This window comes from Dermochelys coriacea, chromosome 3, assembly GCF_009764565.3.
Source record: "Dermochelys coriacea isolate rDerCor1 chromosome 3, rDerCor1.pri.v4, whole genome shotgun sequence".
In the NCBI taxonomy this organism is placed as follows: Eukaryota; Metazoa; Chordata; order Testudines; family Dermochelyidae; genus Dermochelys; species Dermochelys coriacea.
The window spans coordinates 155612068-155676210 of NC_050070.1; the positions used below are offsets into that span (position 1 = coordinate 155612068).

At 42.7% G+C, this 64143-nt stretch overlaps 2 protein-coding genes and 1 long non-coding RNA gene across 7 annotated transcripts; 2 read left to right on the top strand and 1 right to left on the bottom strand.

The window, feature by feature from the left end:
• Window positions 1-13801: 13801 nt before the first annotated feature.
• SUPT7L (SPT7 like, STAGA complex subunit gamma) lies at window positions 13802-34814 on the bottom strand. 5 transcript variants are annotated; one of them, XM_043511620.1, is made up of 5 exons: window positions 34685-34814; window positions 33367-33968; window positions 24553-24877; window positions 21809-22046; window positions 13802-15021 (listed from the first exon to the last, which is right to left on the bottom strand). In XM_043511620.1, exons 2-5 carry the CDS (start codon window positions 33777-33779, stop codon window positions 14759-14761), a joined length of 1239 nt encoding a protein of 412 aa, XP_043367555.1. In that variant the 5' UTR covers window positions 33780-33968; window positions 34685-34814; the 3' UTR covers window positions 13802-14758. The 5 variants fall into 5 exon arrangements, with proteins under 5 accessions (XP_043367555.1, XP_043367556.1, XP_038250394.1 ...); XM_043511621.1 differs by having other exon boundaries at window positions 33367-33963; window positions 34685-34809; XM_038394466.2 differs by having other exon boundaries at window positions 33367-33994; window positions 34685-34792.
• On the top strand, window positions 29817-30761 carry LOC119852769. The gene is made up of 2 exons (XR_005291815.1): window positions 29817-30343; window positions 30481-30761. It is a non-coding gene; the product is annotated as an uncharacterized LOC119852769 (long non-coding RNA).
• Window positions 34815-58767, top strand: LOC119852766 (solute carrier family 4 member 1 adaptor protein). Its single transcript, XM_038394464.2, has 14 exons — window positions 34815-35561; window positions 38559-38751; window positions 39527-39649; window positions 40666-40726; window positions 41618-41757; window positions 42040-42200; window positions 43409-43478; window positions 48267-48456; window positions 48898-49009; window positions 49430-49652; window positions 50535-50624; window positions 51896-51966; window positions 54905-54977; window positions 56176-58767. Exons 1-14 carry the CDS (start codon window positions 35001-35003, stop codon window positions 56223-56225), a joined length of 2118 nt encoding a protein of 705 aa, XP_038250392.1. The 5' UTR covers window positions 34815-35000; the 3' UTR covers window positions 56226-58767.
• Window positions 58768-64143: the final 5376 nt, after the last annotated feature.

Below are 64143 nucleotides of genomic sequence, written 5' to 3' on the forward strand. Positions count from 1 at the left end.
AAGTTGCAAGACTGTTAATTTTACCTTGGCACCACATAAAACACTAGAAGAAACAATCAGGTTCTTGGCCTGAAGAGTTACATGCTCAGCTCCTGGGGCATACACAAGAATAAAAGGTTGCAAACTAACTTGATTTACTTTTTTCAAACAATAACAGACTCTGGTGACAAGTGGGATGCAGTGGACATAGCAAAATGTACAGAGCATATGGCATGGTTTCACCCATAACTATTTCACATTTGGGGACAATGTATACCTTCAAATCAGCGGCACTGCGATGGGTACCCGCATGGCCCCACAGTATGCCAACATTTTTATAGCTGACTTAGAACAACGCTTCCTCAGCTCTCGTCCCCTAATGCCCCTACTCTACTTGCGCTACATTGATGACATCTTCATCATCTGGACCCATGGAAAAGAAGCCCTTGAGGAATTCCACCATGATTTCAACAATTTCCATCCCACCATCAACCTCAGCCTGGACCAGTCCACACAAGAGATCCACTTCCTGGACACTACGGTGCTAGTAAGCGATGGTCACATAAACACCATCCTATATCAGAAACCTACTGACTGCTATTCCTACCTACATGCCTCCAGCTTTCATCCAGATCATACCACACGATCCATTGTCTACAGCCAAGCTCTACGATATAACCGCATTTGCTCCAACCCCTCAGACAGAGACAAACACCTACAAGATCTCTATCAAGAATTCTTACAACTACAATACCCAGCTGCTGAAGTGAAGAAACAGATTGACAGAGCCAGAAGACTACCCAGAAGTCACCTACTATAGGACAGGCCCAACAAAGAAAATAACAGAACGCCACTAGCCATCACCTTCAGCCCCCAACTAAAACCTCTCCAACACATCATCAAGAATCTACAACCCATCCTGAAGGACGACCCATCACTCTCACAGATCTTGGGAGACAGGCCAGTCCTTGCTTACAGACAGCCCCCCAATCTGAAGCAAATACTCACCAGCAACCACACACCACACAACAGAACACTAACCCAGGAACCTATCCTTGCAACAAAGCCCGTTGCCAACTCTGTCCACATATCTATTCAGGGGACACCATCAGAGGGCCTAATCACATCAGCCACACTATCAGAGGCTCGTTCACCTGCGCATCTACCAATGTGATATATGCCATCATGTGCCAGCAATGCCCCTCTGCCATGTACATTGGTCAAACTGGACAGTCTCTACGTAAAAGAATAAATGGACACAAATCAGACGTCAAGAATTATAACATTCAAAAACCAATTGGAGAACACTTCAATCTCTCTGGTCACTCGATTACAGACCTGAGGGTGGCCATCCTTCAACAAAAAAACTTCAAAAACAGACTCCAACGAGAGACTGCTGAATTGGAATTAATTTGCAAACTAGATACTATTAACTTAGGCTTGAATAGAGACTGGGAATGGATGAGTCATTACACAAAATAAAACTATTTCCCCATGTTATTTCTCCCCCCCTCAGATGTTCTTGTTAACTGCTGGAAATAGCCTACCTTGCTTGTCACCATGAAAGGTTTTCCTCCCTCCCCCCCCGCTGCTAGTGATGGCTCATCTTAAGTGATCACTCTCCTTACAGTGTGTATGATAAAACCCATTGTTTCATGTTCTCTGTGTGTGTATGTAAATCTCCACTCTGTATTTTCCACCAAATGCATCAGATGAAGTGAGCTGTAGCTCACGAAAGCTTATGCTCAAATAAATTTGTTAGTCTCTAAGGTGCCACAAGTACTCTTGTTCTTTTTGCAGATACAGACTAACACAGCTGCTACTCTGAAACATGACTCCTTCTGACAGCCAACTCTTCTCTCCCAGCCACCCACCCCTCCCCGTCTTACACCTTGGCAGTCCTTTGTTCTCCAGCTGGTGCATTGCTCAGGGTCTTCCCTGCTGAGAGGTGGGGAAATCCATCTCCCTCTGGGTCATTGGTTACCAGGTGTCAATGTCCTGGTAACTGGATTTGCCCTGGTCTTCTCAGATTCTCCGCTAATATGGGGTCGGTCCACTTTAATGACTCATTCAGGCTCAGACAGCTAGGCGTCATTCATACTTATTTTCTTAGCCTGCCGTGACAGCAAACAGTCTTTTTCATAACCACCCCCTGTCTTAGGGAGCCATGTGAAATATAAGGAAAACTGAGGCATACGAGGTTAAACAATATTACAGAAAATTTTCACTTAATCACATTGGATCAATTGACTGTGTCTTGCAGTATGGGGCTAAAAATAGCTTTGTAGATGCTCAGGCTTGGGCTGGAGCCCTCAGCAGATTTGAGAACCTGGATTCTAGCACAAGTGGGGAACATCTACCTTGTTATTTCTAGCCTCATAGCATGAGCCCAAGTCAGTTGACCCGGATTCCGAGACTTGCTGATGCAGGTTTTTTTTTGCTGCGTAGACATGCCTTTAGGGGCATGATAGATTAGTGATACAACAACTTGTTGGCTTTTTGGGGAATTCAGACACTGTTATGCACAACAGCAATACAAGATGTTTTCTTGCAAGTTTCTGAAGACACATACTTAGGGCTTGTCTACACTTACAGTGCTGTACCACTGTAGTGCTCAGTGAAGACGCTACCTATGCTAAAGGGAGAGCTTCTCACATTAGCGTAGGTGGTACTCCTCCCCAAGAGGCGGTAGCTATGTCAACAAGAGAAGCTCTCCCAGGGGTCAGCTTGGTATAATGACATCGCTCAGAGGTGTGGATTTTCCACACCCCTGAGTGACGTACTTCTACCACCATAAGTTCCTGGTGTAGACCAAGCCCAAATTCTCCATTAACATTGATGAGAGCCCCAAAACACCTTGCTGGAATTACAGACTTACTGTTGGACTTATTGGTGCTGACTCAATCACCCCAGGGGAGGGAGTGGCACTTAGCTATGCCTCTTGAAGTGTCTTTTCTTCTGATGGGTGCACAGGCAATGAAAGTATCGTACACTTTTAGGTTCTCAAACAGCTACTTCTGCAGCTACCTGCGTCCATGTCTTATTTCAGGAGAACCACCTGCAGAGCTAGTGGCAAGTTTCCATTGGCAAAGCATGCCAGTCTGGAATGGAAAACCAGAACCGCTATCGAGGCACCTCCATTCCCCTCAACGCTAGTGACCAGTAAATAGCTCATCAAAGACCATCTTTGCCACCATTATTATTCCTAAAATTTGTGGCTGAATTCACTATTTACGATAAGAAGAGTTGGTACAGGTATAGTGCTGGCACGTGCTATATACATTTTCACCATACACAATGTACCACATTCCTGACTTCTGCCATCCCTTGTTATTCCAGCTTTGGATATACTCACACTTCTGTCAGTACCCTTCAATCCCAACCTGCAGCAGGAGCCTTTCCTATGTCATACTAGGGCTACCCCAATAGCTGTCCCAGTGCCTCTCAATCCTGACACACAGCACCCCCAAACTATTCCTATCTTGCTGCTCTGCTAATGCCCCTGAGTCATCAAATCTTAAGCATGCTGGGAGAAAAGTTGGCAGTAAGGGTTTTATCATTCCAGTATTCACATTTGGCTTAGTCCGAGCTCTGTGACTTCATCTGCTACTATCACCCACCTCTTTAATATTTATAAGCCTTAATCACGGATCTATCCTCATTTCTTCAGACTGTTACTATGTAAAATATTCCCTGACTTCATACGAGTAGGTCTTGCCTTAAGGTAACTCTGAACAGGTACAGTTCCCACCTTGCTCCAAACAGAGTAGAGCCCCATTTTATAAAGTCCATATTTGCCCTCTTCTTGGGGTTTGGCCTTATTGGTAACTGAAATAACATAACTCATAACCTAACCTTTCTTCTCAAGTGTTGCTGTTTTCCAATTACCTTACAGACCCTCACTGTCTTTGCCTCTCATGCCTTCTGCCATTAAGAGAGGGGGAATCCAGCCCTTCTAAATTCCTAGAGTAGAGCTAATTGGACATATCTCATCTAACCTCAGATGCATAGCCCTAGAACTCCTCTCCTTCCCTCCCCCCCCCCAACACATTAGAGATGTGTGCATCCTTTTGTGTCTAGGCTGCAAACTTGCCATGGAGCATAGACAGTATTATGATAATGAAGGATTCATGAATCCAGACAGATGGCAGATCCATGCCTACGGGCCGAGTGCCAAGTTACAAACCAAATATCCTTCTGACCTGAATCTGAGCATCCTCACCTCCCATTCATTTCAGGCGGCCGCAGCACCTGGCATGCTCAGGCCCTCAGCCAGTATCCTTCACACTAGGAATTCTGTATGAGTGGAACCTCATGGGGGATCTGTCTTGGAAACACATGCTGCATCCATACAGGAGAAATGCAGCTCACTGGTCCTGCAAAATTAAAATGAATGGCAAGGTACTGAAGGGAGAGGCAAAGGAATTATGCTGGAATGAGCTGTAGTTACAGCACTGAAGGATCTAAAGAGCCCCTGATGATCTGTTTCATAAAGCTCATTTTTTAAAAGACACTTGAAGCCGGTGCACAAAAGTGGCTGAGGCTAGAGGAGCAATTTTGTTCTAAACATTTAAAGCAGAGGATCTTTTTTATTCAGGGTTTTAATTTCTTCTCCAGTTTCTGTGAGTCTCATCTTTTGTTAAAAGAACAGGAGTCCTTGTGGCACCTTAGAGACTAACAAATTTATTTGGGCATAAGCTTTCATGAAGCCCACTTCATTGGATGCATGCAGAGGAAATACAAGATTTTATATATACAGAGAACATGTTCTTGTCAACTGCTGGAAATGGCCCACTTTGATTATCACTACAAAAGGTTTTTTTTCTCTCCTGCTGGTAATAGCTCACCTTACCTGATCACTCTCCTTACAGTGTGTATGGTAATGGTAACACCCATTGTTTCATGTTCTCTGTGTATATAAAATCCCCCTACTGTATTTTCCACTACATACATCCCATGAAGTGTGCTGTAGCTCACAAAAGCTTATGCTCAAATAAATTTGTTAGGCTCTAAGGTGCCACAAGTACTCCTGTTCCTTTTGCGGATACAGACTAACATGGCTGCTACTCTGAAACCTGTCATCCTTTGTTGGAGACTAGGGTTTGTTGAGGGGAACTGGTTTGGTCAGTCTTTTCCATCGGAAAATTCAGTCAATGGCTAGACAGCCACAATTATATTGTCTTGAATTATTGTCTGAAATGACACTGTATGAACCTGAGAGGTGGCAGCTGAATGGTCAGAACTGGGGCCAGGCTTCCTGGGTTCTACCCTTTGGCTGCTGAAAGCTAGGCACCTAAATCCATATTTAGACACTTAAGCCAGTAGTCTGATTTGCAGATGGATCAAAGGGCGTTGTAGATACTCAGCCCCTCTGAAAATCAGGCCACTTTTATTCAGATGCCTAAACAAAAATGGAGATGCTGTACTTTCAACATAACCCTTAATGGGGGCAAAAAAGGGGACATACCCTTGTTTGGTTCTTTATGGTGCATAAGAAAGTCCTGAAAGTTGTTTTTTGCTTTTGTTTTAAATCACTAACTTTTATTAAAGATTAACAAAATCCATATGCGTGAGATGTTTTACATAAGAGTTACACGTACATAGATTTCTTTTTTACTTCAAGTCGTAGGGGAAGATTCTATAGTTACTGGAGAATTAGTGTAATGATATCAAAAGAGTCAAGAGATTGAAAACTGACCATCAGAAGGGAAGATGGGCATTTTAAATTCTGCTGTCTGTTTTGTTAACACCCATTGGACTCCACTCACTAATTATTATTTAAGAGAGAGGATGTTTCTGTTAAAGATCCAACATCACTTTCCCTTCAGTGGAGGGGCAAGAGTTCGCACTACGCACACTCTGATCACCTCAAGATTTCTTCCAGCAAAGCCAGAGAAGACCACACTTGACATTCCTGTTGTTTCCAAGGTTAAAAAAATAAGACCAAAAACAAAACAAAAGCAGGATTTATTAATAGTTTTTAAAAACAATTACTTTTATGGCCTTTCTTGTCCACCATTAAAAAAAAAGGCAGAAAAAGGACAAACCTGCCTTTTTAAGGAGTCCTTTCCTGGTCACCTCTAATATGTACCCAGCTGTGCAAATTTTAGCTAATGCACACACAAATTCATTCTCTGCCCACACACAGCATGATCCTGCTCCCACTGAATGGCAAAATTTTCTTTGATGCAATAAAAGCAGGACCAGGATCAAGTAGTGGAACACCGCTAATTTGCAAATTAAGATACTTCCTTGAATGGCATTTGGAAAGAAAATGGGGTGGAACGGGACTCTCAGACCTTGTCTTTGCTGCTAAAATGGTATGTTTTTCTTACCTCAGGCAAACACACACGAGCTATTCTGAGGTAAAAGCAAGGCACTTCCATTTTATCATGAGGCAAACTCACTGAGGTCAGCCCTATACCCCTGCCTGGGGTTGACTTCATGGTAAAACTCAAGTGCCTTGTCTTCATGGCATTTTACCTCAGGATAGCTAATGCACATTAGTTTCCAGGAGGTAAAACACGCACCTTTTTTTAGAAGTGAAGACAAGGTCTCACTCATTAGGTCCACAGTAATGCAGCCAAGTTGTTTGGCAAACTTTAACCCTTCCTTCTCAGACTCTCAGGACCAGACAACAGAGGGAGGGCCAGTAGTGCCGTAAGATCACCAGGTCCTTGCACTCCTTCTCTTTGATGACAGTGTGAGTGCCAGCTCTGAAGTCTGGATGGTGCTTGTATGCAGGGCTTGCAAAGGGAAGAATTTTCCCATGCCTGATCCTGATTAAAACAGCAGTAGTCAGAGGAGACCAGGAAGGATTTGTTTTGCAGCATTTCCTCCACAATGGGATTTGTCTCAAAGAGATTTTCAGTCAGAGCAGCAAAGTTGACTGTCCCCAGATCCTACTCCCTCTGGGATTCCAACTGTCCTCCAGTTTCACACTGCCTGGTAGCCTGCACATCCAACTGAGAGAATTGTTTATTTTCATTCATTACAGCAAAACCAGTCCTTAAGCCCAGCCCAAGGGCTACAGGGTTGACCGTCATCTTCCTCACAAGTCTAGCAACAGGCTCCTTGCGCTGCTCACACAGAGGCACAGAATCCTGCCTGGTGTTCAATCTCTGATGAGTGAGATCTGCACCAGACCCTTTTTCAGCTCTGTCCTCCAATGGGGGCTGCATCACAGATGAATAAGCCTCATAAAAAAGCCAATATTTCATTGTCTGTTTCTCCTGGGGCATGAGCCTGCCCAGCTGTATGCCTGGTGGGATGTGATCTGCAGAACAGAGCACACCAGTAGGGAAGTCGGCAAATGAATGGTAGAAGTTCAAAACTCACCTGAGATACAATCTCCATGTGCCCCTCAGCTGAACATAAGTCATCATCATTTGATCTATACAGATCAGTAAATTAAAGGGAACAGCCAGACCGTCCCCTGGGTGGAAAAAACCCACACTGGGAACTGGAAACTCCATGAGTTCCCCCCACAAGACACTGCTCCACCCAAAGCCCTCTTATAAGAGGAGTCCCATGTAAAGAAGAGACAAATTGACCCAATGGCACTGATCAAATTCCCCTAAATGAAGTGGGGCAGCACTACCATCATCATCAACCTTAGCCCTTCTAGATGGCATCTTTCATTCAAGGGTTTCAAAGCACCTCCAAATTTCAGTTGTTTGACATTTAAGAAAAGTTTTTTTAAAATGACTTTTTAAAAAATTTGTCCATTTTTTCACTAGAAAAAAAAATTGCTTACCAGCCCGGTCTGAGAGAGGAAAAAGGCAGCAGGGTTTAGTGAGAAGCTGAATATGGGAGGAAAGAGAACAGTCAAACAGGACCCCAAAACTGAGGTGAGAAGGAAAATTGACTTCTCAACAGTGATGAAAAAAGAGGAAATGGAGGAGGACTACAGGAAAGGAGGGGTAGTTCAGGGTTGGAAATGTTGAGCTGAAGGGGGTCGGTCATTCAGGAGGAGAGGGCAGAAAGAGCCAGAGATGTAAGAGAGGTCAAGGATGGAAAGATAGATTTGAGAATCATTGGCATGGAGGTTGGAGCAAACGAAGAAAAAGTTGAGGGATAAATGGACAGGCTGGAGGCTGAAAACTTAAAGGACACCAACAAAAGGAGAAGGCCCTTTAGAACATCAGATCCTCCCCCTCCCCTCCCCCACAGCTGGGCAGGTTCTAGCCCCAGATAGCAGGCATCTTGCTTATTTCACCAACACTGCAACTCTGCAAAAACAATCTATCATCAGCCTTGGCATAAAAGCGACTCAAAGCCAGGCTGCTCCCACAGATGATTTTGCATCAGAAGGGTGGCTCTGTGAATAGAGGTTGTCTGCGGTCCAGTGAATCTGTGTGTCCTCCAAAAAAGAGAGGACTGAGATAAATGAGAACAAAGCGCTTGTACCAAGGGATCATATCACACTTCCTACCGCACACACAGCTGGGCCAAGAGACAATCAACACTCAAAGGGGTGACATTCCAGCAGAGAGTCATCCCCTCCACCCCAGCTCCACCAATAGCAGTAACAGGAACACAGCACCGAGGAGATTTCATCAGTGTGAATAATAATAAGGTAGTTTTCTCTCTTTTGGGTGTTTCCATAGCAACAAATGGAAGCGATTCTAATCTCCAGTTTAAAACCCCCATTGAAAATGACAGAGTTTTGTTTTTTTTAAACAAATTCCTCCACTAAAATGTGCCTCCTGTCTATAGGCTTGTCCTAATTCACACATGTGCAGCCAGTGCCACCATGTGGCCAAAGGGGAAAATTTCATCCCAGCTCCAAAAATGTAAAATTCAAGTGCTTCTAACATGAGGTTTTAGGGTCACAGTAAAGAGATGGAGAAGACTTAGGGGAGCACTGAGTTCACACTCCTGCATGGCAAAGTGTAGTCCCACCACAGAGTTCTCGTCAGATATTAAATGCCCTAATTTCTAGCAGGTTGAATAGTTGAGGCCACCACATATTCTAAAAGGCAGCAGAATCCTGCACTGCAAGGACCCCAGCCACAGATCTAATGCCAGGTTTAGGATTAAAGCACTTGCCTCTAGGATTCTGACCTAGAATTGCGTATAAAGGCCACTATCTTGATGTTAGCTGGGAACTTCATTTACCTTTGGCTCCCTATTACAACCCAAGGCTGGTCCCAGTTCAGCCACTGGTATCACCAAGGGCAGTGGGGGGGGGGGAACATTCAGTAGGGGAAAACAGAGATCTCAGCATGTACATAATGGGAATGTCTCTCTGCTCCCACTCCACCATTCCCAGTCAAGCATCAGACATGAGGCCCAAAGTCAAAAGCAAAACTCCTATTGACTTCAAAGGGAGCACAACTGGGCCCTTGTTTTCATCCATTTTTCCCCATTGAGAGGGTATTAGGTTTAACCTGAGGGTAGATTGCTATAAATCTACCATTGCCATTCAGGGCCTTAGCTATTGGAGTAGAAGGGAGTTAAATCAGGATATGAGTTTAGCTCCTGCTTCGGTGCCACTGCCCAATATAGGGCCTTCATCTGTTCTGGTGATTATTTTCTTCTTCCCAGGACAGGGTGAGGAGATTGCGAGGTTGGGCCATGAGTTGCTGAGTCAATACAGTCCCAAATTTAGGCTTGCGCTACCTGCAGGTTTAGCATGATTGACTTGCTTTATGTGTCTGAGTAATGTTGCCCCCCTTGTGGTTGGTCCACAGAGCAGATATGGGACCTATTACTACTGTTGGCTAAAGGAGATTTTCTTTAGGCCAAGTGACAGAGCCCTTCACTTTTGTAACCTCCCTGCTTTGCTCCACATTCTATTTTTAACTGTCTGGTGAGGTCAGGAAGTCTGAGCAATAACTCTTCCATCCCTCCATTACTGAGGGATCATCCTCCCTTCCAGTCACTGCAATCCAAGAACTACTTATCCCACAATGGGAACAGAACATGCTCTCTTCTCTCTCTCAACAGGCAGCACTAGCAGGCTCACACGTGAGACAGGTGGCAGCCATGCCCGTCTAAGGCTCCTTGGTGCTAATACAATAAAGAATAATAATGCTTCTGAGGCATTGAATTGCTTATGCTGCAGAAGCAACAGAGCCCCAATGCAACATCTTAGGCTCACAGGGACTAATTCTTCTGGTACTAATGTAAATTGGCTGGTACCCCATGGAAATACACTGGAGTAACATTCCCAGCCCTCACTCCCTTTTCCTATGGTGTTTCTAATGCCCACAGCGCCTGGGTAATCTACGCAGCTCTCAAACAGACAAGTGCTACACACCACTGGGGCGCTCTCTGTGCTACAGCACTAGTACTACAGCTTGCCCAAGTTCAAAAGCTGGAGGGATGCTTACAGGGAAGCTTTCATTTTCACCCAGTCTTCATTTCACACACCTTTGGGACTGAAATGTCCAGAGATGGAATTTTTATTTTCTTGGGAACTCCCTTCAATAGAGTAAAAAGAAAAGGATTTGCATTGCAAGCCACCTGTTGCTCCCCGGTAACACAGCCCGCGTTGCATATTTCATTTTTATACATTTTTAAAAAACCAAACATTTTAACTTAAAATACCCTTCATCACCCACTAGACACATGACTTAAGCCTCAGCAGTGAGCCTCTAATCAGATTGGCTCCTCCTACCTCTCAGTTTTGTTACCCATTCTCTTTGCAACGTTTAAGTTCTTCCAGGTGGGGAAATCTCGATCTTTCTGTAAAGCATCAGGCACATCTAAGGCAGCAAGGCTGGTCTTGAAATTAAGGCTCAAGCTACAGAGGGATTCTGAGCTGCATGCAAAGGCTCCTGTGTAGGTTTGCAGGGAACCTTATATTGCCTCAGGCAAACCCCCGTCTGACATTGGTATCCAGATGGGAGGATAGGGAGAACTTTCAAGAGAGAAAAGATTTGAGACCTCAGCATTATATATAAAGGGACCCATCTGAACTGCCCTTCCTCCACCCCTAATCAAAACAACCTACAAATATAGTATGGAGCAGGCTTGCCAAGTCAATAGCAAAATTCACTACTGACTCAGACAGCGGGGCAGATCCTGCCGAGACCGGAGCTTTGTCAATATTCTGCTCTTTGACTGGCCATCCACACTATCACTCGCAGCCAGAAACAGGAGAGGAAGAACAGGCAGCCAGTGAAACTGGGGGATTCTGAAAAGGCTAGTTCAGCACAGCTCCTTCCCAAGAATTAACAAAAATAAACAGTGGGAGAGCTCCCTTTCATGATCAAGCTGTTAATGCACCAATTCTAACTCCTACAATAATCTCTATACCCATGGGTCTATGGACTCCTCAGAGGCAGCACTAGCTGCTATGAGCCCCAGCAAGCATTAATGCATAGTAAATTCGTGTTTGATACCTCAAAAGAGCACATTGTCCATATTATCATTTGCCAAGTGAGGCTTGAAATGTCACTATTTTGTGCATGATAAATGTCTTTGTAAATCTATGGACTGTTCTAGGGGAATTACTTGCCCAGAATTTAAAGCTTCCATCTGTAAAAGAGAAAGAAACACCAAGCAGACAAATGTCAGAAGCGACTCTTAGTATAAATGGGGCAGGGGGGAAGAGAGAGAGAGAAAGTAAAGATTTTACTCTGCCATCATTTTAAAATGTACAAGCTACGCTGGTGCATTTCTAATCTCTGCATAAACAACCCTCAAAAAAGAGAATCAATAGCACATCTCTGCCACTGCAGCTACACTGCAGAATCAATACAGGGTGAATTTCCACTGTATTTAAATATATATTTGAAGCATGCAGGCCTGGCTTGTTACAGAGTGTATTATGCGGGAAATGGGGGTGGAAGGGAAGCAGAGTACAAAAACATGATTAAAAATGAAAGAAGCATGTGTACCTGGGCAATCTAAAAAAAGCATTTAAGATTAAGTCTTAAGAGATTCTTCTAAAGCTCAAGAGAGTGGCAGATACACTATTCTTTCATCCTTAGCCAGTTAAAAGTCCTGAAAACATTCAGTGGCCAGGGCTCTACTTCCCCATTCCATCCTGCAACAATCCCACCCAGTTATACTAATTCCCATAATACGTTTCATCAGAGGATCTTGACATGCTCTATGGATATTAATTAAGCCTCATACCACCAGAGGAAGGCAGGTATTACTTTAATGTTGCACTCCATATTATTTATGGAAATATGCTTATAAATATGATGTAACTGGAATATGCTTTATGCAAAAGGTCTCTTGTAAGGTATGATAAAGGTTATAACCTACTGAATACAATCCTCCTATTTGTATGCATGTATCATTCTTGTATCTGAAGCTAGAAATATGAAGTATAACTCTGAGATCCTATTGTCATTATGCAAAGTGTGGGCCATTAATGTGCTTTAGAATCTTGATGGCTCCTATTGACTAGGACAATTGGTTGTAAATGGTTTATTTACCTGCAAGCCTTCCTGTGTACCTGTGAGCCAACCCAAGAAGAATGATGAAGTGAGCTGTAGCTCACGAAAGCTTATGCTCTAATAAATTTGTTAGTCTCTAAGGTGCCACAAGTACTCCTTTTCTTTTTAGGGGTCTTACAGTGACATGTTTCAGAGTAGCAGCCGTGTTAGTCTGTATTCGCAAAAAGAAAAGGAATACTTGTGGCACCTTAGAGACTAAAATTTATTTGAGCATAAGCTTTCGTGAGCTACATCTCACTTCATCAGATGCAACTTCATCCGATGAAGTGAGCTGTAGCTCACGAAAGCTTATGCTCAAACAAATTTGTTAGTCTCTAAGGTGCCACTAGTACTCCTTTTCTTTTTACAGTGACATGTGACCATGTCACATAATACTGGAACCCATCTTAAATCTGGTACTTTTCCATTTAGAAGAGGTGGAAACCCAGAGAGACAAAAGATTCCCGCCTTGTGCCAAAGCTATGAAAGGTTGTGGAGCAGGACAAAGGGGGCTGCCAATCATGAGAGAGCCCCTGCTTACCATCTGAGATGTCTGCTGGAACTATCAAGGAGTGTACCAGGGGAAAGGATTGGGCCCAGACTAGGAAGGAATCTAGTCTGTGAAAGAAGCTTATTGGAACATCTCTGAAGATGAGAGATTACCTGTAATCAGTTTCTTAATGTATTAGGCTTAGACTTGCGTGTTTTGTTTTATTTTGCTTTGTGACTTACTTTGGTCTGTCTGTTATTACTTGAAACCACTTAAATCCTACTTCTTATACTTAATAAAATCACTTTTATTAATAAACCCAGAGTAAGTGATTAATACCTGGGGGAGCACAAGGCTGTGCATATCTATCGGTGTTATAGAGGGCGGACAATTCATGAATTTACCCTGTGTAAGCTTTACACAGAGTAAAACGTATTTATTTGGGGTTTGGATCCCATTGGGAGCTGAGTGTCTGGGTGCTGGAGATAGGTAACCTGCTGAGCTGTTTTCAGTTAAGTGTGCAGCTTTTGGTGTGTGGACCAGACCCTGGGTCTGTGTTGCAGCAGGCTAGTGTGTCTGGCTCAACAAGACAGGGTTCTGGAAGTCCCAAGCTGGCAAGGAAAACATGCTCAGAGGTAATTTCAGCACAACAGGTGACAGTCCCAAGGGGATCTCTGTGACCGAACCCGTTACATTACTTTTCCCTTTTTACAAGTAAGGAAACAAAATCAGGAGGGTTGCATCTTCCCTAGGTTACATGAGTCACTGACAGAGCCGGGAACAGAACAAAACAAAGATCTCCCGTTTCCCAAGTCCTCTGTTTAACCAACCATGCTTTAAATATTTGGATAGTTCTTTAACCACTAGACAGTACCTTTAACATTGAGACAACAGTTTTTAACACTGATGTCCATGAAACCCTAATTCCACTGAGTCTTATTAGACACGCAGGAGAGTTTTATTTGTTTGGCTTCTATTTCTGTACAATAAACATGAAATACAATCAAGAAAGAGAATTAGGACCATGACTGTTATATGAACAAACAAAAACAATGTGCCTGGAGCTTGTTCTTTCAGAAGATTAATGTGCAACTGTAAGGACAAATATGAGGCTCAGTAAACCTCCCCTGAACCTCCCAATGGGTTATAGGTAAAGAGCTGGTTTAAACCAGTGTTCCTACTTGATTCATGATCATTCCAGCTTTTGTTAAGAGAGACACTTAATGAATCAAATTAAAGGATCTGAGTTGAACATCATCTGTGGATCCACAGAACAAAAATAATTATTGCCATCAATCAGCTACGCCATTTTAAAAAAAACATGAACCAAAACAGAAACTATTTCAAATTATCAAAATAGCAGCTTCAAACAGGGCAACTCAGCTGGGTTGAAATTGCCACATACAATCCAACAAAATAAAGGAAGCTGTTTATTACCAGGGCCAGCACTAGGTAAGGCTAATTGCTCCTGGTTCCACTTTGAGAAGCCCACTGTCAAGATGCAACCTTGACTCCCGCCCCCCCAGCTCAGTGAGTATAAACAGCCACTGTCAACAAGACTACTAGCCTGCTTTCTCCCCCACACTCCCACCCCGCCAGAGATCTGGTGACACTGTCATGTTTGTAGGATGGGGATGAGTCCCATTTTGAGTTCTCCTGCAATCTCGTGGATGGGGATACAGAGCAGAGCCCAATGGGAAGAGGAGTCATGGGCAGAATGAAGACGGGTGGGTTGACATGCACTGCAGATCAAACCTCACATGATAATTTCACAGACTGTCCCCCAAAACCCAGGGCCAGCCCTGTTTATTATAGTCCCCATGGTACCAAGGGCCTGTTGGCTCATATCAAGCCATGAGCAGGATTCGAAAGAAAAAAGCCCTCTTCCCTTTCACATCTTCTTCATCTTCTTCTTGCAGCGTTGGTTGAAGACAGGTGAGGATCCCATCAGGCTATCAGGGGAATGAGAACCATAACTGCTCTCAGAGCCATGGGGGCTCTGTGGCATCCCAGCTTCGCTCATGCCTGACATGGGCTCCTCGAAGACATCACTGCCTAGGACCCCATGCCCATGAACATTGCTCTCCTCACTTTCCTGAGGCTCCATTTTCACCTGAGCCAAGTTCCAGAGAGGGGAAGCATTGACCTCGGCACCTGGAGAGAGAGAGAGAGTACTCATTAGTCACCTAGTAAAGAGTACATGGGAACAGATGTACAGGTGCAAAGGACAGCAGGATCAGTGGAGAAAGAGCCAGAGCAGGCTAACCCCTAAGGCTGGGCTCACGAGGTTGGAGATAGAACAGCTGTGAAACAAAAAGACAAAGCATGTAAAAGCAGTATTTACATTGATCACCTCCCGCTTAGAGCAGGGGTTGACTAAGCCCCTCTTCTTCAGTGCAGCCCTATGTGGAATTTCCGAAGAGAATGAAGAAAAGGAGTACTGGCTTAGGTGTCTAAATATGGATTTAGGTGCCTAGCTTTCAGCAGCCAAAGGGTAGAACCCAGGAAGCCTGGCCCCAGTTCTGACCATTCAGCTGCCACCTCTCAGGTTCATACAGTGTCATTTCAGACAATAATTCAAGACAATATAATTGTGGCTGTCTAGCCATTGACTGAATTTTCCGATGGAAAAGACTGACCAAACCAGTTCCCCTCAACAAACCCTAGTCTCCAACAAAGGATGACAGGTTTCAGAGTAGCAGCCATGTTAGTCTGTATCCGCAAAAGGAACAGGAGTACTTGTGGCACCTTAGAGCCTAACAAATTTATTTGAGCATAAGCTTTTGTGAGCTACAGCCCACTTCATGGGATACATGCAGTGGAAAATACAGTAGGGGGATTTTATATACACAGAGAATATGAAACAATGGGTGTACCATTACTATACATGCTGTAAGGAGAGTGATCAGGTAAGGTGAGCTATTACCAGCAGGGGAGAAAAAAAAACTTTTGTAGTAATAATCAAGGTGCGCCATTTCCAGCAGCTGACAAGAACATGTGAGGAACAGTGTTGGGGGGGGACTAAACATGGGGAAATAATTTTACTTTGTGTAATGACACCAGTCTTTACTCAAGCCTAAGTTAATGGTGTCCAGTGTGCAAATTAATTCCAATTCAGCAGTCTCTCATTGGAGTCTGTTTTTGAAGTTTTGTTGAAGAATTGCCTCTTTTAGGTCTGTAATCGAGTGACCAAAGAGATTAAAGTGTTCTCCAACTGGTTTTTGAATGTTATAATTCTTGACATCTGATTTGTGTCCATTTATTCTTTTACATAGAGACTGTCCAGTTTGGCCAATGTACATGGCAGAGGGGCATTGCTGGCACATGATGGCATATATCGCATTAGTAGATGTGCAGGTGAACGAGCCTCTGATAGTGTGACTATTGAATGAATCAGTTTTAGAAGGGCCAGGCGTCCTCCAAGAACTCAGCAGCATCAGCTAGTGCCAAGAGCACAGGGCTCTAGCCAAGATGCCCAGGCCCTCCATGGAGCCCAGCCTTGGAGAACACAGCAGTATCACCATGGGGTGATGCCTTGATGGCCTCAGCAGGCCCTAAAGTGCCAGCAGTGCTGGACTCCAAGCTGTTCTGTGAAGAGATGGGAAATGGGGGAATCCTCTACTCAGTGATTCCCTGAGGCATGCTGAGCAGATGCTCTATGGTGGGAGGCACTGTTTGAGGGAGCTGTAGGTATAGTTTGTATTTATTTTAAAGGAACTGCTCATTCTAGGTAGGTGCCAACTAGGGATAGTCTGTATAAAAAGAAAAAATAAACTAACTAGGCAGCGAGCCCTAGGTCATGTTTTCAGGAAGGAAGAAGAACAATTGTTAAGGAGCCCAGGAGTTCATAAGGAATTTTAAGAGTGATTGGTTTAAAAAAATGTTATAAATATTCTTCATTATTATTGATCATGCACATTGTTCACCCATGCCACTGTGTGATGTTCTGAAAGTCACCTTCATCTTCTCTCCCGCCCTTCCCTCTTATTGTTTGTTACACTAATTTCTTGCATCTTCTCTTCAGTTACAATGAGTGCTTCAGGTTAGGGACTGTGACATCCTAGTTGTTTGTATAGCACCTAGCACAATGGGGTCCAGAGTCTACTTGGGACTCTTGGGTGTTACCACAATGCAAAATAAAAAGGTGGTAATAATTTCTTCCCAAAACTTCAACCAAGAACTCCTTTAGGAGGTCAGTGAAAGCTGGGTTAATGGACCACCAAATCTTTGCCCATTTTTCATTTTTATGATGGCCTTTTGTGTAAGATTATTTCCAAGTTGTTTTTTTCCAACACAGTGATGGGTAGATTTTGTTTTATTTTAATTTTGTCCTTAAGAGGGATAATTATAGATTTTGTTATTTCTGCAAATTTATTTTGAAAGAAAAAAAGACAAAATACCCACTACCACAACTGATACTAATTGGGCCCCTTGCTGAGAGTCTTAGCATAACAACCAAGGACTGAAGAGAGACTGAAATCCTGTCTCGCTCCTCACATTTGATCCCAGGAGGTCAGGGTTAAATTCACATGAAAAGTAAAATGTAGACGCAAACTAAGAAGCCAGCTTGGGATATTTCCAAACCTAGTTTGCAGACTCCAGAGGCTTACCTCAAGTCTGAATAAGCATCTAAGCTTCTGGGTGCTGAGCCAAACATTTTGAACTTCCCCTGTTACTAGCAGTTATACAAAGAGAATCCTTCCATTAACATCACAGTGGTGTTTGCATTGTAAACCTTCCACAACTGCTTAGCCCAAACCAGGGCTGAGAGAGACCTTATGTGGTAGGCAGCAGAGGCTGTGTTGGTCTAGGACAGGGTTGGCCAACCTGAGCCTGAGAAGGAGACAGAATTTACCAATGTACATTGCCAAAGAGCCACAGTAATGAGTGAGCAGCTCCCCTGCCCTGCTCCTAGCTCCTCCCACACACTGGCAGCCCTGCTGATCAGCACCTCCCCCTCCTTCCCCACACCTCCAATCAGCTGTTTTGTGGCATGCAGGAGGCTAGGGGGGGAGCAAGGGCATAACAGGCTCAGGGATGGGAAGGGGTGGAGCGGGGGCAGGGCCTGTGGCAGAGCCAGGGATTGAGCAGTGAGCACCCCCCAGCACATTGGAAAGTTGGAGCCTGTAGCTCCAGCCCCAGAGTCAGTGCCTATACAAGGAGCCACATATTCACTTCTGAAGAGCCACATATGGCTCTGGAGCCACAGGTTGGCCACCCCTGGTCTATGAGCTAGACAGCCAGGAAGAACTACAGGGCCTATTGGTGTCCAGAAGCTTCATTAAAAATCCCCATTATATTAATTACAAATGAATCTACCCTCTTCTCAACCACGAGGATACATCATTAACATGCTCTCAGGTTTAAGGCTACAGTCCCAGTCTAAGCAATAATCAGAGGGTTTCCTTCTTTCACCAATTTCGATTCACCATTAAGGCCTATTCCCTTTAGCTCCCTTTGTCACTGAGTGTTGTCACCAATGAGTAAAACTACTTAACGTTTACACAGGACATTTCATCTTCAGAGCACTTTAACATCAAAGAACATAAATTAATGTATTAATCCTCACAACACTCTCAAAACATGACAAGGAAATAGTATTCCAATGTTTGTCTCCATTCCTCCATCTGCAAAGAGATGAAGTGATTTGCCCATGACCACAATAAAGGGCATACTCAGAGGCAGGATTAGAACTCAGGAGCCCCCGGCTGCCGTCCTAATAGGCTCATTCCCATTTTGAAGATGCCCATATCCTAATTCCAGTAGTTTCCTCTCCCTCCATCTGATGTTATGCATTCAACATTGCCCAGCTCCACAGTGGGACTCCTTTAGAGAGATGTGGTTTCCAGCACACAGAGGCCCTTGTGCAGTGAACAGGGATTTTCAGAGTGTAACAGAACACTTATATTCATAATTAGAGAACATCAATCTGATATCAGAGGAGCAAGGGCATTTAATATACAGCTAGTATGTTATCCTCTGGGTCTCAAGTGGTAGATGCTAATACCGAGCTTTTCAGATGAATCAGTCATAATTTGTTACAGCACTGGGTAGTTCACCATTCCCTCCCACACAAAATAAGAGCACTTCACATTTCAGAGGCACTGCAGAAAACAATACAAGTTCCCAGCAAAACATCTGAGGGATTAATTTTTTTAAATATAACAGTGTGTTATTCTTTAAACAACTAGTAGACTCTGACGTCTCCCCACAGTGCACACATAACTTGGATTAAGGTTAATAGAAGTGACCTCATCACTTTTAACTGGGTTTCTGAGTGAAACACTTATTTCTGCGGGGAATGGCTGAATTCAGGTGGTTGTATATACGAATCAAAACACAGGTTCTTTGAGTGTGGGGGTTCTTCATAATTTTCCAGAGAATGCAGAGTCGATGCATGGTGCTGGATTGATAGCCATAGAGACTGAAACTTGTATGTAGATTCCGAACAGGTACAAACACAGGCTGTAGTGCTACAAGATTCTCCCACACTGCCAATCAATGTTCCTCAATTCTGACCTGGAGCGATGACTTCTAGGAGCTAGAGGGGAGTTCAGTCTCCATGGCCCAATCAGGCCTCGCTGTCATTGCTAAAGCTAATTGTAGTGGTGGTTTTGTGATGTGAACGCTCATCTACTAGAATAGAACAGAGTGCTGCCAGCCCATTTCACATAAATGATCAAATGTGAACACAAGAACAAATGGATATAAACTGGCCATTGGAAAGTTTAGACTTGAAACTAGATGAAAGTTTCTAATTGTCAGAGGAGTGAAGTTCTGGAATAGCCTTCCAAGGCAAGCAGTGGGGGCAAAAGACCTATCTGGCTTCAAGATTAAACTCGATAAGTTTATGGAGGAGATGGTATAATGCGATAACATGATTTTGACAATGAATTGATCTTAAATGTTCATGGTAAATAGGCCCATGGGATGGGATGTTAGATGGGGTGGGATCTGAGTTACTACAGAGAATTCTTTCCTGGGTATCTGGCTGGTGAATCTTGCCCATTTGCTCAGGGTTCAGCTGATCGCCATATTTGGGGTCGGGAAGGAATTTTCCTCCAGGGCAGATTGGAAGAGGCCCTGGGGGTTTTTCGCCTTCCTCTGTAGCATGGGATAGGGGTCACTTGCTGGAGGATTCTCTGCACCTTGAAGTCTTTAAACCATGATTTGAGGACTTCAATAGCTCAGACATAGGTGAGAGGTTTATTGCAGGAGTGAATGGGTGAGATTCTGTGGCCTGCATTGTGCAGGAGGTCAGACTAGATGATCATAATGGTCCCTTCTGACCTTAAAATCTATGCATCTAAATAGCAGTCAGAAGGTGATGATCAATCACTACCAACTTGGGACAAATGAGCTGTAAGTCCCAATAACAATTTTTGACTCAACCAGTTCCCCCTTCCCTCATTATCTGTGTTCTTGTTCTTATTCCTGGGTCAAAGAATGTGGACCACAATTTTTTGATAACATGAAGTTCTGGCCTTGAGTCATGAGCTACCTGGCAAGTTTGATTAGTGTGTTCAGTACTGTAAAACTTCACAAAATACTAATAAAGTAGAAGCTCCCCACAGCAGTCAGCTGGCAGAACTAAACAAGCCCAAAATAATCCAGCAACAGGCATCCTCAGGCAAGCTCCTCATTGCAAGTGAAACTATTCCTGTGCTGTTCGTTTCAGGAAGTGGTAAACTCCTGGCACCACCTCAAAAAAGGAAAATCAACTGAATCCTTTTTGTAACTGTTTATTCATTAGGAATTAGAATAAAACACAGCTTTTTTTTTTGTTGCTTCATATGCAAAAAGAAAGTCTGTTGGCCCTCCTCTTATACACATTTTACAAGTGTTCAAAAGTATTTTCCCTTCGTTATACTGGATTGGCAGAAGGTTACCCTTATTCAGACATATACTACCATAATTCTATGCTAGTAGCAGCAAACACTTGAGTAATATCATTGTAAATTGAACCATTACTGTAGAACAGGGGCGGGCAAACTACGGCCCATGCGCTGCATCCAGCCCATCAGACCTTTTAATCCAGCCCTCGAGCTCTAGCTGGGGAGCGGGGCTGGGGGCTTGCCTGGCTCTGCGCGGCTCCCGCGGAAGCAGCGGTATGTCCCCCCTCCAGCTCCCACACGTAGGGGCAGCCAGGGGGCTCCACATCCTGCCCCCACCCCCAAGCGCTGGCTCTGCAGCTCCAATTGGCCAGGAACTGTGGCCAATGGAAGCTGCCGAGCCAGCACCTGCAGATGGGGCAGTACGCAGAACCGCCTGGCCGGTGCCACTCCTCCACGTAGGAGCCGGACTGGGGACATGCTGCTGCTTCCGGGAGTTACTCGAAGTAAGCGCCACCCTGAGCCTGAACCCCTAACCACCTCCTGTGCCCCAATCCGGAGCCCCCTCCCGCACCCTGAACTCCTCATTTCTTGCCCCATCCAAGAGCCCACACCCCCTCCTGCACCCCAACCCCCAATTTCATAAGCATTTATGGCCCGTCATACAGATGTGGCCCTCAGGAAAAAAGTTTGCCCACCCCTCCTGTAGAACATAACACCATAAGGGCTCACATGTTCCAGTGACTGTAGCCATTGCTGTAGAATATTTTCTACTGTATACTTTTTATGCTGGCACAATGGCTGCTATCAATAGAGTAACATTAGTGCAAACTCTGCATCTTGCAGTATTACTGCAGAATATTCCAATCTATTTGTATGGGGTAAATCTCTAGCACTTCATTAACTACATTATATTTTGCTCCCTGTTTTGTACCTTGTATTTGTGCAAGGTTTTAAACAAACCTCACTATTGCTTTTTAATTTAAAACGGAACCCTCCTCCCACATGACCAAAAACAACTCCCATCAGCTGTAGCTTTGCTAAAGTAAAATACATGATGCCATTTGGAAATGCTGAGGGAGTGTTTACGACAGAAGGCTGCCCCTTACCTGTAGCCTGTGGGGACGCCTCTACTTCCAGATTGGCAGAAAAACGCTCACTCTGAGCTCCAAGGACTCCCACAGGCAAAGACTGGTCACCAGATGCCAGATCTCCCTCCAGCTCCTCACTTATGGGAAAGGTGATATCACTGACTGGCTCCTCCTTAATCTTCACAGGTTTTGTGTCTTCTGCTGCCTTTTCAGGGTTGACAATCTTCTCGTACTCTTCGGAGAGCTGCTTGCTAACCTGCCAGTGATCATTGGAGACACAAAGGCTAGAGTTTTCATACAAAGCAGTGAAAGCAACTGTGTTGCTGTGTTCCCTCTCCCCAAAAGATCACTGGTTTCTAATCAAAGGAAACAGGTACTTGAGCAGATATAAATTATACACATTAATAATAATTATGATGTTTTGTCCTTTCAGAACTTCTTCCATCTGATGATTTCAAAGGACTTCAACGGGGTTAATTTACTAAGGCTTCAATAAGGTTAACGCACCCCTGTCTGTTGAATAAGTATCAGCAGCCCTATTTCATAGATGGGGAACTGAGGGCCCAGAAATTAACACACACACACACACACACACACGAGATCACATAGCAAGTCTGGGACACAACAAGAAATAGAACCCATGTGCATGCTGAATCCCACTCCTAAACTTTAACTACTTAACTTCTGAGCTGTCTGTCACCATTTTTAATCACAACCTACAGAACCTGGCTATCTTCTGTTCAATCAACAACAGAAATGCATTGAACATTTTCTCCAGCCATTTCAGTGAAATGAATATAGGGATGAAATTCAGCAGCAACCCTTCACCTCTAGAAACTTAGGTTCTTATCAACCATATATCATCACTGAAGTGAATTTTGCTGTTTAAGTCCAAGTCTAGTACTTGTCTGTACCACACATTTCTGTAATGTTCAATAGCCTTTTGCTCCTGATAGGCCCAGGTTGGAATTACAGTGACTGTTACAGGTTTAGACTGAGGTGCAGTGGTACTGCTGTTTTAAAACAAAACCTACTTCCTCATCTACACACACCCTGAAGTAGCAGAGGTTACTGCAAGTCAAGAGCGAGCTGTAGTGGTACAGCTATGCGGGAAACCCAGACCTCAAAACAGCAGGGAGTGCTGTAGGTGGGGACTGATATTACTAGCTAAAGTCCATCTGTTTTATAAACATTTACATTGAACAAAAAGGTATTCATAATGCAAAAAGAGTCTTTTAACCAATACAATCGGCATTTTTGAACCAAAAAAATCTTTTAGTGAAGAGGAATCCAGATGATGTAGCTTTTTTGATAAACATCAGAAACACTAACAATTTATATGCCACTGACATTTGCAGATCTCTGATTTATGCAAACTCTGTGCAAGTCACAGGGTGCCATGCAGGAAGAGTGTGGGAGTGCAATTGAGCTGCTCCAAAAGTCTCTCAAATACCAAGGTAGGGAGCACAGAATAAATCCCTAGGAAGCTCAGATGAGGCAGATTTTGCCTCAGGTCATGTACTCTACAGGGGGTACAATTCTCTTCTCAATGAGCATCAATATTATTCTCCTTCACATTCATAGCATTTACATGAGTCCATGAAGGGGAGAATATCTTTGTGTGTGTGTCACTAAAACAATATGCCAGCGTTTAACTCTGTGGAAAAACTAGTTCAAAAGAAACCAGTTCCCTGCAGGGGTAACAGAAATTTATATTGCATTTTAAAGAGCTTTATCAAATCTGGAGTTGTTTCAGCATACATGGAAAAATGCAGCCACTGCAGGGAATAGAAGGCAGCAACTGTTTAACATCTCACAGAAAAACTACATGGCAGCGTATTCTCAGACTGAACTTTCTGTACAGTTTCAACAAACCACTTCATTTCACGAGCTATATGTTAAAATTAGGTTGGTTTGTGTGCTCACTGCTTTACATTACTAAAATACAGCTAAACATCCCAGTGACCCACAGAAATAGAAATCAAGTTGATAAATCAGTACTGACTTTTTCCTTCTTCTTAATTTTGTTTTCCTTACATGGAAACTGTTTCATGTCAAGCTGAACACTGTTTAATGCACTCCGTCATTCTGATAAATACCAGGGGCTTTCTAGTACTATGCCTATCTCCTCACTCACTGCATGATTACCATTCTATTCAACTAGACTCTAGAGAACCTGAGGAAATCAAAGTATCCTGTTTCTGTTGTTGGGTGGTTTACACAAATCCATGGAAGATCAGATAAATTATGGATCCAGTATTTGATATAATTTAATCACAAATTCTCTGCTTGAATAGGCTCTCTCTGTAGAAGAATTTACTTGTTTGATCATCCATTTTCAAACATAGATCTCTTCAATATTAAACAAGTTGTGGGAGCTTCTGGTGGAGAAAAGAAGATGGGGAAGATCCCAACAATTTTCCTTCTTTATTTATCTTCTTTATTGAGCCGACTCACTTTTCTGAAACACAGGTTCCTCCTAGGCCAACCACCCGCATACTTCTAGATCAGCAAAAGGGTTGACAACTAAGGGGCTTTCTCCCTTAGAGGGCAGGCATGCTACTACTACAATGCTCCTAGCCCCCTAGCAGCCCACATGGGGAGCCTTCTGGTTGTTTACTAAAACCCTCCCTGACCCCTCACAAAGTAAGAGATCTAGTTGGACGTTAACTCACTGATCCAGACAGTTCTCTATATAGCAACAAGAGATTGCACTGGGAGTGTCTTTCATTAAGCAGCATTTTTTACATCTCTATCCTCACCTGCAGCATGTAGCTGTGATAATCCTTAATGCGGTGCTGCCAGAACTTCTGCAGAGAGAGCACGCTGCCGATGCCCACTTCGTGGAACACTTGTTCCATTACGTCCGGGAAAGGCGTCTGCCCAAGCCGAGCTTCTCGGTCCACAGTGAAACGCAGCAGCTTGGTGAACTTCAGGCAGTATTCATGAGCAATGTCTGTCAGGGTCTCCAGGACGCTCTCATTGGCACACTCAAACCCCGCATGGGCCAAGATGGTGGCCATGGACTGGTAGAGAAGCTGCCGGCAGGAGGTCCAACTCAGCTCAGTTACTGGTTCCCCTTTCCCTCTAAAAGCAGAGAGGACAACATGAGCAGGCCTTCGCCCATCTCAGGAAAATGGGGAAGAGGAAAAAACTGTTGACTGTTAAAAGGTCTGTGCCATTAATTTAGCAGAGGTGACCTGACCTGCAAAGGAAAAGCAGTTGGGTTTGGGTCCTTTATGGCATGTTATGTATGGAGGAGGCCTGGAAGGTTTATGGCTGCTTTTTTTTTTCCTTACAAATATCAAAAATGTCAAGTCTCATCTTCATTTTTTATGCTGGAAGACTCCTTGGGTGACTCAAATGCGGACTGAGCTTTCTCAGCCCTTAATTAAACCAAGAACTTTTATCCCAGAGCTCTGAATTAAACAGGTGCTAAACACACAAAAAAGGAGTTTTAACATGAATGCAAATCTCTTCCCCTCTTAATCAGGTTTCACTTCTTTGTTATCTCTAATGTCACAGGCCTATTAGCTCTCCAGTCATCCACAGAGGCTTCCAAGACAGACAAGATGTACATTTGTAATGTACAAAAACCAAGCAGAGCACACACACTTTGTTAAATCAAAATATACACAAAAAGGTACAAGCCCATTTTTTCCATGTCACCTGTAAGCACTTGGTACTATAGAAGAAGCAGGAAGAGAGAGACAGTACAATTTGTAATGTAACAAAAAGCATGCTGGGAGATCCAGAGGAAGGTGCTGTCTTAAAACAGAGGTTCACAGCTTAGGGCTTGTGACCACACTGCCCTTCCTTGTATTGCGAAATGGGAGAGGGGGTCCTGGCTACATCCCAGCTGGATGGGAAGCAGAGGGTTGGAGAGGTCCCAGTATGGGAGAGGCTGAGAACCACTAGCTTACAACATTTACAATATTCTTGTAATGAGTGGGTGAGAATTACCGAGGTAGGTTAGTATTTGAGAGTTTCACAGGGGAAAGAAAAGCTTTGAAGAATTTGAAAGACAAAAGAGCATGTGACTAACCCAACAGACTTTAAAATTCATAGTTTCTGTTCACTTGGTATGGTTTTTGTTTGCTTTTTAATACTTCACTTAGTTCCAGTGGTTAAACTAGACCAGTCAATTTCACCTTTAGTTTCTGATCAGTTTCCTTTTCTGATCTCCTTACAAACCCAACTTCCTAATTCCTCACCTCCTCCACAAACACTTGCACCACCCAGTGTTTCCAATAACTTGCCACCAGTTGATACCTTACAGATATCATCTGCTAACTGCTTAGTGGCTTACTTAAGATGAGATATTGGTCTCACTGCAGTGCCTAGCACGCAGGTGTCTACACCATAGAATATACCATCACAACTGGCACCTTTCAGTCTCAGAAAAAATGCATGGACCTCAGAGCTTCATCTCCCCTCTGATCCTTAAAGAGGGCCTCCGCAAAACAGGGCTGAGCCATGGTATGTGTGTGTCAGGTAGTGAGAAGAAAGCTTGCACTATTGCTATCAGTACCAAAACCCTTCTGTGGATAACTAGAGGGCTTCATTTGCCAGGCTCACAACTCCACATTTTTCACTAGTATGAAATTCTTTTAAATAATAAAGTTAAAGAAAACAATTAATAGTACAGGAAAAGCCTCAGTTCAGGATATTACCTGGGGAATAAGAATAGCTGTGTGGACCTCAGGTCATTAACTCCTAGTTATTAATCTCTGTGAAGTGACTCATCTGGATTTTTATTTAATTATGTCATTTGCCTTTGAATGGAGAAAGCAGGCCCTCTGATACACCAATTGAAAGATCATCTAGTTTCTCTGTAGCCCAAGCATCATCCATGCTGTTTTGCACCCTTTTTGTATTGTCATACTCTTCAGTAGCTCACGGAGAGCCCTAGGCCTCTTACAACATCAGCACAGGGGGACTAGTTCTCCATTTTCTTCCACAGTGGGAGAGAACCATTGTCAATGTCAGGGACTGGTCCTTTCTTTTTAGGTGGGTAGAGGAGTATGGTTAAATATAATTACTAGCTGTCAAATGAGGCACTTTGCAAGCTTAAACTAATACACTAGAGACAAAATTCAGTTAGTCCATTTGGGATACACCACCACCTCCAGCTACTGTTTAACAATGCACAGCAATATTTAGCAGCAAAGAAGAATGCTGGAAAAGAACCTAATTACCCAATTAGTATGTGGCCAGGACACTGAGGTCAAAGAATATAGTCACTCTAAAATCTAATCCATTTAGAGAGAGAGAAAGAGACAGAAACAGACAGTTTCCGGGTACTGTGCCTCTCTCTGTGTATCCATCCCAATTTTTGTAGTTTTATGAACACTATGTCCTGGTTGCGTTTTTTTTTGTTTTTGTTTTGGTGGGTTTTTCCCCTCACAGGAACAACAGGAGAAGATGATTAATGAATTAGTTATACAGGGGAAACAGTGAAACATCCTATAAACAAAGTGCTGTCCAGTGTAAACAGAACGGGGGGTTAGGGGGGGGAGAAAATTCCCCCACTCAACTTCTTTGAGTTATACTCATATTTGCCCATGCTTGTATTAACAGGAAAACATTTTCAGGCAGAAGAGCGAGTTTTAAATTGAACGTGTCTCTGTAGCAACAAAACTCTGCAAAAAAGGCTATAAGATTTTTTTTTTCAAATGACCATAACTAATAAGAACCTTGGCTTTACACCTCATTCAAAGTTTGACATCTCCAGAAACACAGCACTCCTAAACACTTATCTCTACTGACTTTGACAGCAGAATGCCACTTCCTACAGCTTCTAATGCTTTCTAAAAAGTCTCCCATCCAGCTACCAACCAAACCTGAGCCAGCTTAACACTTAATCAGTGTCACATAGCTGTGAATAAACGGAAGAATCTTTACCCCCTAAGATTTAGTCACCGTAGGTTGGCAAGTACCAGACTTGCAAGTGTGTAATTTGAAAGCTAAGAATGTGATCATCTCTGCAGAAGAGGATCTAGGCTATTTTCAGTTACCATAAATACTATGAGATACTGGCCCATTTGACAATAATAAATCCTCACTTACATCAGAGATCTACATAAAGATCTAGGAGCACCTCTACATTTTTATAGACCACCACTGCAGGAGACAATATGGAGGAAAAACCCAATCTACCCAAACCAAGAATATATAAACAGAAATGCTGCTTTTTCCCCATTCCTGTCAATGGGCCCGCAATGTATAGAATATAACTTTAGAGCAGATTGACAAATCTGCCAACTCAGATCAATCAAACTTAACCTTCAGAGCGAATGAGGTTGCCAGCCTCATAAAATGGCACATTTTCTGTGGCAGTCTCTTAACATAACAACATGCCATCTACTGCCCCATATGAAAATATCAGAAGCATTCTTGTGTCCAAGTCACTCTCTAGCAAGGCCATTTCCTTTAAAGGTAGGAAAATCTGGTGGGCCTTTCCTGTTTAACTAGCATGTTAAAGTGAAAGTAATTGGTCCAATTCAATAAGTGGAGCAACAACTGAGGTTTACTCACGTAAAATAATGGAAGGAAGTCATAGGCTGTCAAAGGTGAGCACTGAGCTAGCAGCAGGTCTAGGGAAAGAAAAGACTGCTTTCTCATGAGCACTTCAATTTTATGAAACATTACACTGCTGAGCTGATTTCTACCAAATGAGGTGCAAAAATTCCCATCACTTGAGAACCATTTTCCCCCCCCATACAAAAGAGCAAAAGATATTGCTGGAAAAACAAGGTTAAATTAGTTACAAAGTGTGCTGGAGCAGTGGTTCACAACCAGGGGTACATGTACCCTTGGGGTACAAAGAGGTTTTCCAGGGGGGTTCATTAACTTATCTAGATATTTGCCTAATTTTACAACAGTCTACGTAAAAAGCAGTAGCGAAGTCAGTACAAACTAAAATTGCATATGACTTGTTTATACTGCTCTATATTCTATACGCTGAAATGGGAGTACAATATTTCTATTCCAATTGATTTATAATTTTATGATAAAAATGAAAAAGTAAGCAATTTTCAGTAATAGTGTGCTGTGACTCTTTTGTATTTTTAATGTCTGATTCTGTAAGCAAGTAGCTTTTAAATGAGGTGAAACTTGGGGGTACACAAAACAAATCAGATGCCGGAAAAGGGTACAGTAGTCTGGAAAGGTTGAGAGCCACTGTGCTGGAGAACAATGATTACAATAAGGAGAGCTTTGCTGGAGGAGGGGACTCTTTTCCCTTTCTGAATACACCTCTTTTTTAGTGTCTCCTTTGTCTTTCATCTGCCTGCACCCAGTTGTCTAGGGATATCCAGCAACTGGTATAATTAGTGCTGATTTCACCCTTGGAAAACTGACTAGTTCCCAGGTGGGTTGTATACCTAAACTGGCTGGGATTTGGGGATAAACTGGGGTACTAGTCCAGAGAAAGAGGGCTGATCTGCATCCCCCAGTCGCTACCATCAGAAATCCTAATCCTCAGCACATTCTCCCCATAGGAGTTGCCACCCCATTGGAAAAAATAAATTCCTAACCATTAGTGGGTACTTCCTGCCTGCTGCCACTCCCCAACCCGCAAGGGGTGTGGAGCCTGCACCTCAATCAGAAGGTCAGGAAGGCAACAGAGTCAGAGAGAACAGCAACAGAGGCCAGCTAAGAAACCATCTACTGACAAGTGAGAAAAGGCATCTGAGATGCTTTGTGGGGAGAGGATGAGGGAGTAGATTGTGTCTCTTTTGAAGATGGTTCCATGGCAGTTGGAGGTAGACAGAGAGAAAACTAGCAGTCATGTTATGGTAGAAGTCTCCAGCTCAGACAGTAATTATAAGTCTGCTTGTGGTGGGGCAGCAGCCCCACCCCTATGAGAGATTGGGCTAGAGCAGGCCAGAGTGGCTGCGCAGACTGACAGCCAATCAGGGAGGGCCTGTGGGAGAGCCAATCAGGGCTGAGCAGGAGGTGGCCAATCAGGGCCAGGGCTCAGCCCTATATAAAGGCTGCCCAGGAGAGGCCTAGGCAGTCTTTCCCAAACCTTCAAGGGAGAAGGTCTGTCTTGTGATGTCATGTCTTGGGGGAGCTGAGGAGAGCTGCTGCAGGCCCTGACTGGAAGGGCCTAGAGGGTGTGAGGGGAATTAACCCAGGGAGACTAGATGAGCAAGAGATGAGAAGGAGGGCAGGGAGGCTGCTACTAGAGGGTCCCTGGTCCAGGGCCCAGAGTAGCAGGTGGGCCTGGGTTTCCCCTCACATTGCGTGCACCTGGCTGACTGCAATGTGCCCCACACGTGAGAGGCTAGACTTCAGGTTGTGGTTGGCCAATGCAGCAGGAGCGAGCAGAAAGACTGTTGTTAAAAGCCCCGCCCCTGGAAGGGGGTGAGGATGGACTAAGGGGCACTGTCAGAGGGCAGTGACCAGAAGCGGAAATTGCCGAGCAGGGAGCAACGTGGGTCTGGATACCAGTGGGGGAGCAGATGACGGATGGGATACCGCTGGCAGAGGGCACCCTGCAGAGGACAGAGCTAATTCCCAGATGTGCCAGCGGGAGGTGCTATGGTGGTGAGTCCCAACCCTGTCACACTGCTGTACATTAAACTTTCAATCCTGAGAACTTAACCCTCTGTTTTCAGTTCCTACAGCAAAGAAAACCTTCTGGTCTTTCTTTTTTAAGTGTATACACACTCTGTTTCCTCTAGAATGAGTGTTTTTACAGTGGATAAAGGAACTGGAATAGTTCAGTCAACCAATTAGTCTGATACTACGTCTCTGCCAGTGGAACACAATGGATGCTTCAGAGGAAAACATAAAAGCCAACTGTATCATAAGGAGGAAAAGACTTACCCATCTCTGTTTATGATCATCTTGCCCATTGAAGAGGAATGAGGGCTGACAACCTTTGTACTTTTATTCTAGGTAGTGTAACTGCAGCTGCTATTTTTATTCACATAATATGTCTATATAACAGAGGATTTTTCTCTGTTCTAGCCTACAACAGAATAAAAGCATACACTACAGGGACCTTCAAGTTCCTGTTCTGTACGAGTTTAAAACGGTTTAATCTGTGAGGCACACAATTAAACCATGTTTTGCATTAAACTCCAAATTCACCACATCCCATTAAAAACTCCCTCACATGTCACTCCCAAGTTGCACTGCACCAATTTTTCACAATTCTGTCCTTAAGCTTTCCCAGGTGGCTAACTACTATAAATATTTCCCTAGACCATCCTCAATGACTGCAGTAGACAAGGAGAGGGTTGGGGTTCTGTTTTTATCAATCTTAATTACTCTAAACATGAAAGGGATTTACATTTGTCTAAACCAAAGTGAAATTTGATCAAAAACATTTTTAACTTTTACACTGAAAGCTCAACTAAAAAAAAGCTTAACTCCTCTGTGAAATGAAAGAAGTTAGCTATGCAAACTGCATGCAAAATCAAACCAGATCCAAGTAAACCTCACTTGACCTCTCATCTTAGGTACCTGGGGAGCTCTGAAAAAGGAAGTCAGTAGGGCAAATGCATTAATTGCATCTAATGGTTAAACTACATGACTACAAGTCATGATCTAGGCTCTGTTGGGAACATGAGGTTTTTTTTGAGTGACCTTGGACAAGCTACTTCACCCATATGCCTCTGTTTCCCATTTGTAAAACAGGGATGATGCCCGTTTTTGCAAGAGTACTGCAAGACTTGAATCACTGATATTTATAAACCATGAGGACGTAAGGCACCATACTGAAGTAAACATTACTATTACTATTTTAACTTGATATAAACAACGAAACTGTTTTCTGATGTAGTTCACTTTCCCAATCTTATCTTTATCCAGCTGACCTTTTCTTCTTTACAAGATGATGATGTTCTTTCAAAGAGATATTGAAATAGTGCCCCAACGTAGTGTATGGAGGGCACTGCATTATTACAGCTAGGACTTCAGTTCACTAGCAATTTAAAAAAATGGCTTTGGGTTGAACCAAAAATTGTTTTTAATTTTCAGCAAATCCAACCATTAAAAAAAAAAATCAGTTAGGAGCCAAACAAATTGTTTGGTTTCAGCAAAATCAAAATATTTTAATTTAGACCATTTTAAAGATTTGACTTTTAATTTTTTCAAATAAAAAAACCACAATATTATTCTGAAGATGTCAAAACTTTTTTTTAAACCAAACAATTTGACACAATCTATACAAATTGGAAAAACATTTTGGTGTTGCTAAATCTGCATTTCTCACTGAAAAAAGTTTTGGCTGAAAATTGTCACCCAGCTCTACTTTCAAGTAAGACAAAGTAGAATTCTTAGTTATTTGTGGTCATTAAAGATCCCACAGCAGGAGTAGGAAGGGTGTTAACCCTAGGGTCCTATCCCCTATTTCAATAGAAGTTATTCTCTCCTACAACATGTATGGAGTGGCTGCTATCTTATTCCACCTAAGAGCATACTGTATTATAATGGTGAGAGAGTGATCTCTGTAAATAAAACTATCCAGTCTGTAAAGCACCTCAGCATCCTGTAGAAAAAGCAAAAAGAGAGTACTTGTGGCACCTTAAAGACTAACAAATTTATTTGAGCATAAGCTTTCGTGAGCTACAGCTCGCTTCATCGGATGCATTCAGTGGAAAATACAGTGGGGAGATGGTCAGTGTATTTTCCACTGAATGCATCCAGTGAAGTGAGCTGTAGCTCACGAAAGCTTATGCTCAAATAATTTGTTAGTCTCTAAGGTGCCACAAGTACTCCTTTTTCTTTTTGCGAATACAGACTAACACAGCTGCTACAGTGAAACCTGTAAAAAAAAAAAAAAAAAAAAAAAAAAGAAAAAAAAAAACACCACTTTCTCTTGTTAATGTAGTGCTGGCAAAATAAAGATTGCTCTTGGAAAACCCCAGAGACTGGACCCCTATTATTTACCCCAAAAGAACAGATAGAGCAGAAGCAATACAAGTTTCCTACAAACTTTCTCTCTGTTGGAAAAGCCAGTTTTAGGGAGAAGGTAATTCAGTGTCCATAACTATACAATTCTAGACCTCTCTGCTGAGATTATCAAGAACAATGCCAACTGTGGTGCAGGGAAGCTTATGTTGTGTAGCCATTAGGAACTGAAGGGTAACCATCAACTACTTTCATCATTACAGGCCACTGAACAGCCAAATGGTCACATTTGAGGCTTATAGACTTTCAGCCATTATGAAACTAAACTGGATTTGAAGCAGCAACTGGATTTAAATGAGGAATCTAAAGATGAAAGACTATCTCCCATGACAACCAATAATTGAACTTCTACTGCTCCTTCCATCAGATGTCAAAACACATTTATAAACACTAAGCCATACCCTGCTGAGACACAAATCAGAACTGCTAACCGCATTTTACAGATAGGAAACAAATACACAGACTAGTAGAATTCAGGATTTTTGACCTTAGTCTCCTTCTCTAATCACTATACCTTAGTCTCCCTCCCTCCTTAATGATCCTCTGAGACAGCCACTCCCCAAAAAAGGATCTATCTAACTGACTCTGTACATATAAAGTTGCCTGACTTCACTGCAGCAGAGACTTAATCCAATGTGACACCAACACACCTATAAAAGTCGCTCTCTGGGTCACTGTGCCTTAGCTGAAATGGCATTTTGGGGGTTTTGCTATCCAGAGGAAGCAGGTCATCAGGGAGAGGTGGGGAGACAGGACAGGATGGCAGAGGCTCGCTCTCATCCATCTTTATGCCCTCTACTTGCTGCTGGTTCTGGGCCTGAGCCATGGCAATGAGGCTGCGCAGCCGTCTGTTGTGCTGGATGAGCTGAATGGTGTGAATGGTGAGGCTACAGGGCTCCGAGGGGATGTCCAGCATGGTGGGTGGCCTGGGCTTGTTTGCAGAGGGCTGATGTAATGGAGGATCCTGAACTTCCACAGTGCGAAACTCACGCTGAAGTAAATCAAAGGAGCTACGGTTGGCCTGATTGGTCGACACGGGAATCTCACCCCAATATCGCAGCATTTTGTCACAAATAAGGTATAGTGCCTAAAGTAACAGAGAAAGACTTTTGAGGAGACAGTGGGCTTTTGATAGAAGAAACAAAGGAGTTAGGAAACTCCAAGCACCCTTCCAGTTATCAACAGCAAAAACTTCTCATTCAAGGACATGCTGAGAAGATGATCTTCAGAACACGTGCAAGATGGTGCTGTTCTTAAGAGATTACATGGCTGCTACTCCTAGAGAAAAAGAAAGTCGGATGTAAGGTTGTTTCACATTTATAATGCAGACTTTAGTTCTCCCTGACCTAAAGAAAGAATTCACAGAAGAACTGACAACCCAATCTGCCCTGTCTCGGGGAAATTTCAGAAGTTTACAAGTTCAGTGAGTCCCAAATCCATTGTGTGTATGGAATTAGCTTCTGGGGTGTTTGGTGATCAGTCATCTGAGCGCTCCACCTCGATCTTTCTTCGGTAAACCAGAGCCGTAAGAACTGGGAACAAACCATATGGCTTCCTGCCTCAGTTTACTCCCCCACGCAGCAGGCGGGGTTGGTCTATAACACCCGCAGGAGACGGGAGCCCCAGGCTGGGGGCAGAGGCACGAAGTATTATTCCCAGCAGCGCCTTGCACTTGTGCAGCGCTTTCCCCCGCAGGCTCCCACGGGCTTTCCAGACCTTAGGGAAGCCGGGCCCCTCACGCGGCTGCACCGTGCTGGGGGTGGCAGCCCCCACTGGCCGAGAGGAGCCGGACCAGGGCCGCGCAACGAGTCAGTGGCGAAGCCGGGAGCGGCCCCCTGAGCGCTGCGGCCCGGCTGGAGGGGAGTCAGGGAGCGGAGCCGCCACCGGCTCGGGGCCCGGAGGTCAGGCTCAGCCCTGCGCGGAGCACAGGGGGAGGGGCCGGGGCAGAGGATCCCGCCCCGCCCTTACCGAGCCCCGGCCCGCAGCAGACGCCGGCAGCCTCCCGCTGTGGACACCCCGCAACAGAAGGACTCCGCCAGCCGCTGACCTCTGACCCGGATGCAAAGGATGTTCCGCTGCCGGAAATGGCCCCCCGGAGGCCCGCGCGGCCTGGAGGGTGGGGGTGTCCGCCGCGCTCTTCCTCCCGCTTCTTGTTTGGTTCCGGGGCTCTGAGCCCTTGCGGTGCTGAGACGTGGGCGGAACCCGAGCTGCCGGGGGAGCAAGTTTCCGGGGGGGGTCGGTGTCGCGGGGACCCGCTAGGCTGGCGGCGGCCGAGCCCCGAAGGATGGAGCCGGTGGCCGAGGGACCCGATTTCGGGGCCTTCAAGAGACCGGCGCTGCCGCCGGCGGTCCCGCTCCGCGGCGAGGAGGTGGGCGCCGCTCCCCGGGACGCCGAGGGGGAAGCGGCGGGTGAGGAGCCGCCAGCGGAGAGCCCGCCCCAGCCCCGGGAGCGGAGCTCGGCCCCGGGCCCCCTCCCCGCCGCGGCCCCGCAGCCCCGCTACCAGGAGCCGCCGTGGGGCACCTGCCCCCCGGCCGAGGCCGGCTACGGCCTGGAGACCCTGAAGGGCGGCGTCATCGTGGGCACCCTGCGCTTGGAGGGCAGGAGCTGGTTCCTGGTGGGGCGGCTGCCGGGCTGCGCCCTGGCCCTGGAGCACCCGTCCGTGTCGCGGCACCACGCCGTGCTGCAGTACCGCGGCCAGGCCCAGGCCGGCTTCTACGTCTACGACCTGGACAGCACCCACGGCACCTTCCTCAACAAGGCCCGGCTCCCGCCCCGCACCTACTGCCGGGTGCGCGTGGGCCACGCGCTGCGCTTCGGGGGCAGCTCCCGCCTCTTCGTGCTGCAGGTGGGTGCGGAGCCGGGGGCGCCGAGAGCCATTGACCCAAACGGTAAACCCTGTATAGGATGGGAACCACTTCAAGCCAGGGAGTGCAGCGGCACCTCTAGTTCCAGCCCTATGGTACGGGGGGGGGGGGTTTCTGTGAGCTGTAAGCCCCCAAAACTGTCCCCAGGCAGCACCAAAAATGCCTCTGAAAGCGTAGCTGCACTTTTCAGTGATGTGCAGAGTACAGACTGTGTGCCCAGTTAGCACAGGGATTAGTTAACAGCAGCATAGGCAGTGCTTAAGGGAATAGAGCAAACTTCCATAAGTACCTGAACCTAGGTATGTGGCCTGCAGGACTCTACCCACCCAAAGCATGCCCCTCGGGTCTATGCTGCTATTGTTAGCTCCGTAGCATCCTACCGCCACTTGTAGCTACGCACCATCTGACAAGCATGGATGTAACCTGCCTTTCACTGTAGCGGGTACTCATTCATATGGTTCCTGTGCTCTACATGCTGCCCTAAGTGTACACAGAGTCTGACTCTCACTCTTTGCAGTTACAGCTGTGTCAAACCCATGTGTTCAGAAATCATGAGTTAAAATTCATGATTTTGAACAAGTATTTCAGAGTCTCTTCTGGTTTCTCAGCATTTACTGTGCACGAGGGTCACATTTTCAGGCTTGGCTTTGCAACTGTGAAGGCAAGAAACTCACATTTTAAAAAAGCTGAGAGTCTCTCACGTTCACGTGATTCCAGGAACTGGAGCATTAAGAATGCACTAGTCATTGTAAAAACATAGGAACGGCCTTACTGGGTCAGACCAAAGGTCCATCTAGCCCAGTACCCTTTTTTCCAACAGTGGCCAGAGGGAATGAATGGAAAAGGTAATCATCAAGTGATCCATCCCCTGTCGCCCATTCCTAGCTTCTGGCAACAGAGGCTAGGGACACCATCCCTGTCCATCCTGGCTAATAATCATTGATGAACCTATTCTCCATGAACTTATCTAGTTCTTATTGGAATCTCATTATAATCTTGGCCTTCACAACATCCTCTGGCAAAGAATGCACAGATTGACTGTGCGTTGTGTGAAGAAATACTTCTTTTTGTTTGTTTAAATCTGCTGCCTATTAATTTCATTTGGTGACCTCTAGTTCTTGTGCAGGGGTTCTCAGACTGGGGTTCGTGAGCTGTCAGCTTCCACCCCAAACCCCGCTTTGCATCCAGCATTTATAATGGTGTTATAAATTAAAAATGCTTTTTTATATATTTAAGGGTGGGTCACACAGAGGCTTGCTATGTGAAAGGGGTCACCAGTACACAAGTTTGAGAACTACTATTCTTGTGTTATGAGAAGGAGTAAATAACACTTCCTTAATTACTTTCTCCACTTTCTCTACCCAATTCATGATTTTATAGACCTCTATCGTATCCCCCTTAGTCATCTCTTTTTCCAAGCTGAAAAGTCCAAATCTTATTAATCGCTCCTCATGTGGTAGCTGGGCCGTACCCCTAATTATTTTTGTTGCCCTTTTCTGAACCTTTTCTAATTCTAATATATCTTTTTTGAGATGGGGTGACCACATCTGCATGTACTATTCAAGATGTGAGCGTACCAGGGATTTATATAGACGCAATATAATATTTTCTGTCTTATCTATCCCTTTCTTAATGATTCACTTTTTTGACTGCCGTTGTGCATTGACTGGATGTTTTCAGGGAACTATCCAAAACGACTCCAAGATCTCTTTCTTGAGTGGTAACAACTAAGTTAGACCCCATCATTTGATATGTATAGTTGGAATTATGTTTTCCAATGTGCATTACTTTTCATTTATCACCTTTCAGTTTCATCTACCATTTTGTTGCCCAGTCACCCAGTTTTGTGAGAACCTTTTGTAGCTCTTCACAGTCTGCTTGGGACTTAACTATCTTGAGTAGTTTTGTATTGTTTGCAGATTTTGCCATCTCAGTGTTTACCCCTTGTAAAAGCTATGATAAAGTTGCAAGAGTTGGCAACCCTGAAATTGACCAGCTTTCAAACTGACAGCATCCTTTTAAGGACACTATTTCATGTAGCTCAACTTCCTTATTCAGCAACTTAAGAAAATAGGTTAGACTTGTAGGAAAGGGGAAAAATTTGATTCACCACCTGTAAAAATACTCTGTGATTGGCTTGGTTGATTATTAACTGGAAAAAAGAATCGCCTTCTGAAGCATAATGTACCTGTCACTGCTCAGAAATGGAGCATCAAACTAGATGGAACATTTGTGGTGGTGTTGTTTTATTATTTGTTTTCTCCAAAGTGACAAGTTAGCTATATGGTCCTGTAGTGTAGATTGCAAGAGGAGTACCTTTGTTGTCTTCATTGTATGTTTAATTCCTCCAGCAAGATATGGAATGAAAGAATTGGATGCATATCTTGGAAAGTTGCATTTTTGCAGAAAAGCTTGCATGTGCTCCTTTGGCAAATGCAGACTTTATGAAACTAATCTAAATTAAAAAATCAAATTTAAGAGTTAAAATCTGTTTTGTTGGGGGGAGGGTTATGTTAAAAGAAAAGGGAACTAAAGCAATCAGTTTCATTTTGAATTCTAGTTTAGCAGTATGATATTTCTAGGAGTTAAAACACTAATGCCTAACAGTCCAGGAAAATTTTTATTAAAAGTAGTGATAACGGGCTCTTTTGAGGCCCTCAAAGCACCTCATACTTAAACACACCCTTGTGAATTAAAGAATATATAGGGGGTCACCTGTCCTACCATTAAAATGCCGCCACATCTTGAATCAAACGCTGCATCTGTAATGCTGCTTGTCTGTAGACAGGAAATGAAAACTACTGTGTCCGGTATCAAGGGATTTAGGGTTGTGGAATACAATAGGTAAACTGAACTTTTTATTTAAAAAAAAGGAAAGAGAGATTGACAGTATCATAGAATAATATGCTTTTCTGTTACAAAATGGTATCTTTTCCAGATGCACTCTTTAAAGATATTGCCTGTGTCTTATGCTGCAGGGACCTGAGGAGGATCAAGAGTCTGAGTCTGAACTAACTGTGACTCAGCTGAAGGCTCTGCGCAAGCAGCAACAGGCAAAGCTAGAGAAGACAATGTTAGGCGAAGACTCAGATGAAGATGAGCAAGAAGAAAAAGAAGAGAAAAGAAATGAGAGCGGTCAGAGTAATGATATGAGTTGCTCATGGGGAATGGGTAAGAGATATATTATACCTCTGAATGAAGTTGCTAAAATAAGAGCTAAAATCTTTTGAGCAAAAATTAGATAGATGAAAACTAAGCATTGAATTCCAGCTTCAGTGTTGTATTATTGTGAGATAATTTTTTGAAGAGAAAAATCATTTTCTTTTTATAAAAAGGATTGCTGATGTAAGTAAGTTTATGTGTGGAAGAGGCAGAAGGAGATCTATGCCCAAACAAAAAACACAACTTTAAGGGTCTGACTTCAAACCAAAAAGGCAAGAAACTAAGAATTGAAGTTTATGGTCTGTCCTTAACTTCTGCTATGTTGTGTATATTATTGCAGCAAATGTAGTGTATACAGTTTCTGGAGACCACTACATAGTGAAGTTAGCCCTAACTGAATTCTTTGCATCTGTGTGTTTGTTTGGCAGTAGGGTTGAGTTTTCTAATTTTTGTGGTTTAATTCTCAAGAAAACCAAACCTCTCAAGTCAGCATATGAGAGCTGACAAAGTGGACCATAATTTTAAATAGCTAAAGTTCCGATACTTTAAGTATGTCTTAAAATGATAAACTACTATTATATACTTAACCTGACTAGCAAAAGGCAGGTGAATCTGTGAGGGTAACTTATCAAAAGAATGTAAAAGTTAAGCAAAACTTGTTATACAGGGGGTTTTCTGAATTGTGGCTCATATTTTTCACACTGATGAATGCTGAATTTTACTTGCATCTCTTCCCAACCTCCTTTCCTATTTCATCTGCACTTCTGTGCATGCTTTCCTCCAGGCGAAGACGCCGAGGAAGATGAAGTTGAGGAAAATCCTATTGCCATAGAGTTTCAGGAGGAGCAAGAAGCCTTTTATTTGAAGGACCCTAGGAAGGCCCTGCAGGGTTTCTTTGACAGGGAAGGTATGTGTATTGTGTCTGTCCTTTGTCAGCTGAGCATTTCCCGATGGTGATGCCATAAAGTGTTTCTTCACACAACGCACAGGCCAAGACTATAACAAGAACTAGGTAAGTTAATAAGAACTAGGTAAGTTAATGGAGGATAGGTCCATGAATGGCTATTAGCCGGGATGGGTAAGGATGGTGTTCCTAGCTTCTGTTTGCCAGGAGCTGGGAATGAGCGACAGGGGATGGATCACTTGATGATTACCTGTTCTGTTCATTTCCTCTGAAGCACCTGGCATTGGCCACTGTTGGAAGACAGGCTACTGGGCTAGATGGACATTTGTTCTGACCCAGTATGGCTGTTCTTATATTCTGAGTTCAAACTTTGTTCTTGGCTCCCAGGCTGGGAATTGTGTAAGCACCTTGCATCATTCTTGAGTGACACCCTTTCTACAACCAACTCTCAAAAGTAATGTTTAAGAGATCCAGAGGCTTCATAGTTCAGACCCATCTGGGGGTCGGTGGTTATGATATGAGGCTTTATAGGAAAGTATTATAGAGCAGCAAAAACAGAAGGCAGTGACAACTTGACGTCAATTTAAAATCATTGCTGGTAAAGTATGCAGATGACTCAAATATTGTTGGGGTGTTAAATGATGACTGCTTGCTTCTACAGAGAGATCAGGATCTCATTGTAAGCTTGGCTCCCTTTAACAGCATATGTTTTAATACAAGAAAATGTAAGGTCACAAACGATGAACCAAGAATATGGGTTGCTCTTAGGATGTGGGGAACTGTGTTTGGGAAAGTCATGACTCAGAAAAGAACTTAAGGTCACAGTGGATAACCAACTGCCCAGGATGTTATGGTGGCTAAGAGCAAGTCCAATCTGTTGATGTATAAGCAGGGGAGTATCAAGCACAAAAGGGGTTATTTTCCTTTAATCCTCGCTATTGTCCTCTACCACAAGTAGTGGTTGTTGGTTACTACAATGTGGGCGGCTGCATCAACTTTTTTCTTTATTTCCTGTACAGGAGAAGAACTAGAGTATGAATATGATGACCATGGACACAATACTTGGCTCTGCAGGGTTAAGTAGGTATACTATGCATTGACTTTCTGAAATTAGATGTTTGTTTCATAAGCAGAAGCGGATAGTCATTTGTTTGATTGGTACATCTGCAGCTGAGACCAAAATGAGATTAAGCTTAAGCATTGAAATTGAAATAGAAGGATGATGGATGGATCATTATCCAGTTTAGTGTCTGTACTCTTTCCCCAAGTCTTTCTTGCTTATCTATTTTCCATCCTCCAGGAACATCAAATTGTGACAACTCTTTCAATTGTCCCTGCTATGAGAGCGACAACAATTTGAAATATTATGTGAGGAAGAATTTAGCTAGCAGTATCTCACAAACTAATGGAAATAGAAATTCATGCTTTATAGTATTTGAAATCTCATTCCTTTCTTTCAGATGGTATAAAACAGTGGTTTCTAGCTTCAAAGGCTCTTCAGAGAGGCCACTAACATCATGTTGGTGTTGGGGAGGGGAAAGCAAGATAGTAATTGGAATGACGTGACATTTAAGGTCTGATAGCTTATGACCAAATAGAATAGCTTGGAATGGCTTATACCATTTTGAGAATCTCTGCTCCAGTATGGCATAATGTTAATTTCTAGCATTGGTAATTCGCAGGACAAGGGTGCTTAAAAGTACTTTGGGGCCTAAATTAGTTCCTTTGGTTTGTCTGTGCTGTTTTGCTATGGCCTGGGATTGGATGTAGGAAGTCCTGTTCCTCAGGCTAGTTAAAGATTTGCCTGAAAGTTTTGTGGAAACTAACTGGTTTGACTAATGTAAAAAATTGTAACATGAAAATATTTACTGTAAAAGAGAATAGCGTGGGATGGAAAGAGTGATGTCCAACGTAAAGAACATAGGAGCCTAGTAGTGTCTCAGAGCTGTTCTGTAACTCTGAATTGAATAGGTTGCCTGTGGATGATGCATCAGGGAAGCAGCTGGTGGCAGAGGCTATCCATTCAGGAAAGAAAAAGGAAGCAATGATACAGTGCGCGCTAGAAGCTTGCCGAATACTGGATGCTAGAGGTGTGCTGCGGCAAGAGGCAGGTTGGTAACTGGTCACGTTCTTTGGTAGCTATTTAGAAGATGTTCTCTGAGGGGCGGCTTCTAGTTGCCGAGAAAGCTTGAGCCTGCTGCATATGCCTAGAGTGGATTTAAACAATCTTGCATTCTCCAGTGTATGTGTTACACATTTGGTCAATTATGTGGTACTAACTAGACTAGGTAGGCTTAAATCAATGATGTAGATGACTGGCTTCAAACTGTTCTCTTTTTCAGGAGCTTTTAACTCTTTTTTGCTTCCTTGCCATTCCCCCCCACCTTTCTCAGTATCCCGGAAAAGGAAAGCAAAGAACTGGGAAGAGGAGGACTTTTATGACAGTGATGATGACACCTTCCTTGACCGAACTGGGGTTGTTGAAAAGAAACGACTGAACAGAATGAAAAAAGCTGGGAAAATAGAAGAGAAGCCGGAGACTTTTGATTCACTGGTAAGAAGAACCTCAGGTTATCAGCCAGACAGGGCATTGTTAGCTTCAGGCTATAATCAGTCTTGCATACGCTGTTGCTGGAAAGAAAGATCAAAGGGATTTTAAATTGCTCTGTGTTAGACAGTGCTTTGATACCATCTCAGGCCTGTAATTACCAATTGATCAGCCTAGAGTGGAGTCAATAGGGCTCAGTGTCCATAGAACAAGAGACTTGGAGGGTTGAAGATTGGTGTTGGCGTATGCATGGAACCTTTTGACTCCAGCACAGGGTGGAAGTGCCAGAAAGCTGCTGCTACCAGCACTTCCGTAGCATGTGTGCACTTAGTTGGTGGTCCCAGTCTGAGTGAACACAGAAACTGCCACCGCTTTTGGTACAACTTAACTTCTACTAGCAGCCTCATCAAAAAGGAGGAGGACTGATTGTGCATGGAGAACAAGCCTTCTCATCATGGAACAGCTCCTGCTTAAGGTTGAGGTGTGTAGGGAAGGCAGTACTGCGGAAGTTTGCTCTGCTGCTGTCTCTGCTGTGCCTGCTCTGTGGATAGAGGACTTCAGTCCCCAGGCCAATCAGTCATCTGGCATGAGCCCTAAATTCTCACATACAAACTAGGGGAGGCAAGAGGAATTTGCAACTTCATTGATCAGAGCTGTGAAAATAATAATAAACTCAGCTAATGAGTTACCAGAAAGTAGTGCACACCCTATTCTAGGGAAATGTACTATATTGTGCTTGCCTGTGCAGTTTTTCTTCTGCTTGACAGGACAGGGCAGAGAGGTGGGTGAACTGAGTATCAGAACAAAGACACAAACAGTTTCAGGCCATCACAAAATAATTTCCAAGTGTTGAAAGTGCACATGGTACCTCCCAAAACAAGATGATCTGGTCCCTGCTTCAAAGACCATACAAACTGGATTGAACGTGGCTTGACAAGTTAGGGTCATACTCAGACAAGGAGGGTGAGAAGGAAGGACAAAGGTGACATTAATAGAACATGGTTACCCAGGCATGTGCACATCTTGATGCTTCAGGAGGAAAATGAGATGAGAAGTGGTTTAGGAGCAGAGTCAGTCCTTTGAGCCAGTAACCTCCTGGCCAAAGATCAGCAGTGTAAAGACAGGATAATGTGTAGAATATTGGTTTTAAGAATAACTTATTTTAAAAACATCTTTAAAATGAAAATGTTTTTTAATTGTGTGGCTCTTTGTAGGTTGCAAAGTTAAATGCAGCTGAAAAAGAACTTTCTGAGATAACAGAGAAGCTGAAGTTTTCAGGGAAAGGTAAGGCACCAAGTATCCCTGATTGAAGAGCTTTAGGGAACGCTGTGGAGGAGAGGGCAGAGTTTGTATACATGTCTTGCATATAGTTGCTAAATGAAAATGGAGGAGTGGAATCTAGAAGCAGGCATACTTGCAGGTCATTTTGCTCGCTATTGTTTCACACCAGTCCCAAAGAGAGTACCTAATCCAGTACACAGGATCAGACAGTAGACAATATAGGTGTAGTTACCCTGCATTTGTTGTTAATGAGTATCTTAACAGTACACAACATCTCAGGTAAGGGGAGGAGGGTGTACTAGCTAGATGAGTTTAACAAGGTAAACTAGTGCTCATCGGTGTTAACCATGTTTGTGAAACCAACCCTTTTGAAGATAATTCTTCCACAACCTCCAAATCCTTTTGCAGGAAACAAAAGACCAAAGGCTTCTGCAATTGCAGATGATCTCTATTCAGGTCATCATTGTCACTGCAGATGTAAAAGTTTAAAGGAAAGAAAAACTGAAAAGTACACAGTGAAAGTACTTGAAGTTTAGGACCCTGTGTCTGTCTGGTGAATTTGCATCTTGCTGCCACGTGAGGTCAGAGTTTGGGTTCCATCCTTGCTCTTCTGGCGTGGGCGAGGAGCCTCTTCTGGGTTGGGTGTGTGTAGTGTAGGGGAAAGCTACTGTCAGGTGAGATGGTCATATTCCATAACTCGAGTCAGGTCTAACCTTCCTCAAAGAGAGGAGCACTATAAGGCAAAGCTTTTGAGACTCTGTGAGGAATAGATTAGGGGATCCTAGAGAACTTTCACCAGTCCCCTCATCCCCTGCAAACATATTTGGAAACAAAAGGTTCTGTCTTCAGGGTTCCTTGTGGAATGACCCCTGAATATAGGTGTATGTAAATACATTAAATTTGTCTGCCAATAATGTGCTCTTGCATTTCATAGAGGTAGTTAAAAGGATGCTGTCACTCAAAAATCCTACTTCCATCTGCAAATTTTATACCTCCTTTTGTTTTGTTTTAGTAACTGCTATGGTTACTAGAATGAAAGATCAGAGGGAAAAGCATATTTTTGTCTTTTTTTTTTTTTTTTTCAGATTTACTTTGTGCATTTGACAGCACTTGTTGAGTAGTTCGCTATACTGCTTTCTAATGGTCAGTTGCATCACTCTCATGAGATGTAGCTGGGAGAGAGAAAATTATACTCTTCCACAGGCTCTGCAAGCAAGTAATTATTGTTAGCAACAACTGAAGGTGAAGAGGCAGCAGGCAGGTGCATTCCCAAGGACATTTAGTGGCATTGCTCTTGGACCTACTCAAAAGACCCTGATAATGCAGCAAGGAAATGCAAACTCTCCTCTCCTCTCTTTTTTTTTTTTTTAATCAAAAGGGAATTAAAAAATATATATATATCTTTAGTGAACAGCCTTTAAATTGTAAGCTGAATTTAAAAAAATTCAAATTGACTGCCTCTTTAAACAAAACAAATATTGGGCACATAAAAAGCCAACTAGAAAAAGTTGAGACAAAATGTACTTGTAGGCTATGTGTAATGTGGCCAGGTGTTATCTGTGGGAAGTGTACTTAGGTGTTTGTTTATACATTTTCTACCAGAAATAGTTTGCATAAGCAAAGGATGGGTCTTCCTTGTGTGAATAAGATTTCTCTGAGAATTGTAGAGTCTTCCAGGTAGTAATATATTTCAACTTATGGTAGCTATACTTTTATGTCTGCACGATATGGTCCGCTATTTCATTTTGGTAAACCACCCAATACCAGTGCCAGTTTTGATCAACAATTTTGTTTGTGGTCATATGTCCAGGACCATTGCTTGGAAAATCTATTTGAACCTGAAAGCATTTAGTACTGTTAATTCCAGCATGTCATGACTCACTGAGGTGGACATGAATCCTTTATAGCCCTGGAAAACTGGGAATGCCAGCATTTATTGATAGACCTGTCAGACTGCGAGGTATCAGACCTTACTTTGAAACAATACTGGGGCTACTTTGGTACCTCAGTTTAACAATGCTTTCCTGACATTGGGCCAGGATAGACTATAACTAGTCTTAGATCACTGGCAAGTCTATTTTAATCCTTGTATTGGCTGCTTGTTTTTTTTCCTTTGTAATTTAAATTGGTAGCTCACATTAACCATAGGTGCTGGACTACAGCTTCTGAGAGCATGTACACTAATGATAGGTGATTTTTATCATTGTATTGGTAGTCTGTCAATACTATTATAGGCGATAAGGTTGTGAAACCTTATCAAGCTTTGGCTTTCTCTAAGTCATTACGTGTCTGGCCTCTAAGGGCAGCACTCCAGAAAGATGGACTAGTGAGTGACAGGCTGAATTACTGTACCTCTTACCCAGCGCTTGTCAAAATTAAGTGGTTGTCAGAGCAACATCAATAGAGGTTTACAGATTGCTTCCTAAACTCATTTTGAATTACCTGTTGATGAGGAAGCTTGATAACTCTCTCATACTTCAGTGCAGCTGAATGAAAATCAAATACACAGAGATTTTCACTTTTATTTTTTGTTAGCGATGATGATGTTCTTCATGGACAAGCTGATAGTGAAGTAAATGGCCTTAGAGCTTTTGTCCATATAACGTAAAATACAATATCCATGATTAATCCTGCTCCTAGTGATGACTAATTTTCGTCTCCCCAGCAATTTTCTGTGCTATTGCAGATATCGCATTCTAAGAAAAAGACTGTGAACTGCATTTCATAGCCTGAGCTTGGGAAATCTGGTCCCTCAAGCAGCAGGGGGGTAGTGATTCCCTTTGTGATGCTGAGGTAATAGATCCTGCTGTTCATTTGCTCATCAGAGGACAGACTGGTTTGTCCAAAGCTGTATTTACCTGAGACATGGCTGTCCTCTGTAGTTGCCACCCAATGTTGAAACTTCCACATCCACTTACACATTGCTGAGTCTCTATTTTGAAATGGTGGCAGCACTTCAGGCAGAGACAACTAATTCATTCTACATTGGGGCAGGGTTGTATGTATCAATTTTCTGGGCTGGTCCGTTGTGCCCAACTTCAGGTCCAATCCTGTGAGGTGCTGAGCACCTAATTCCCATTGACTTCTTCAAGGTTTTTCCCAGGTCAGGATCTCTTTGAGTCTAGAGCATGCATATCTATTCACTGGCTTACTTTAAAGTTCAGATACTTAATCTGGTGGTATGCTAAATATCTCTCTAAGAATCCATCATATAGTGCAGAATGTGTGTAAATTTAGTATTAAAAGTGCTCTGAGTGTGTTTGTATATATCTATATACACACCTTTAATTCAAGGTTATTTTGTAGGCATCCTGCACATAAGGGCAAATATTGACATACGGTATCTCTGTCTTTTAAAAGATTCAAACACTCAGTTCGTGGGTAGCTTTTGTCCTGATTCACACTCAGTGTAAAGTTATTAATTATATATGAGAGAAACAGACTTAATGAGAGCTACTTTGGCTGGACTACTTACAATACATTTTTATTAATGTTGATATATCATCTTCCTAAGGGACATTAGGGCACATAGCATACCAAATAATAATTCCTTGCATCCTATTAACTAAGTGATCTTTGAGTAATTACTGTTACATGCTGCTACAGCTTTTGTGTGTGTGTTAAACTTGAAACTATATTTTGTTCTATATCAGAAATACCCAGTTTATGAACTGAGGCCTTTTATAAATGTTTGCATAACTAGAACAAATGCTTAATAGTTCCTTACAATCACTTTCAAAAATATACTCATCACAAAAAATTTAAACAAAGCCAAAAAAAAATCATCTTTAATTACATTCAACCAATTCTGATTTATAATTAAGGCTGAGTTAATTAGAAAGTTAAAATACTTAGGCCTGGCTTATAATTAGGGCAGATATTTAAAAATTTGCAATTTACATACAGACACACGTACATATCTACATGCACACCTAATCATACAGTTACAAAAATTTAAGTTTGCCTGAATTTTAGCATAGCGTATAATAGTAAAAATAAGGCAGAAGTTCTTACTGAACAACAAGGGCTCAGAAATTCTGGTAACACAGAATTAGTTCTCTTCATCGTCTGCCTCTGACATAACTCAGAGGATGCAAATTCTGTAGCATTGTCAAAATCCAAGAAAAGAACTTTTCTGATCCTTGCTAAGTCATGGGTTAGCAAGAAAAACCTGAGGCTCTAAAGCCTAATGAACCAAAATTTGAGGTGCAAAAGAAACAACTTTGTTACTACATGTATGGGAGGAATCAGCAATGTCTGCAAAGAGATGGACTCTCACCATCTGGGAGGTAAATAAAGGTATGGGAGGAAAAAAAACCCATACCTTTATTTTCCCAAATATAAATCAGCCTTCCCAATTAGAAAACATTGCCAAAGTAACAACAGTATATAAGGTTGTCTGAACAGGAGTCACAGATGAATTATATTTTATGTAAGATTGGAAATACTTACAGACTTCAATGGGGTGATTACTTAAATTAACATTCACAAATTCAGAAATGGGTTTACACAGACTAAAATGTATTGAATCAAATTAATCCTTAAGAGAACTCCATTGAATTCTTCCCCAGGGACAAATTTGGCCCATTATTTAGCTGAATGGTGAGAGTTTTGCACAGAGGGTGGTGTATTAGCTAGTTATCTGTCTTGGGTACTTGTATTGCCCCATTACACACTTCGCAATCTTCAAAGGTTAAATTTGGTGGGTATGAGACTCATCTTTTTTTTTTTTTTTTTTTTTTTTCCCTCCCCTCCCCGCCACCTTGTGTATTTTGCAATCATCTTGCCCAGCCCAATCCCAGCCGGCTTCTCAAGATTCCTTGGATGAGTTCATGACTGAAATAAAATCAGGCTGCTCCTTAGACAGCGTAATGAGGAAGAAGCTTCATTTGCGGTCCTTTGAATTGAGGAAAGAACAGCAGAGACTGAAAGGGTTAATAAAGATTGTTAAACCTGCAGAACTGCCAGAGTTGAAGCCACAGTGAGTCTACATCAGTAATCGTATATTATCCATATGAAATTGTGCTGTCCTGGCAAGTGAAATGCTGCCAAAACGTAGAAAGAGCAAAATATACAATGGGTACCACGTCCTATGGTACATCTGAGATGTCACTTTGGCGGGTCAGTGTGCCACTGACCCATAGCCGTGTCAAAGCGATGCTACAGAGAGATGCAGCAACAGTGGAGTTAAAGCAGTAAGATCAACACCTGCTTTGTGTGTGTGCACGTGTGCACACATACTGGTGTTTCTTAATAACATTTCATGCAGCAGCATCTCACAGCACAGGTTTGAGTTCTTGTTTCATAGCATCACTTTTGTTCCGCAAATGTTTCTGTTCTTAAATAGAAGAGATTGATGCTTGGGTATTTACTGTAGATTGTGCATTTGCGAATCGCTTTTCTTTGTATCTAATTTTGTTAGGACTGGGAGTCATGGTGTGGAAATAGAGAACAAGCCTAAAAAGCTAACACTGCCTCTCTTTGGTGCAATGAAAGGGGGAAGAAAATTCAAACTGAAAACTGGAAACCTAGGGGTAAGTTGGATGAAGAGACCAGTTTTCAGGTATTAGTTGCTTTCGTTTCCTTAGGTCATTGGCTTTCCCTTCACTTTTTCTATTCTTCTTGGCCTTTTAGTTAAATTCAAATGCACTATTGGTTTAATTCCCAATATGACTATCAAAAAAACTATGACCTGCTCTTCTGGGGACAATGACTGTATCTCTCTTCCTTCTTCTTTTTCACCTGCACTGATACCTTTCCTTAGGACAAAATAGCTCGTCATCCATTTGGTACTTCTTTCCTAGTTCTTCCTATGTGTGAACAAACATGCTTTGTCCTGTCTTGTCTGTCTGTGGCCATTCTGTATCAACCTGTCTATATATCTTAGGGTTTTTTATAGCACTCATCGTCAGATTACCTAAACACTGCTACATCAGTTTGCTTTTACGCCACAGAAGTTGTCTCTCAGACGTCCAGTTATCCCTGAAAGCTTGTTAAAAATGAAAGATGATGGGCCTGAAGTGGAGGAAGAAGAAGAGGATGAAGATAAGGAGCAGGAAATCAAAGCAGCAAATATCGAGACACAAAAAGCAGAGATGAAAATGGCAGGAGAAGAAGTAGAACAAGAGACTAGTCTTCCTGCCAGTTCTCCTAGCAAGAATGTGGAACCCACCCATGGTAAACAGTGACCACTTTTTCCCTTTTCCCTGCATTAGGTTATGCGAGTATAAATTACTGGATTTTTCAGAGTTGCCCAAAGCTCTGGAGGTTTGCTTCGCAGATGTTCATGTGACACTTTGCAGATTTCCTTTTCACAGCTTTGTGCTTATGAGTTCAGCATTCTGGGCACAAACAGATCCGGGAACCAAAGAGTTTCACCTGGTTTTGTATTTAAGCTGTGCACAACAGCAAATTTCCCATAGTTTTGGGATTAAAAAAAAAAAGACAAGAAAAAAATCTTTCTGTATTGTGGTGGGCCATATTGATAAACCAGTATGTGCAGCACTTGAGTGTCTTACAGTAACAAACTAGTACATGGCATTGTTGTAAAGGAACATAATTAAAAAGAAAACAGATTTCAGAGTAAGAAAACATTTGAAGGTTTGTAAACTGAAGAGGTAAAATATTTTAAAAGTCATAATGGCAGGATCTTGACACTGTCTGTATAGCTTATATCCAAATTCAAACCCTTTTGCATTCACCAACTTAGTGCATGTGAAAACTCAGCCATAACATTGCAGTAAGTTATTTTGTTCCCTCATATCTGCAACTCTACCTCCTTGCTTTAATGTATGGTATCATGTGCAAGATGGCCAAGTTGTTAGTTTAAACTGGCTCTGTGGATTAATTAAACTCCCTTCCCAATGTTGTATTGAAATAGTCTTTCTACGTTTAAACTTTTTAGGTGTTTAGAGAGGATTGTCCCTTTATTTGAATGTCAGTGCTGAAATGAATGCAGCTAAGTTTACTTTAGTATATTGTGTTTCAGTGATACTAGTGCTCTACTTCTTAGGATGCCTGATAAGTGTATTCTGTTGACTTTTTGGCTGTTTTCCCCAGGGATTGGTTTTCAGTCTCAGCCCATCAGCAATCAGTTAAAGATACCAGATAATGCATATAAGGTGGACCTATCACAAGAGAAGTCTCAAGGTGAGCAATGCAATGTTGGGCTCAGCAATTGTGCAGGAGATTATGGACTTAAAAATTTATTCAAAGGAGCTATTGTCTGTGCAAATTAGCAAAAGGAAACTGCATTGTCTAGCTTCTGAAGCAGGGAACTAGGAATCCAGGGGGTGTAAGAGCTATTTTCAACTCTGCCACAGTCTAAGTATGTGACTTCCGGGCAAGTCACTTCATCTCTGTATTTCAATTCTCCTCGCCCCTCCAAATCTATAAGGCGCTTTGAGTTCCTTGGATGAAAGACGCTATATAAATACAAAATTATTTTAGTGCAGAAGAGTGACAGCAGGATCTTGTGAGGAAGAACCAAGTATAAAAAATGATGCACTCTTTTTCTCCTCCTTGTCTTGTCTTAAGAGTTGGTCAGAGGGGAAGTGCATGTGAAGATCTGTGCCAATACAAATCTCAAGTACCATATGACAGTAGCATGCACTCTGAGCTGACCAAATGTCACCATGCATTTTACAAAAATCCATCTGATCCTCAAGATCAAAGCCTGACTTGGCATGCAAAACATTTGGAAGAGATCTGTATGAATTCTCTTACTCTTTTCTCCCACCCGACAGTCTATGGCAGCCTAAGATTCCTCAGGGAGACTTTCCTCTTATTGTCTTATAGGGGTGAATTTTGATGTCTGATGAAATTGAGATCTTGAGCCACTTAGGTTAAATGGCAGGAGAGTCAAGGCTATTCATCTTACATGCTCCCTCACTGTTCTCTTTCACTAACTGATATTCCTGTACCCAGAAAAGTGGCATTTTTGTATGTTGGTTCCATGTATTTCCTAAAGTAGCTTTCAGTCTTCATGGCCTAGAGGACAGACCCTTGATGGCTGAAGTCCAGGACACTTCCATGCTCCAGCTTCAAAATTGTATCCTCTTGTAATCTGCAGGGAGAAAATTGCTTGACTATTAGAATATATCATTATAGTAACTGCAGATAGAAAAGACCTATTAGATCCTAACCCCTTACAAGTGGATATATGGAGTGCCAGATAGAGGATTGAATACGTTACATTTAAGTGACAACTGTAGTTTATTTAATCTCAATAAATTTATAACAGTAGTATCCTGTTCAATAGATAAAAGAACTGAATTTTGGTTCAATAAGGTTAATGAATCATTTCCTTTGAGAGGTCTATTTTTAAGTGGGCCTTTTGTAAACTTATTTCTGATAGAGCTGCTGGCTCGTGATGTAGGAGCAATACCGTGTGCTATAAAACAGATCTTGTTTCTTCCCAGTGTCTGAGAGAGCGTGCAGGACATTTGAAGAGAGCCCCAAGAAAAAGACGAAAGTTAATGGCCCAAGCAGGGTAAGTAATGATACCTGAAGCTCTCTCACTCATATGAAGACAGTCCCTGTCCCAAGAAGTCAACAATCTAATTTAAAAGATTCCCTCTGAGTGAAATGGGTTGGTAACTTGGTTGGAGTACAGCTTTGTGACAGTGATGTCTTTTCCATGGTGTGTGAGACTAGTCTTCTAATACACTACTGCTGCAGCAGGCATAGAGAGCTATTACAAGTCACCGAGGAGTGTGCCTGCTGAGAAGCTATGAGCTAGCATTTCAGGAATGACAGAGCTTCATAAAAGCTACAGTCAAACTAGACCACCAGTCCATTCAACAAAGCTTCCTTTCCAACTGTATCGCTAACACTTTGTGCTGTGTCACAGTGATGTGATATCTCATTCGCTTGTATGTGCTCCAACTTGCCATAAAAATTGGCATGCTCCAATGCCCAGTCCTGTGACTGCAGAGCTTTCTTGTGGATTAGCGTGGGATGTTGTACGTACTGGCTTATGCAGCAAAAGTCTTAGTCTGGAAAACTGATACTGTTGGACAAAAACCTGGGGGCCACCTCTGTAATCCACATGTCTTGTCTTTAATATAACTTCATACTTTTGGGAGTTGTGGAAAGGGGCCATTGTTAGTGCTGTGGAATTTATTGTAACTGGGAGCCAAGGTGTAAGTGGCCTTCAGTGCATTCACAAGGAGGATAGAGTTTTTTCTAGGATAAAAATCTGTAAGGGATATGAACCCTCCATGTTTTGGGGCATAAAGATAACCACTTCTGCCGGGGGTTAGAAAGAACCTTTTCCTGGGGGCTTATTACTGCATAATTTAGCATCATGGGGGCTTATACCTTTCTCTAAACTATCTGGTACTGACCATTGTTGGAGACAGGGTACTGGACTAGATGGACTACAAGTTTATCCAGTGTGGCAATTTCTACGCAGCACATTCTGGTTGTAGGCTTTGTAATTGATAGAATGCTTGCAAATACACTGCATCATGTAGCAAAGAGATGTAATGCCCATCAGCTACTAGCAGGATCAGCTAATCCAAAAAAATACTTCCATTGGCGTTAATTGATTCCATTGTTAGCAATCCCAGCAAAGAGGCCCAAGGACTGAATGGGAACATCCTTCAGAGGAGGTCCCTCTGTAACTAGGTTGAAGCATATTAGTGAGGGAAGTGTCAATACATTTGCACTCTACAATCCATGCTGTACCACTTCTGTGGATAACTAGAAGGTATCAGTCTCCAGGGCTGTCAAACCCAGCACCTCTAAGCAGCACTAATTCACTCCAAGCATTCTAATGTTACAGCATTCTCCTAATATTAAATATCTTCACATTCCCATTACAAATCACTTTTTTGCACATGCTATCTTTTGCACTCTCTCCTTTTGGTTGATATTTTCCATAATGGGTTTCAGCCCAAAGGTAGCATTTTTTTAAAAGTCTGAGGAAAAAATCTTTTTATGCACTTTTGAATCATGCAAAACTGGAAAAAGTCTTTTCTCCTTCTGAAAAGGTTTTGACTTTTTTGTGCGCAAGAATAAAAATAGCTGAATTTTACATGCTAACACTTTCCAGGAGGCTAGATCTTCCAGAGGTCTCTAATCCAGGTTAATTTTAGAAAATTAAACAGATTTGATGGACTGAAACATTGCTTTGATCATGCTGATAGATCTGTATTAAGGTTTTATGTAATAACCAGTACATAAATTCAGTGCTTAGTAAATATAGACTTAAAGGCCAGAAGGGACCATCATGATCATCTAGTCTGCCCTCCTGCACACTGCAGGCCATAGACCCTCACTCACCAATCCTCTAATAGACCTCTAACCTCTGGCTGAGTTACTGAAGCAACGTATGCTCTGTGTAGATTTAAAGACTTAAATATAGGTGGGGGGGGGGGGTTAATGGTTTTCAGCATTTCACTATGGAGTTGTTAGATTTTTGACTACTTAATTGTGGAAGTAAAAGATGAAAGCAGTTAAGATTACTGCTTCGGCCCTAAATTTTCAACCTGACCTTAACTTGTTATCTCCATATTTAGGCCTCGATGAAAATAGCCTGATTTTTGAGGAGCACTTAGCAGTCACAAATGCCACTGAAATTTAATGGGAGCTGGAAGCATGTATCTCCTTGGAAAATGAGGCCACTCTTATCTAACAGTATAACTTCAGGCATTCAAGTTTGAAACTGTTGGCCTTAATATTTTTTTTTCCCAGTGTGAATTGTGCTCCTAAATCACTTAAGAGTATTTAAGTCTCACCTTCATCTTTTTCCTTTAAACAGGGACATTCATTGTAAAATTGACATCAATGTAACATTAAGCTTACAAATTTAAATCCTCGAGAGTCAGCAAATACAAAAATTAACATTTTCATTGTAACCTTTATTTGCCTACACCATGGACACAATCCTGTGTTTTGTATCTGTAATGCTGTCAAGTGCAACAAACAGTTCTGCCCTCATTAGTACACTCAACTCCTACTGACTTCATTGGGGATTTCGTGGCTGTATCGGAGGGTGGAGTTTGTCCTTCAATCGATGTTCTGAGGCCTGATCTATGCTGGGCGGGTGGGGATCGATCTAAGTTAGCAACTTCAGCTACGTGAATAAAGTATCTGAAGTCGATTTACTGAGATCTACTTATCGCGATGTCTTCACTGTGGTCAGTTGACAGCTGACACTCCCCCGCTGCCTGTCAATGCCGAGGGTAATGTAGACACGCCCTGACAGACCTGCTCCGTTACCTGCCCACTGCACTCCTGTTGTGTTTCCTCATTGACCCTTCACAGTAGGGAAACTGCTCCCACCTCTCGGTAGCTTTTTTTTTTTTTTCCTTCCTTCCACACCGCTTCCGTGAGCTTAAAACTGACTAATTGAAACACTTGGGAACTTTATGCTAGGAATGCTGTATCTTTAAAAATGTCTGCTCAATTTTTATTTTTTGCAGCTCCAGCAAGCACTTTCCTCCTCGCAGTACCCAGAAGATGACCCAGACTACTGTGTTTGGATGCCTCCTGCAGGTACCAAGCAAGTTCCTCTAACTTCTTACTCCAATAAATCAGGAATCCATTTGCAAAATAGTCCTGAGGTCCCTGAAATGTGGCCCAAAAAAAAAAAAAATCAACCAGTATAGATATTTCACACATACACCCATCCCAAATACCACATGTAACAAATATACTTTTCACACTGCTATATGAGCTACTATTAGTTCTTGCAGTTCTGTATCAGCTTTGTTATGCCAAGTATGGTGGTGGTTTTATTATTTGAAAGAAAGATCAAAGCCTGTGAGGTTTTGAGCAGCCTCAACTTTCACTGAAGTCATTGGAACATTCAGCAATTTATGGAATTGGTCCTCTAACACTTTGTGAAGATTTTTTGGCCAAAACTTTGAAACACAAATCTTCCTACAACTCGTATAACATGTTTTGGAGAGACAAGCCTTATTAACTTATTGTGGCAGAGATATGGAATGACTTTTAATAGGGGCACAAATCCAATTTGTGTGGAGGGTAAAAGGTAAAGATTAACTTTTTTCTAATTAACCTTCAAATCGTTTTGATTTAACCTTCTGTGGTTATTTTTAATGATGCAATGAATTTTCAATTATACTTTTTTAATGAGAGCATGGCTTATGAATATAGCTTTTCATATTAAGTGTATAGATTAGATTTCATATGGTTTCATGGTAGTCTTTCTCAAAATTACAGATAATTAGGGGTTTAAAACATTGCTGGGCCTCACAGGGAGGGAGGAGATAGGGAAGGAACTTCACTGAGGAGAGCTCTAACGCAGAGCTAAGTGAACAGAAGGACTGCACTCCATTAGCACTAGTAAAAACTAAAGCAAAATTCCTGGCTCAGCTGACCAGAAGAGGGGCTGAACTGGGTGTGTCTAGCCAGCTTCCTTTTTTGAGGGAGCTCTCTTTTCCTGTCTCCAGCTACTAATGGGCGGATTTGTCTCCTGTCTGAGCTGGCATAATGGGGATACTGGAGGAACCAAATAAAGATGAAAGATATTATGTAGTCTTGTAAAGGCATATAACTCCCAGCTGTCAGGAATTATGTATCAAAAGGAGACTAGTATTGTAGTATTCATTGTGTGGGTTGGTATACTTTTTTCTGCCTGTCAAATGTATGCTCTGTGTAGACAATTTCATTCTTTGCTATGAGTTGACCTTGGAAGAGAATATATATATTTTTGTCTCTTGTCAATCAGGTCAAAGCGGTGATGGCAAGACTCATCTGAATGAAAAGTATGGCTATTAAGCTTCACAGGCCCCAGGCAGGGGCTCTGAGGTCTAAGGGACCGTGCTACTTTGGACAGCTTCCTGCACAGAATTGAGTGAGGGGTGAAAGAGTTGGCTTCTCAGATGTTGTTCAAGACTGAATGGCATCAGCACCAATTCAGACAGTTATCTCAAACACTGAATTTGTTCTTTGTTTTTAAAACACTTCTAAGGATTCCTGAGCCTTGCACATAAATTTTTCCACCTCTTCTGCAGTTGGCCTGGTCATTGTATTCAGTGTAAGAATGTTAGACTTGTAAGGACTTTGTTTATAAGCTTGATGAGGTGAGACCAAGCTGGTTTTATCCAATAAAAATGAAAATACTAGTGTTTTTGCCTCCAAATTGTACTTAAAATGACATTTTATTTCAAAGGAAATATATTTTAACCCCTCCCCCCCTCAAAAAAAAATCCTTTTTAATTTTTGGAACTCAAGCACTTCTGCACTGAATAGTGCAAGAAAACTAGAGAATGAAATTGGCTGGAAACGCTGAGGAAAAATGCAATAATTAGAGGCATGGAAAAACTCTCGTATGAAGACAAATTGAAAATATTTGGATTGCTTATCTTTCAAAAGAGACAAATTTGAGGGGACATGATGATAAAAGCCCCCAAAATAGTGGATGCTCTAGAAAAGGGAGATAGGAGTTTTTCTTCTCCTTGTGTCATAACACAAGAACATTGGGACATTTGATGAATCTGAAAAATGATACATTCAAAATTGATAAGATAATTCTCTCAGTGCATAATTAGACTGTGGAACTCATTGCCACAGAATATTGTTGGAGCCAAGAATTTAGTGAGGACTAAAGAGGGATTTGACTTTTCTATGGATAACAAGAATATCCAGAACTATAAAAATTCATGCTGAAAAAGAGTATTGGAAAAAATCTAATACCTCATTTATATATAATATGAAACCTGTGTCTTAAAATAATTCCAAATTATAAGAGATTAGGAAGAGACCTTGATGGGAGCAGATTACCCTACATCTGTCAACTGTGCAGTTTCTTGCACCTTCTTCTAAAGCAGTGGTGGGCAACCTGTTGCCCACGAACCGGTGTCCGGGAACCCGGCAAACCACAGCCACCGGGAGCTGCGAGGCGCCATGCTTGCGGATTGTCATCAGCAAAATGTTTCACAGCCCGCAATCAGATTACCCTGATGGGCCGCTTGCGGGCCATGGGTGCCCACCACTGTTCTAAAGCATTGATGCTGGCCACTGTCAAGAGACAAGATATTGGATTAAATTGACCGTAGGTCTGAGGCAGTCCAACATTTCCTATGTAAAGTAGCTCTATAAAATGCTACGGTAGTGGTTGTATTATACAGAGGGAAATTCTTCTTTTAAAAATACAAATTTTATCCTGACCATGTCTCTTCACCTTCCTCTTTCATCAGACGTGTTTCTAGAATGGTCATAATAGTTCAGGCTTTTCTATCTTTTCAGCATTGTGTGTTTGGGCAGATGCCTTTTGTATTCCCCTATTCAAGCCCCCACTTGGTTGAGAATTTCTTGGTTGAGTATTTCTCCCTGATAACCAAAGTCCACTCACATCAATGTCCTCTTACCAGTTCTTTCAAAATCATAATTAAAGAGAAAATACCTGCAGATGGAGCTAGTGAAGCACAAACTATGTTGTGTCATAGCTCTCTTCTATCTATGAGCTGTATTATGTCCAATTCCTTTCCTCTGGACCTCTGAAGTGTTCCCTTCCTAATTAATTCCCCCCCCCCGCAAAGCTGAAAATTCACCCACACTTATGCCACTGGCTTTAAAATCAAACCCTGGTGTAGAAGAGTGATTTCATATCCACACATTCAGCCGCCCAGCTGTTGAGACGGGTCTTTGTTTCTGCAGTAAGCTACAGCATCCACACACTTGTTCTCGCTGCTTGTGCCAACATGTGGCCAGGATACAGTGCTTTCTCCAGCATTCAAGGACCAATTGTCTAAAGCTGCCTTTTCCTGTGCAGAGCACATGATTATTGTATTCTCTGCCACATGTTTACCTCATTATTGTAATTACTTCCCTTGCTACAAAACTTCCTTTTATGTATTCACCTGATAAATACATTTTAATTTATAAGGCATACCCAAAGTCCTCTAAGCATTTAATATCTGTCCAGCTTACTTCAAAATATTTTGGTTTGGAGCGCTGTGCGAGAAGCAGTTCGTTTGATAATTTGCATAACACATTCTGCTGTTTCAAGTCAAACAATTACACATTTAATATAGTTATATAAATGCCATAGTTTTTTACAAGCTTTTACATTCTGATTTAAGTGACATTTAGCGTTAGATGCTCTCAGCATCATGATGAGAGAAATTAAGTGCAATGAAATGTCAAAAGCTCTCTTTTTCTGATACCCCAGTGTGTGTGCCTATATGTATATACATGTGTATGTATACTTTCCAACATGAATATACTGCATTGTTTCTGGGTTCTGATGATCTGTTAAACCTAGGTTCAGTCTCATATTTTCATTAGACATACTCAATAAAAATGCAGCCTAATTGTACTTCAGCGGACTAGTCTTTCACTTGGAGCCTGGCTTCAAATCTAGTCTTTGATCGCAAGTGAAAATAAGATTGTTCTCCCAAACTATCATACACTTTGATTCACTCTGGTACACAACTGCTCATGAATTTCCTAGACTAGAATAATGGAACTGCAGGTCACAACTGATCTGCACTGGCAGAACTGTATGGAGGGAGCCTGAGACTTCATCAGTTGTGAAATTCCAGATCAGGAGAAATGTGTGTAGTGCTTATCTGCACTAATCTGACTAGCCCCTCACTTTCATAGGTACCAGGTTCACACTCCTAAAGACAGGTGTAATTGACACATCTCAACCCTTAACTGTATAGTGGGTGTTATTGATATTATTGTATAAATATAGTACAGATGGTTTCTGAAGAGAGAACATTGCCTGTACGAGCTGTCTTTATTACATCTTTATGTAAAGGGAAGATAGTCTTGCCTTTACCCTGCAATATAGGGGTGGGTACCCTCTAGGCACTCTAATTGAAAATAGCTTCTCCTGATTTCCTTTGACTCTGTATCCCATGCTCCCTACCAACTCCAGTCTATGCAGAGCACTGCTACTAGCTTCCTCTCCCTGATCTTCCCTATCACACCACCACTCCCTTGTCTTTAGATCAAGTTCAAACTTCTCATCCTCCCCTCTGAGGCACAGCACAATTTTATCTTACCAATATCTTTGTGTTCACTTCCTCCTGCAGTTTAAACTCCTGAGGTTTCCTACAAACCACTCCTCCTATACCCTTCTCCTGCTTCCCCTTTGCATATTCTTTTTATATCACCCCTTTTCTTTTAGTATATCCTCCCCTTCACTCAAATTATCTTTGGAATGCACTTTCACAAAGCCTTTCATCAGTGATCCTTCAAAGATGCCCACCCTGCTTTGTGATGGTAACCTATCAGCTGATCTATAGTGTCTGTCTGGTTTAGGGCCTGGTCCTGGAGCTAATTCTGTGTGGGCAGAGCTCTGCAGCTGCCCGGAGTCAATTGCAGGACTGGAGTCTCAGAGCAAGCTCATTATAGGATGGGCCGTGTCTGCCTTTGTACAGAGCTGTGCACGCTGCTCTATAAATAAAATTGTAGTAATGTGAAGTGAAACAATACAAGAAACTATGGTGATCTACTAGCGAAATATTTCCCTTTTAGAATGGCTGTGCATCTGTTCTGGAAGCAGCAGCATATTGTCCATGGGAATTTCCTCGGAAAGTAGTTGGCAGTGCTATAAGCCCATGATAGGAGTGAGTGATGTTTCTCTGATGTCAGAACAAAACACCACTATAAATCTGCAAGTCTTGTAACTTGCTTATCAACCTTTTTATCCCCTTACCATAAATAACCTTCCCAACAGTCTTTAAGAAACATCAACCAAGGCTGATTCATAACAGCAAGCCAATAACACCCTAGCAGCTCTTACATGCTATTGTATGTAATTCTGCTGAGGTCTGTGTTGAAATGCTGATTTATTTTCCCGTGTTGAAAGCACAGCTGTAAGCCCCGCAGACCATTTTGTTCTAGCTTCTAAAGCAGTTCCCATAGCTTCAGGTGTTTCTCACCACAAAGCGGATACAACCGTTTTCTTTCTAAAAATTAGTGGCACTGCCTGCAAATTGTGTTTTCTGGCTTCTGTTTTTGAGAAGCAGTCACACAAGGAAATGTACTGTGATGTGTTGATAGTTGATAAACTGCAGTATCTCTTCTGTCTCTCTAATCATTCAGATAAGTGGCAAGTGTGAGCCAGTGGCTTAAGCTCAGGCCTGGGTATTAGTAACTCCTATATTCTGAACTTGACTCCTATTCTCTCTCTGACTTAAGGCACGGGAGTCAAAATCAGAATGCAGGCATTTTGAATGCCTAATTAATGGGAGTTTTGCCACTGATGTCCTGGGGTCAAAGTTCCCTCTGTTAAGTCTGTCAACATCTCTGCAAGAAGTTATTTATCTCCATTTTAATCACTGTACCTTTATTTCCCCATCTGTTGTTAAAGAGAGATAATTAACTTATCTCAGATGTTGAGAGACTAAGGCTATGTCTACGCTACAGTTTGTGTCGGAATAACTTCTGTCACTCGGGGGTGTGTGTGTGATTTATTCACCCCTCCGGAGTGACATAAGATACATTGACATAAGTACCAGTGTGGACAGCATTATGTTGGCAGGAGAGCTTCTCTGCTGACAGAGCTTCTTCTGCTAGCAGGGACTGGAGTAGTTAAGCCAATGGGAGAAGCTTTCTCCCATCAGCTTAGAGCGGCTACATTAGAGAACTTACAGTGGCGTTGCTGCATTGGTGTAGCTGCACTGCTGTAAACTCTCTAGTGTAGCCATGTCCTTAACAGGTGAAATCTTGATCCCTGGGACATCCATGACAAAACTCCCCTTAACTTCAATAGGGCCACGATTTCATCTCATGCTTGGAAAGTGCTTTAGCAGCCTCTGCTGAATGGTGTTATGTAAAATGTATTAGAGCAGCAGAAGAGGGTAAGCATGGTTGAAGAGCAAATGGATCTCTGCTGCTTAGAAGGAGGAGAAGTGTGAACAGCAGCTGAAGCTACTGTCAGAAACCAGTACTGAGGATTGGGATGAGATCATAAAAAGGAAGTCGTAGGAGGACCACTGTGGCAGCTGGAGAGCATGGAGATGCTGGGAAGAATAAAGCAAGAAAGAAGAGAAACCTGAATGCATTAATTATTATTATTTAGGGGTCTGAAGTCAAAGGATGAGGAGGAGGCCTAGCACCTTGCGGTCACACCTAAAATCTGCATACAGTGTTAGAAGTGATATGAACACCCAGGAAAATAGGGAACTAATCCAATGAGAGCTAAAGCATTTTGCTTAGACAAATGCAAGTTGGGCCACTTAAGGGAAGACATATGCAGGCTAGCAAAGGGGGAACAGATGGATGATAAAGCAGAACTTCAAAAGCAGTGACGGGCTGGTGGCGGACAGCAAATGGGTTGGGTGACACATTCTTAGGCTCACCTCAGACCAGTGAGAGACTGTATCACCGCCTGCCCTGTAACCCTGGGTGCCTTAAATGCTCTGCTGCTGTGGCTCATAGTCCAGAAATGGCAAGCATGCAGTTCCCTGAATGTCCGTGTGCTGCACAGCCCTGGCGCAGCACTCGGACCCCAGAAGCCTGCCTATAATGCAACTGCCCCACCCTGGTCTCCCCCAGCCTTGGTTACTACTTGCAGGGTGATCCCAATGCATCCACAGTCCCTAATTTCCCCAAAACTATCTGCCCTGAAACATCCAGCCCTCTCCTGGAAGATTTGGAGGAGTAAAAAGGTCCATTGCTCCTTAAAGAGACAAAAGCACAGCAGCTTGTTGCTTTAACTGGAGTTAACAATCCCTTCAATTCAAACACAGCACTGGGTTGGTTTGGATTAAAAGTAAAAAGTTTATTAACAAAAAGAGGTTTTAAATGAGTTTGAGCATAAGACAAAATGGTTACAAGCAAAAGTTATATACGCTTTCTAGTGTCTAAGACTTAATCAGCTGCAGCCTTGGTTCAAGGCAGATTTCTTACCAACCTTTCTTCTTTGCAGCCATGTCTTGACTTTCTCTGAATCAAGACCTTCCACAGAAGTAGAAAGTGCTGGTTCTCTGTCATCTTATGCGAGAGATCTTTGCAGGTTTCTCATCTATATTCAGTTCCCAGAGGCCTCAATCCCCCTGGCTGAAGGATCCATCTTTCTCAGTTTGTAAGAGCTGTGGTGCCTTGTGTCTGTCCAGTGATGGATGCCAAGATGACTGCTTCTCTCTTTATATCTTCCCAAATTCAGTCTTTTGTCACCAGACTCAGGCTGACTTCATGCTGTTCTTCCCTTCCCGTGGACTGCCCATCCCGTTGATTTGTATGTAAATAGGGTTTCCATTGTTTTTGATCACACCTAGCTTAATTTCATTGGAGATAGGTGGATAGCTTCATTTTTTAAAATGCAGCACAGCTGAACCCAAAGAAATCTCTCTAGCAGAGAAATGGATATTCAGCTCATTACCTGCACATGGAAGAAATGCCTCCAGCATTATAACCACCACCAAAACCAGCCATCACATGTATGAACTCCATCCACCTGGTGTTCTCTAACCTTCCATTCACAAGCTGGGGTCACATGAACCAGCATCAATCAGTGAACTGAGACAGTCCGAAATCAAGAATACCTTCCTCGTTAAGAGATCAGAGTGGCAAACTACAGGTTTTCCAATTTCTGTCCCAGCTGAGGAAAGAGCAGGAGGTTTCATTCCACTTAGGGACCTAGTACCAAATCCACCCAAACAAGAACACACAGAGCTTTATCTAATGTATTTTATGCTGCCATGTTCTGATATCTTGTCATTGCCATTGGCCACATCTGTAGTGTTTGCAGAAGGTGATTACTATGTAATTAGGATTATAAACAGTTTTGCAATCTTATTTGAATAAAAAATGTCATGCTCTAGGGCATAAGCCAATCTCTGACTGATAAGGGTTAGGAAGAAACCTATGGCAGCTCTACGCTTTAACCAGGAATAGCCAACACGTTTTAATCATGACTTGCCTCGGTCTGTGTTAGGTGCTAAAATGTGCTTAACGTTGTGTTAGTGAACATGTTTTCCAAGACATTCCCAGTATAGACCAAGCCTGAGTAGATTAGAGAGGGTTTTAATTGTGAATGTTTGTTCAGTTTGTTTTTATATCTGTAGGGTTTAAAGGAAAATAAGTGTCCGTGTGTTCAGAGCCATGAAGAGATGTGTTTTAGATAAATCTAAACAAATAATACAAAGGAATTGAGGGTCTGTGCAACACTGGAAAGAGGCAAACACCACAGTTACTCAGACACAGCAAGGCAGACTCTATAGACCAGGGTTCCTGAACCCGTGGATCAGGATCTAAAATTGGGTTGCCAGAACATTTCGAAGAGTCGCATGGCAGCTCCTGTCTCACGGGGTTCGCCTCCCTGCTGCAGGGCACTGCAACCTCTGGGGTCCCAGTGCCACTCAGGTTTGGCCCAGCCTTCATGATGGCAGGAGTCAGGGTAGGCCAAATTTGAGTGAATGGCACTGCAACCCTAGGAGGCAGGTCATAACTGCACTCGCACAAATCTGATCCAGTTAGGGGGCTGGGCCAAACCTGAGCAGAGGTTGCAATGCCCAGAGCGGAGAGCCAAGCCCAGCCAGCCCCAAAGTGCAGGAGTTGCCACTATGGGGTGAGTGCCAGGCAGAACCCAACTCGGCCAGGGGGGCAGGACCCGCTGAAACCACCCCAGGACCCCCATCCCAAGACTTATTTACTGGGTTGCAATAGGCTATAAACATTTACAAATGGGTCCTGAGCCCAGAAAGATTGAGAACCTCTGCTATAGAAAGTTGGACTG

Excerpts from the sequence above, each read along its gene's own strand:
- SUPT7L (XM_043511620.1), bottom strand. The coding sequence starts at position 33,779 with ATGCTGCGATATTGGGGTGAGATTCCCGTGTCGACCAATCAGGCCAAC. Across the intron at positions 22,047-24,552 it reads ATCACAGCTACATGCTGCAG|GTTAGCAAGCAGCTCTCCGA; the intron begins GTGAGGATAGAG and ends GATCACTGGCAG. Across the intron at positions 15,022-21,808 it reads GGCGTCCCCACAGGCTACAG|GTGCCGAGGTCAATGCTTCC; the intron begins GTAAGGGGCAGC and ends CTCTCTCTCCAG.
- LOC119852766 (XM_038394464.2), top strand. The coding sequence starts at position 35,001 with ATGGAGCCGGTGGCCGAGGGACCCGATTTCGGGGCCTTCAAGAGACCG. Across the intron at positions 42,201-43,408 it reads CGGAGACTTTTGATTCACTG|GTTGCAAAGTTAAATGCAGC; the intron begins GTAAGAAGAACC and ends GGCTCTTTGTAG. Across the intron at positions 43,479-48,266 it reads GCTGAAGTTTTCAGGGAAAG|CCCAATCCCAGCCGGCTTCT; the intron begins GTAAGGCACCAA and ends CATCTTGCCCAG.